This window comes from Cryptomeria japonica, chromosome 6 (assembly GCF_030272615.1).
Source record: "Cryptomeria japonica chromosome 6, Sugi_1.0, whole genome shotgun sequence".
NCBI lineage: Eukaryota > Viridiplantae > Streptophyta > Pinopsida > Cupressales > Cupressaceae > Cryptomeria > Cryptomeria japonica.
Genome location: NC_081410.1, coordinates 625,677,827 through 625,749,915, shown reverse-complemented (window position 1 = coordinate 625,749,915; position 72,089 = coordinate 625,677,827). Strand labels below are relative to the sequence as shown.

General features: G+C 35.0%; 1 protein-coding gene across 1 annotated transcript; it reads left to right on the top strand.

Moving 5' to 3' along the window:
• The first annotated feature begins 41,519 nt into the window (after window positions 1–41,519).
• LOC131068725 (7-ethoxycoumarin O-deethylase-like) lies at window positions 41,520–71,669 on the top strand. Its single transcript, XM_058003976.2, has 5 exons — window positions 41,520–41,858; window positions 42,150–42,263; window positions 69,136–69,162; window positions 69,292–69,309; window positions 71,490–71,669. The coding sequence occupies exons 1-5, from the start codon at window positions 41,520–41,522 to the stop codon at window positions 71,667–71,669; spliced, it is 678 nt and encodes a 225-aa protein (XP_057859959.2).
• Window positions 71,670–72,089: the final 420 nt, after the last annotated feature.

Here is a 72,089-nt window from a genome sequence, read left to right as displayed (position 1 = left end):
CCTCATCTCACGGTACAGGACGCAATTCCCAGGACTATAAATTTTATTTCCCAAGACTTTTACCCTAAACAGGAAATCTCGTTTGATGTTCTGAACATTACCAAGAATAGTTCGTTGGAGGTCTTTCGGCTTTTCAGGTGGGTCTTTTTTGAAATCGAAAATATCAATCTCAAACAACGGTCTCTCTCCTCCAAGTTGGATGTTGTTCAGGTCAATTTGGATGCAGGGGATAAGATGCAGATGGTTGGTGATGTCAAGCTACGGACACTGGGAAGGAGGTTCTTGAAGGTTCTGCAGTTGGTGCTCTCTGGATTGAGAGTGATAAAAAGGTTATGGCTGACCGTTTGGCCAAAATTATGGAAGCTACCCAGAAAAATAAGGAGATTTATGACAATAAATTCAATGAAACTAAGGAGAGGCTTAGCAAGTGTGAGTCCAATCTCCATAAAATCATAGAGAGTAGCCATAGCTTTGTCAAAGCTACTGTGGAGAATATGTTCACTATGGTAGCTAAATTGGAAAAGATTCATATGGAGAAGAATGTTGTAGATTTAGACAAAGATAACGTTGTTGGGCTTGATGATACGAGTCCCCTTGGAAAATGCACAAGAGAAAGTATGAATAAGAAAGTCTCAGGTGTGCCTCAGGACATCATGGACCTGAAGGATGTTGCTAAAAAGATGCATCAGCTCGAGCCTGAAGTTGTTGATACGCTGAAGAATCTAAGTTAAGTTCTTTGTTTGTGTTTTTGTTTCTTTGTTGGTGGTCTACTGGCTTTTTGTTGTCTGGTTGGGTTGGAGTGTCTTTTTGTTGTATCTGTTGTCTCTCAGCCCTTTGGTGTTTTTTGGTTGGTCTGTTTTATGTTGGGCTTTCTATGATACATCTTTTGAAATCTTTTTGTAAAGGGTTTTGAGTCCCTTCAAAACCTTCTTTAACCGTAATCAAAAACTTTTCTTGTTCAAGACTATTGTAATTTTTTGATAATAAACTCATAGAGTGACATTCTAGGTTGCTAGCTTAATGTAAGACAATAATTTTTTGATAATAGATACATAGAAAGACACAATTGGCACAACCTACGTATGTAATTATTTATTGTGCAACATATTTCTATCAACACAATCTTCTTACTAAACATTATGTGTTTTGAATGTTTATTTGCAGTGTAAAGCAACATATATTTGTTGCAAAATGCATGGATAGGAATTTGCATTGCCCAATTTTTACAAAGAGTGGTTTTAGGAGGTTTACAACAATGTTGTCACAAAATGACATGCAAGATGTTGACATATATTCCATAGATGATGAATTTATTGATTTTGTTCAAAGCAGCCAAACAATGAATGAATCAGTCACCACTGATTTTCCTAAATAAAAAAGTATACACCTATACTCCTTTTGAGAAACAATAAAATTTTTAAGATAAAACACCTATTGTACCAGTTATTGGTTCCATTTGGGTTGAAGAATCCCAATTCAAACGTTCCATTCTTTGAAATTATCATCCGATTTCCTGTCACCAAGGCACCCAAGGAAAGAGTATCTCCGCCATCAGCAATGCACTCATCACAATTATGAAACATAATTAGCAGAGTGAGCGAAGAGCATATATGGTGGTGCACCATTATTTCCCATTTCTATGTTGTTGGCCTTTAAATTCACTCAAAAAAATCAATCATGGTTTTCGTGAATATTAACAGAGCAGAAAAGGTGGGACAAAATGGTCGGCAATAATTTTGGTTTAGAGAAAGTAGACTGTTAAGAGATTGGACGTTCGACGGATATGTTCACTTCTGTAATAATATATTTTATCTGGAAAAGGCGAGGTAACGTTAAGGTCAAGCCAGCAATTATGCTTAAAGCGGAGAAAAAGAAATCGTGGAAAATATGAACATCCAATAGAATGTGGTTGGGTAGCTCCACTACATTGTTGGGTTATTTCATATATTAAAAAAAAAATATTAGCAATCGCACCTTGGTGTGCAATGGGCATGTCGAAGTGGTGGGAAGGTTAATTAGGAAAAAAATTGGTCTAATTTTTGCATACATTTATGTAGTAAATGAGGCCAGTTGATAGGCCATTTAACAAGTGATATTTTTTATTACGTGAAAAATAGGTTTTGAAGGGACCTGAAACCCTTTACAAATCAAATAAGGGATAGAACTTGACTGCTCAACAAAGAGGAGAGAGCCACAACAACAAAAACAATCTACCCCGAAAGACGGCAAGCTACCCAACCAAAGACAGGGCCAAAAGAACCAGCCCAAACAACCAACTACAAGGGCCCTCAAGATTTACAACTGGCCTTGTGAGAACAAAGAGTCATATCAAAAGAAGGCTTGGACGTCTTTGAATGCTTCCCCTTTATAGTAATTCATCCTTCTTCAACTTTAGCTGTCGCAACAGACCAATCCGAAGAGCCCAGCACCGATCTATCTATATTGGAAGAAAGAGCATTAGTAGAGGGAGTAACAACCGTCACGAACACAGGACCGCATCTAGCAGATGGGGCAACAATTGTGTCAACACATGGTGAAGCAGCTGGCGAGGTAAGAGACGACAAACCATTTTCAACAGAAGAGACAACAACATCTTTAATCACAGAAACATCCTTTGTGGCATCTGAATAATCTTTCTTCGCCATTAAGGAAGTCGAACCGGCCAAAGTAGAAACACTAGCATCCATTGACTCTTTAGAAGAGTCCAAATATTTCTTTACTATGTAGTGCTGGTAAGATGCCCCTGACCACCATGAGGCCACAAAATTTTCCTTCTCAAGCCCACAATTCCTAGCCGCATGGCTGGTTTTAAAGAATCTACAACACCTAAAAGGAATACCTTCATAATCCAAAGTTTGGACCCAGCTGCCAAAAGAGGAATTAATGGAAATCTTAGCTAGTAGTTCCTTAGACACATATAGCTCCACTAGATTGCGAGCAAAAGTGGTATGATAAAGCCCAAAAGATTCATTATCCACCAAAATGAAACTCCCAATAGTATCACCTATATCCTCAAAGAGAGAATCAGCGCATAAATGGAGAGGAAGGTAAGGAAGCCGAATCCAAACCAGAATTTTGTTGAACTTCTCAGAGAGGGGATTAAAATCAGATTGCCATGGTTTGGCCAAAAGCAGCATAAAATCTTTCTCAAAGGAAAAAGCTTTCACACATATTTTTTTCTTCTATCAGTAGCATTCTCAAATTTAGCAACAAAGAAACCTTTAGCCATAGGGTATATGTGAACTGTACCAGAAATGAGAGGATCCCAGTGATGAGAGATCCCTTTATGCAGCTCCAGGAGGTTGGGCCAAATTCCCTTGAATCTAAAGATAGCACTATGCTTCGTAAAAACCTTCACATTGTTCTCTATTTCCCGATCAAAATCCTTATTCACATTGATAGAGGCAGCACAGGAGACAGGGATAAACCCTCTTCCATCCCCTTTGCGAAAATTAGAAAATGGAACCTGCGAAACCCGAGCAACATCGGGGCGAGGGCCACCAATAGTCACTAACGCCCAAGAGGGACCTACATGACCAACATCGGCAACAACCAGATCCAAGACGTCAGGAAGAGCAGTTGCAGGGGAACGGGAGGAAGAAATAGGCGGGAGCATTTTTGAAAAATCCAATTAGAAGGGAAAGTTATGATAACATTCCTAAATGAGATAATTGAGCATTTTAAACGTTTATGTTTTATCCATATAACAAGTGATGTTGTTTATGTAACAAAAATCTTTATGGAGAAGTGATAGTTTCGAATTGGCCATGTGTACAAACCTTTCAATTAGTGTGATAGTCAAGCTCCATTCCTACAATATTAGCTTATGTTTACTCTAAGGAGAGAGAGAGAGAGAGAGAGAGAGAGAGAGAGAGAGAGAGGGGTAAGGAGATAGGGATCAAGGAGAGAGAGAGAGAGAGAGAGAGAGAGATGGAACAATAAATATGGAGAGGTAGAGTTAAAGAGGAAAATAGATATAGATATAGAGGCATGTGGAGAGAGAGAGAGAGGGATAAAAGTGTAGAGATAGACAAGGAGAGAGGAAGATAGAGAGAGAGAAGAAGAAGTAGATAAATAGATAGAGAGATAGAGAGGCAAAGGGAGAGATAAAGACAGAGAGAGATGGGGAGATAGAGGAGAGATAAAGATATGTTGAGGAAGAGGAAAAGGGAGATATAGAGAGAGACAGATGGTGAGATAGAGTGATAGAGAGAGATAATATAAAGGGGAGGGAGAGAAAGATAAAGAGACAAATAGAGATGGAGAGGGGGAGAGGGGGAGATAAAGAGGGGGAGATGGAGATATATGAGAAGAGAAAGCAAGAGAGATAAATATCAAGAGATAGGGAGGGGGATATGGAGGGAATGAGAGAAGGAGATATCATGGGAGGAGGGAGAGAGAGAGAGAGAGAGAGAGAGAGTAAAATTGTAATGTAAAATATTGTGCTTTTATAAAAAAATATATGTTTAAGTTATATTAGATCAGTATTTATGTGAGTGTGTGAGATTTGTTATTATGATTATGTCTACTTTTATTTGAATATATTTATTGTTTTACATATGTGTATATGATATTGCAAATGAATCATTTCATATTGAGAATTGACATTTCAAATTTATATATTTCAGGAAAAAAAAATTAAGTGTATCATTCAATTGATATCAAAGAATAGGTCATAACAAAAAAATTTATTTATTCTATTTTTGAAAATATAACAATGTATGCAATGAACACAACATTGTCTCTTTTTTTCACAAGTCAAATTTGCAAGCTATAGAAATTTTGAAGCATGGAATGATATAGAAAAAATAAAATAAAATTGTTTTATAGAAGTTGAACTTGTAGAAAAAGAGACATAATGAATATGTGATAAATAAAAAGAAAAAGAAAATCGATTTTTTTTATATGCACATATTATAAAGAGAAACACAATGACCAAGATTTTAAAGAGTTGCAAAAATTTGTGTAACTTCGACATGCATCAAATTGACAGAATAAATTAAAATTATGCTCATTAAGATTGGGCAAATAGAAATATGCAACTTCTTGGCAAAGTGATATTTTATAAATGTGTTCAACATTCCAATTAAATATATCTGTAGATGTATAAAAATGACCATATTCCCAAATGAATATTTTATGTTCATTCCTCTATTTAATTAAATCCAATTTAATGGAATCACCCACATTCTTCTATTTAAATTAAGCAAATTACTCAATTTATTTAAATTAAATTCACTATACCCATTTAATGAATAAATCATTTTATTCAATTAAATCCCTTCTATCCACTTTTAATTAAATTCAAATTTAATTAAATAAGTTATCGTAAATGGAATAAATTTAATTTATTTAATTTCCCCAAATTGCAACCAAATTGAATTAAATTAACTTTATTTCAATTAAATCCTATTATCCCTCCATCCACTTGCATTTTCCTACATCTCCCACTTGCATTCTAAACCCTATTCCTAAATTTCTTCTAGACCCTTCTAATCACTTCTAAATTAACCTAACCCATCTTCTAAACTTTGTCACATCCCTAAACAAAGGGAAGTCACTTCTCAAACCCTTAAAGTCTTTGATAACCATTAAAGGCTTCAAGTCTTCAACCACTTAATTTGAATATTATGTCTATTATTAAATATTAGTATTTTGACAAGTAAATGGTTGTCAAAATTAATATCTAAGGTAAGAGTTTTATTGTTTTAACCCACTCATGTCATTGCACTCCACCACTTCATTGTCATTCTTCTCTCGACATTAATTAAACATAAAGAAAAAATGAAAAATTTGTTAGTTTTCTTTAAGATTATTATTATGTTATAATAAAGAAAAATAAAATTAAATCTCCTAAATAAAAACAAGCGAATATATGTATTTTTTAATTAAATATTATTTTACAAAAGTAAATGTAAAGTGAATAGATGTATATAGAATGGATAAGCAATGATGAATAATTTTGATGGAGATTTTAAAATCTAAGTTGTATAGCGGTTGGTCGTCCACTGATTGTTTAATGGTTGGCCAGAGTCTTCAAAGTGGCTCCCTAAGTTGGCTTTGGTTATTTCTCTAGTGCAGAATCAAGATAGAGGTGGGGAAAGGGAAGAAGATAAGAGAGACGAGGGGTGATGTAAGGTGTAAATCGAATGATTGAGACCCCCCTCCACCTCCAATTGATGTTTCTCTTACTAGCTAGTGGCTATTATTGTTATTGGTATTTTTTTACTTTCCAGGCACTGCCCATGTGACTCTGGGGAGTGACCTTGTATCCTACTTTATTTTTAGAATGAGTATATTTTATAATTAATAGAATCAGATACACCTATTCATAAAAAAAATGATCTCTTTATTTATGTAATAAACATTGACATATAGAATACAACACATTAATTATTTATCATTAGGCTCCTTTACTACCTTTTTGTCAAACATCTATATTTTATTCACTATCATATTTTAGTTTTATATATCTCCTTTCTCTTCATTTGTAAATCCACTTCATTTTAATTATATTAATTATTCTAATATTTATTTTCCCTAAATTTTTGATGGTAGTAGTTTATATTAATCTTATTTTAGTGAATATGAGTATATTTTATAAACATTGACATATAGAATACAACACATTAATTATTTATTGTTAGGTTGCTTCACTACCTTTATTATGGTAGTAGTTTATATTAATCTTATTTTAGTGAATATGAGTATATTTTATAAACAGTGACATAAGCATTGGCATATAGAATACAACACACTAATTATTTATTGTTAGGCTGCTTTAGTAATTATTTATTTATTTTCCCTAAAATTTTGATGGTAGTAATTTATATTAATCTTATTTTAGTGAATATGAGTATATTTTATAAACATTGACATATAGAATACAACACACTGATTATTTTGATGGTAGTGGTTTATACAACACACTAATTATTTTGATGGTAGTAGTTTACATAACACACTAATTATTTTGATGCTAGTAGTTTATACAACACACTAATTATTTTGATGGTAGTAGTTTATACAACACACTAATGATTTTGATGGTAGTAGTTTATTCAACACACTAATTATTTTGATGGTAGTAATTTATATTAACATAAACATTGACATATAGAATACAACACACTAATTATTTATTTATTTACCCTAAAATTTAATGGTAGTAGTTTATATTAACATAAACATTGACATATAGAATACAACACACTAATTATTTTTTTATTTACCCTAAAAATTTTATGGTAGTAGTTTTTATTAACATAAACATTGACATATGGAATACAACACACTAATTTTTTTTTATTCACCCTAAAATTTTGATGGTAGTAGTTTTTATTAACATAAACATTGACATGTGGAATACAACACACTAATTATTTTTCTATTTACCCTAAAATTTTGATGGTAATAGTTTATATTAACATAAACATTGACATATAAAATACAACACACTAATTATTTTGATGGTATTAGTTAATATTAACATAAACATTGACATATAGATTACAACACACTAATTATTTATTTATTTACCCTAAAATTTTGATGGTAGTAATTTATATTAACATAAACATTGGCTATAGACGTATAAAAATGACCACATTCCTAAATGAATATTTTATGTTCATTTTTCTATTTGATTAAATCCAATTTAATTAAATTATCCACATTCTTCTATTTTATTAAATAAATTATTCAATTTATTTAAATTAAAATTCACTATACCATTTAATGAATAAATCATTTTATTCAATTAAATCCCCCCTATCCACTTTTAATTAAATTCAAATTTAATTAAATAGTTATCCTAAATTGAATAAATCTAATTTATTTAATTTCTCCAAATTGCAATCAAATTGAATAAAATCATTTAATTCAATTTAAATCCTATTATCCCCCCATCCACTTGCAAAATCCCAAACCCCTTTCTAATCCCTTCTAGAATCTTCTAATCACTTCTAATTAACCTAACCCTCCTCTAAACTTTGTCACATCCCTAAGCAAAGGGAAGTCACTTCTCAAAGCCTCAAAGTCTTTGATAACCATTAAAGGCTTTCAACCTTCAACCACTAAATGTCTCAAAGTCTTTGATAACCTTTGAAAGCTTCCAACCTTCAACCACTTAATCCACAAAGTCTCCAATAACCATTAATGGTTAACTCAAACCCTCCTACATGGTTAAAACATTTGTTTTGACTCAACCTCTACCCAACCCAAGGGTCTCATCAGGCCTTTAATGCTTTGACCATGATTATCTCTTAATCATTTGCACAAAGGTTTATCCTTGGATTAACTCCTAATCCAGTGGGTAATCCTAACTTAGACTTGACCCTTAGCCTCTAGATAACTATGAGGTCTTCTCAGGCATTCAATACCTCCAACCCCTTCTCTCAACCCAACCCTATGTTGACATTTGTCACCATTTCATTGGTGCCAATTGTGCACATGGATCCCCAACTTTCAAACTTGGCCCTTGATTAAACCATTCAATCTTGACCATCCATTGCCCTGTTTATGCTATAAATAGAGCTCTCATTCCTCCATTCTTAACAATCATCTTTCAAATTTGAAGCATTATACTTATGCTCAAATACTTTCAAGCTTTTTCATATCATCTTTATGCTCCTCATTTAGCCTCTTTTAGATCAGGAATTAGACTAAATATGCATGTTTAGATTACTTTCTTTATCATTTTAGTTCAATCATAGACTAAATATACCATGTTAGGATAGTATTCAAACTAACCTCGTCATCTTATCATCTAGTTTATTGCATTTTTAATATCATACATAGCTTAACATCTATTTCATACTAAATTTAGCAAAAGCATCTCTCGTTCTCATATTTGCCATCCCTAAACCATTTTGCTCAGTGATCTGAGAGCAAAAACGTTGGTTTGAGGGACATTGTGAGATAGAGAACCATGGGACCCTCCTTGGGAAGTTGAGTAACTCTATGTTACTCCATAGCTTGCATCAAGAAGTCCTGTGTGTGTGTGTGGACTAGTTTTTTTACATATTTTCATATATTAAGTTTTATCAGCCCACTTTTCCCGCATACATTGGCATATAGAATACAACACACTAATTATTTTGATGGTAATAGTTAATATTAATATAAACATTGACATATAGACTACAACACACTAATTATTTATTTATTTACCCTAAAATTTTGATGGTAGTAGTTTATATTAATATAAACATTGGCATATAGAATACAACACACTAATTATTTATTTTTAGGTTGCTTTACTATCTTTTTTATGGTAGTAGTTTATAGTAATCTTATTTTAGTGAACATGAGTATATTCTATAAACATTGACATATACAATACAACACACTAATTATTTATTGTTAGGCTGGTTTACTACCTTTTTTATGGTAGTAGTTTATATTAATCTTATTTTAGTGAACATTAGTATATTTTATAAACATTGACATATTGAATACAACACACTAATTATTTATTGCTAGGCTTCCTTTTGTCAAACATCTATATTTTATTCACTATCATATGTTAGTTTTATATATCTCCTTTCTCTTCAAATAATTTTGGTAAATCCACTTCCTTTTAATGATATTAATTATTCTAATCTTTAGTTTCCCTAAAATTTTGATGGTAGTAGTTTATATTGTTCTTATTTTAGTGAATATGGGTATATTTTATAAACATTGACATATAGAATACAACACACTAATTATTTATTATTAGACTGCTTTAATACTTTTTTGTCAAACATCTATATTTTATTCACTATCATATGTTAGTTTTATATATCTCCTTTTTCTTCAAATAATTATGATAAATCCACTTTCTTTTAATGATAAATTAATTATTCTAATCTTTATTTTCCCTAAAATTTTGATGATTGTAATTTATTTTAATCTTTTTTTTTGTGAATATGAGTATATTTTTTAATTAATAGAATCATATACACCTATTCATAAAAAAATGATCTCTATTTATTTATGTAATAAACATTGAAATATAGAATACAACACACTAATTATTTATCATTAGGCTGTTTTACTACCTTTTTGTCAAACATTTATATTTTATTCACTATCATATGTTAGTTTTATATATCTCCTTTCTCTTCAAATAATTTTGGTAAATCCACTTCCTTTAAAAGTTATTAATTATTCCAATCTTTTTTTCCCTAAAATCTTGATGGTAGTAGTTTATATCATTCTATGCAAAGATTTATTTGTGAATTTTATAGCTTTTCCTCTAAACTATTTTTTAATGTAAAGAGAAAAGAATATAATACGTATTGGTAATTATATGTGTGATAAAATGGAGATGCATGTGAAGGCGAAGGCAAGAGCTAGGACAATAAAAATGGTAACCACTAATGCTGGATCCATTACTTCTAGTGCTTATGATGGTGACTTTGAGGATGAAGATGGCGATTTCAAAGAAGATGATGAAAAGCTCCTCATCGACATCCTACTAGGTTCTCGCCTACTTGTGATAATGGAGGCCAAAAATGATTCCAATATCAATCTGGAAAGTGGTTTTGTGGACGACTTGGGTGTTGATGAAGCTCTGGCGAAAGTGTTTGGTTCGGAGGTGCACCAGACTAATGATCATGTTAGTTCTCCTCCCTCCTCGGGCCTCCTCCCCTTTTGTTCGCATCCTCCATAGGGGTTTTCTCTTTGCCCCTTTCATGGGAGGTTGTGTGGACTTTAACTTAGTTCTACATAACAAAGCCTAATATGATGAAAAAAAATATGAAAATATAATTGAGAAAATGTGTGCAAACAAAAAGCATGCATGAAAGGTGGATAATCTTGTGAAAAAAAAATCGTCCTCATGGAGTTCTATAAAATAATTGGTTTACACAACGTCACATATATTTGATGACTCAATTGTACTAGATCTTAACATATAAATCTATGTAGAACCCCAATTTACAATTTGTGAAGTACTCGAAGTTGAAGATTCAATCAATGCATGACTAAAAAGTGTTTTCCCTATTCCTTTGAAAGAAAAACGAGGAGGAGAAAAACCAATGATAATGGTGTGTTTCATTGCTTCATTCGATGCTTCTAATATCTTCCAATACTTAGTTTTTGATTGATCAATCTTGTCTCAAAACGTATAAGGCTTATTAAATGGATTCTTAGTTAGGAAGACTCATTTGACTTAGGAGTAGGGTTATTATTTTTCAAAAAAAATTGATGAGGATTGAGTTGGTTTTGTCTTATCATTAATTTTTTTATTTTTTTTTTAAATATGAGGTAGCTCACAATAGTGTGTCTTACATTTTGGTCAAAGTGGGACATTAAAATCAACACGTTTCACCAAATTTTCACTTTCTAACACCTATAGCAACTAAACCATTAAGAATTTTAAGAAAACATGAACTAGTGTTTTTTAAAATTTTATTTGTTAACTATAAATATTTTTTTATTTCAAAAGTAATTTCTGATTTTTTTACATAAGTTTTAATAACTTATTTTTTGTAATTAATAATATTTTTAATAAGTGACATTACTTTGGTTAAGCATAACATTATTTTTGAAAATGGATTAAATTATAAATTTTTAAACAGAGATTTGTTACACCAATATCTAGTGCACATATATCATAATTTTTTATTGGACAACTTTTTTCATCTTTTTGAAGTGAAATCAACTATAATTCAAACGTAGGTTACTTCGATAATGCATATTCTTTTTTTATGCATGTTAATTAACTATTTTTGTTGAAATGAGGACATTAATGCCTAGTGAAAATAATTCTTTTAATGATATTGTTATTTTTCCAGGTGCATGAAATTAAAATGTAATGGACACCCCGGAATGCCCAAAAACAATACCAATTGCTGCTAGGAATTTTATCAAACAATTTGCATCCAACTCCTTATTTCTCTATTTAATGTTTTAAATTCCTTTATGGCTCCGGAAATGAAATGTTGGTTTGTTCTACATGGAATTGAAATCACAAAATATGGACAAGAATGAAACTACAATAATATGCAAACTGAAAATTGAAATACTGCTAATAAGATGTTATTTTCAGAATTTAATAAAATCAAATACATGGCAAATTATCAACTCACTAATTATTCCAGCATTATTGACATAATACTCTAGCAATCATTTTCAATCTTGCTGCTACAATGACATGAATAGTACCCGCGTGAATAGTAACTGCGTGAATAGTACCCACGTGAATAGTAACCACTTGAATAGTACCTACGTGAATAGTAACCATGTGAATAGTACCCACGTGAATAGTGTTGCAACAATATTAATTTGTCTTCAACAGGTCCAATATCTTCATAAAATCATCTCCTCAAAATGGCATAAGCATCGGACAAGTAGGGAAGAAGATATGAACAAACATCAAATCTGCCTGTAGCTGGAAATGCACCCAATCTGCCTGATTATGAAGCTGATAGCAATGGATTCCAAAGGCCAAACCCCAGGGGAATGACGTCTAGAATGTCACAAGAGAGGATAGACGTCCTCTAATGCCAAGAACGGATCTGCAACTCACACATACCAATTCTTCTCATATTCAACATGTCTAATGAAGCCATAAACGCTTTCTTTTATTCTTTTTCCAAGGGTCCACTCAACTCTCATGGGCAATGTGGGATAAAAGATGAGCAATATAAAACATATATTAAAATATTCACTTATGTCTCCCTTGGGTACATATCCCCATAAAATAAATATTAGAGTAGCACTTTAATATTTTACAATTAAATTAAATGTTACTTTAATAAAACTTTAGGCATTAAAATGTATTAGCAATCGGACTCTGAATAATGCAAGTGATAGCTCGTCGGAAATCTCTCACCGAGGAGTATCAAATCCAAACATCAAAACTGGCCTCCACTATGTCCTGCTAACTTACTAAAAATAGCAAGTATGCCTGAAACTGAGTAAATCAACTTCGTTTTGGCCCAAACTGGAAATGACTAGGCCAAAACACTCCAAGATCCCCTTAAACCCTTCATTAGCCTTCGGGACCATGTAGAACAAGGCTAACGCACACACACTTGGTCAACTGCTAAAGTGGGGACATTATAGTCCGCCCCCCTTGAAATTGCTTGTCCTCAAGCAATCTCAGTCCAGCCTGCTAAATAACCTACTCACTCTCCCATGTAGAATCCTCCTCCGGCAGGTCTCTCCATCTGACCAAATACTCCTTCACTATCCTGTTTCTAAGCTTCCTCTCTCTGGTGTCCAGAATAGCCTCGGGTACTAACACAAGCTTCCCCTCCTCATCCAAAGGGGGTAAATCTGCAGAAGGCACTACACTCTGACCAATGGCTTTCTTAAGCCTAGACACATGAAACACATTATGCACCCAACTGCCCTCTGGAAGCTCAAGCTCATAGGCGACTTCGCCCACTCTGCGAATCACCCTGTAGGGACCATAAAATCTAGGCTTCAACTTTTCAGCTCCGCTCTTCTTGACCGATGACTGTCTATATGGTTGTAGCCTCAAGTAAACCATATCCCCTACCTCGAAACTGTGCTCTATTCAGTGCTGATCAGCGTACAATTTCTGTTGATTCTGGGCCTACTGTATATTCTGCTTGAGCACTTTCAGGACGTCCTGACTATCCTGCAATAAGTTTTTGGCTTTGGGCACTCTGCTGTCCCCCAAAACTAAATCCATGAAGCTAGGTGCGTCATAACCATAGAGTGCCATGAAAGGAGTCATCCTGATGGACATATGATAAGTGGTGTTATAACAATACTCTCCCATATGTAACCATCTAACCCAAGCCTTTTGTTGTGTAGTTACATAGTTCCTCAAATATCCCTCCACCCATTTATTCACAATCTCTATTTGCCCATCTGTCTGCGGATGATAACTAGTGCTAGGTGTAAGATCTGTACCACACAACCTAAACAACTCCTGCCAAAAAACACTCATAAACTTACTATCCCGATCACTAACAATGAATCTGGGCAACCCATGTAACCTGAATATCTCTCTAAAGAAAAGATCTGCCACTTGTGCTGCTGTGTAAATGGACGGAATAGCAAAGAAGTGAGCGAACTTCATCAAGCAGTCCACCACCACATAGATGTAATCCCTTCCCTGCACTCGTGGTAAACCAGTGATGAAGTCCATCGAAATACTTTCCCATTTCCTATCAGGAATGGGCAAGGGCTGTAATAAACCTGCAGGAAATGTGTGCTCTCCCTTATTCTGTTGACAAACCACACACTCCTTGACATACCTCTGAACATCATCCTTGAGCCCTCTCCATGAGAACCGCTCTCGGATCTGTCTGTAGGTCTTGAAGATCCCCGGATGCCCAGCTGTGGGTGCATCATGAAATGCCTTCAGTATCACCTCTCTCAAATGTGATGACGAAATCAAATAAACCTTGTCCTGAACTCTAATCAATCCATCTATCACCTCATAGCGATCATCCTGTATAGTACCTGAAATCAATCCAGAAGCCCAAGCATCTCCGACATACTCTGCTATAATCTGATCTCTCCAATCTCCTAAAATCTCTGCCAGAGCACATAAGTGAGGTCTCCGAGATAAGGCATCAACCACCACGTTTTTCTTACCTTTGACAAACTCTATGTCAAAGTCATAAGCCTGCAATTTAGTAACCCATTTCTGTTGCCGGCCATTAAGATCACACTGGTTCATGAAGTATTTAATACTGTTGTGATCAATTTTGATCACAAAACGCTTACCTACCAAATATGATCGAAATTTGGCCAATGCATGCATTATGGCCAACATCTCTCGGTCATAGATAGAATAACTCCTCTCAACTCCCTGGAGCTTCCTACTCTCGAATGCAATGGGATGCTTCTCCTACATCAATACTGCTCCAATCCCATCACCCGATGCATCACAATGAAGCTCAAAAGGCTTCGTGAAATCTGGTAGAGCTAGAACTGGACATGAAGACATTACCTGCTTGAAATGCTCAAAACACCTTTGTGCTGCCCCTGTCCACACGAAGGCCCCCTTCTTGGTGAGATCTGTCAAAGGCGCTGCCGTCTATGAAAAACCCTTAACAAACCTTCTGTAAAATCTGCAAAGACCAAAGAATCCCTTAAGCTGTGTGAGGTTTGTAGGAGTAGGCCAATCAACTATAGCTCTAATCTTTTCAGGGTCTACTCGAACTCCATCTGCACTAATAATATGCCCAAGGTATAGTAATTCTGTCATACCAAACTCACACTTAGACTCCTTGGCATACAAAGACTCTCTCTCTAGGATAGATAATACCTCCTCCAAATGTTGTGAATGTTCCTCCCAGGTCTTACTGAAGACCAAGATGTCATCAAAGAAGATCAAGACAAATCTCCTCAACTGCTCCCTGAATACCTGGTTCATACAACTCTGAAATGTAGCAGGTGCATTGGTTAGTCCAAATGGTATAACCATAAATTCAAAGTGGCCATAGTGACATCGGAAGGCAGTTTTCTCAATGTCCTCTGCCCTCATCCTGATCTGATGGTATCCAGACCATAAGTCTATTTTGGTGAAAAAGCATGCTCCATGCAATTCATCAATCAACTCATCAATCTGAGGAATGGGATATCTATTTTTTATTGTTTTCTTATTCAATGCCCTATAATCGATGCACATGCACATTGTCCCATCTTTCTTTTTTACCAGAACTATAGCTGAAGCAAAGGGGCTTTTGCTAGGCCTGATGTGCCCCATTTCCAACAACTCCTTAATTGCCTTCTCTATCTCATCTTTATGTTTCTTAGGATGACGATAAGGAGTGATCATCACTGGTTTGGCTCCCTCCTCGAGCTCAATAACATGCTCTGCACCCCTGTCAAGAGGAACCCCGTGAGGAATATCACTAAATACCTTGGCATGTCTGTCAAGAATCTCCTGTATATCTGGTGGATGACTCTTCACCCGAGGCTCCAGTGAAGTTGGCATAACTAAGCACTCTGTTGCCCACTCTATGTCATTATGCCAAAAAAGTCTCTCCATTCTCCTCAAAGAGACTACCCTGCAACTCCCATCTGAAAGTCCCCTGAGAACAACAGTCCTACCCTCATGCTGAAACCTCATTTCCAACTTCGCTAGGTTGAAAGTGAACTCAACCAGCGATGCCATCCATGTCATACCGAGGATGACGTTGTAATCTCCCATGTCCACAACATATAAATCATCCTCCAACTCATAGCCATCTCCAAATCTAATGTGAAGATTTGAAACCTTCTGAGTACATAATAGTTTTTGGCCATTAGCCACCATGACTCTAAAACCATCATGTTGCTTTGTCTGTAAGCCTCTCCTAGCTACCAACTGTATATCTATAAAGTTATGTGTAGCCCCAGTGTCAATGAGAGATATCACTTTCTGCCCCTGGATAGTACCCCTAACCTTAAATGTGATTGCCTTTTGGGCCCCTGTCAAGCATGCCAACGATCTATCATCCTTAGGAATGTTGCTCTCCTCTATCGTGTTACCCTCATCTGAATCGGAGTGTTGATCCTCCCCCTCTGACTCTGACTCCTCTGCTAAAAAATATGCCATTTGATTTGCCTTAGCCTTGAGAGGGCATTTATGAGATAAGTCCCAAGGCTCTCTACACTGGAAGCACAGTTTCTTCTTTCAAAGTAAATTCAAGGTTTCACTGTCTAGTCCTTTTGATCCTTCTTTGGGTTTTTTATACTCTTTCTAAAAAGGTTTTTTGTCTTTGTCCTTGCGGTAGGAAGAATCTATTGAATGGTATTACCCTTTGTATACCGAAGGGGATAAATCTCGTGCCTTTTTAGGTGCTTCTGCTAAGGTGAGTGGATCATGTCCCTTCACCCAACCACGTAATGGATCAGCAAGCCCATCACAAAATAACACCACCAATCTCCTAGGAGAGATATCAGTAACAAGTAGAGACAAATGTTGAAACTCGGTGATGTAAGCATCCACAGAACCTGACTATTTTAACTGTGCTAGCTCTTTGAAATGTAACTCGGGATCCCTAGTGTCAAATCTCTCAATCAATCTTTCTGTGAATTCCTCATAGGATGTAATCTGATTATGCCCTAGAGTCACCATGCCATGTTGCCACCATTCATGCACAATGCCATCCAAATGCATAGCCGCATACTTGATAGACTCCTCCTCAGGCATAGGATTTAGCTGCAAGTATGTATCTACCTTCTGCACCCAAGCTCGTGTGGTCATCTTCCTTGAAGCATCATAATAAGGCAAGGAAAGTTTTCCAACTTTCTTTCTCAGCTCAAAATTCTGATTCCTCCCTCCTGCTCTAGGCATATGTCTCATCCTCAAGTCCATATAATCTTTGAGGGAAATATTTGCCTAAAACTTGGGTCCACTGGCCTCCCAGTCCCTCCTGAACTGACCCTGTAACTTAGTAATCTACAGTTCATTCATTGGTTGAATCGGATCCCTAGGTGGGAAGGTGGGTAGAAGAGGTCTCGAGCTCGCTGTTCGAGCTAGGCGTGCAACGTGTCTAAAGTTATCCGCCTCATTCCCATTGTTGCCATGTCCATTATTACCATTAATGTTATTCTCAGGGCCATTGTTGTTGCCTCGGCCTCCATTATTATCATTGCCCCTATTGTTATCGCTTCCCCCATTGTTATTGTTTCCATTGTTGGCATCACTTGGATTAATATTGATGCCCATCTATCTAGCCATAAGCTGCAACATCATGTCCATTCGCCTATTCTGCTCCTGCTGCATACGCTGCCCTTGCTCTAACATACACAGTAACTATCTGAACATTACCTCCCCCTGATCTGGACCGGTATTCCTATCATCTCAATCACCCATACTGCTGTCCTGATCAAAGAATATCTCCTCTATGTCTGTATGACTAGATTCTATGTCCACCTACACGGATGAACTAGATTTCTTGCTCTGTGAGTTCAAATTTTTGTTTTGTCTTGCTTTGGTATGGCGGAAGTTATAAGGCCCTTGTTGCATGCTTAAACATACATGCTTAGCATGTTTTTTAATTCATTAATTTCTGATTTTAGTGTTTTGATATTTCGTCAAACACTTTTCCCTCTATCCGGCTGTTCCAAAGTCTCTGTAAGACCTCCACAGGATGGCAGGACTTATAGCTCTGATACCACTGTAATGGACACCCCAGAATGCCCAAAAACCATACCAATTGCTGCTAGGAATTTTATCAAATAGTTTGCATCCAACTCCTTATTTCTCCGTTTAATGTTTTAAATTCCCTTATGGCTCCAGAAATGAAATGTTGGTTTGTTTTACATGGAATTGAAATCACAGAATATGGACAAGAATGATACTACAATAATATGCAAACTGAAAATTGAACTACTGCTGATAAGATGTTATTTTCAAATTTTAATAAAATCAATACATGGAAGATTGTCAACTCACTAATTATTCCAGCATTATTGACATAATACTCCAGCAATCATTTTCAATCTTGCTGCTACAGTGACATGAATAGTACCCACATGAATAGTAACCACGTGAATAGTACCTACGTGAATAGTAACCACGTGAATAGTACCTACGTGAATAGTGTTGCAGCAATATTAATTTGTCTTCAACAGGTCCAATATCTTCATAAAATCATCTCCTTAAAATGGCATAAGCATCGGACAAGTAGGGAAGAAGATATGAACAAACATTAAATCTGCCTGTAGCTGGAAATGCACCCAATCTGCCTGATTATGAAGCTGATAGCAATGGATTCCAAAGGCCAAACCCCAAGGGAATGACGTCTAGAATGTCACAAGAGAGGATAGACATCCTCTAATGCCAAGAACGGATCTGCAACTCACACATACCAATTCTTCTCATATTCAACATGTCTAATGAAGCCACAAACACTTTCTTTTATTCTTTTTCCAAGGGTCCACTCAACTCTCATGGGCAATGTGGGATAAAAGATGAGCAATATAAAACATATATTAAAATATTCACTTATGTCTCCCTTGGGTACAGATCCCCATAAAATAAATATTAGAGTAACACTTTAATATTTTACAATTAAATTAAATGTTACTTTAATAAAACTTCAGGCATTAAAATGTATTAGTAGTCGGACTCCGAATAATGCGAGTGATAGCTCGTCGGAAAGCTCTCATCGAGGAGTATCAAATCCAAACACCAAAACTGGCCTCCACTATGTCCTGATGACTTACTAAAAATAGGAAGTATGCCTGAAACTGAGTAAATCAACTTCGTTTTGGCCCAAACTGGAAATGACTAGGCCAAAACACTCTAGGATCCCCTTAAACCCTTCGTTAGCCTTCGGGACCATGTAGAACAAGGCTAACGCACACACACTTGGTCAACTGCTAAAGTGGGGACATTACATAAAACCTTGATGTTCATTGAAAAACTTATATTCACAAGAAATAAAAATAAATATAATAATCAAATTAAATGTATTAGAATTTATTCTTTTTGGAAAACTTATAATAAGGGCTACATACTTACAAAGTTCATAATTTTTAAATGAATTAATTTGACCCCTTAAAAGTTAAATAAAATATAGTTTTGAGATTCATCTCATAGTGTGTTGGTTAAGTGGTGTTGTTGTTGTTGTATCCATCATGTTTCAAACCCATGTTGGACCATTGTGATTGTAGGCTTGTGTCTTTGTTGATCCAATGTGCCTGTTGGTTTGAGCCTCAACATTGTTAATCGGGGATGAGGTCCCCCATTCATGACCTCGGCAGTTCATAGCTCTAGGTCAAAAGTGTTTCACATGATATTGAAGGGCATATCATGCCAACATCACCAATCACATTAAATTGTTTACCCATAATTCTATTTTTTTTAAATTATTATTTTTTGTTAGCATTTTGAGTGCAAAGGATACTCCATTGTGGATATGATTTAAGACTGGAGGTGTTATAGACAAGTGGGTTTGATCTAACCCTCTTCAATTTAAACCCTCTAGATAGAGCCCCTCAAGGATTAAATCATTATTTTTTTTAAAACATGTGTGATTTTAGGAAAAAAAATAGGATATCCTAGAATTGGGACACACTATTGTAGTAGCACCCATAAGTTATTTTACATTTAAGGGAATTGATGAATAGTGCTTGACTCTTTGATTTAGGAAACTTATTTAACTGAGTAGGCTTTGAATACTCCCTAGTAAGGAAATTGCAAAAGAATTCAAAAGAAGACATCCCATAGAGCATCAAAAGTTGAATAATTTAAAGAAGAAAACACTTGAAACAAACCTTGTAAATTAGAAAAATTTAGAAACATAAATTTAGAATTTGTTTTCTCCTTACTGTAAAAACATTCAATTATGAGAATAAAGGTGTGAACTTAGCAAGAAATTCCTTAATTGAGGAATAATCAACATAAGAAAATTCCATTTCTACTTGTGATTCTTTGAAATTATTTATCTAACCAAAAAATGCATATAATTTATATCCCATGTGTCCTCAAGTGTATCACACTCCATAATATGTAATAATAAATTTATTAAAACATGTATACCAATAAGAGTCATTGATTTAATCAATTTGTTCGCATAAATATTTTTTTATATTTCCTTATAAATTAAACATGCATGTGTTAACACTATCAATATATCTTAAGACAATAGAAATTGCTTCACTATTAGTTTTCAATTGTGATAATTATATGGTGTTAAGTGTTCAATAGACTTGAATGGGCCATTTGACTAAAGAAATATGACACACAAAAATTAGAAAGAAAGCATAAGTGATCAAAAGAAGCATTAAAAATGTGTCTTGCAAACATTTAGAAAGACTCTAGGGACAATTTATGTTTGTTTGAGGGCAAGCGATTTACAAATGAATGCACCAAACACAAGTTATGCTTGTTGACACTTCATTGAGCAATGTAATATATCAATTTGGAAACATAAATTACATAAATAGAGATTCAAGATAACTTGTGAATAATTAAATGACAAAAAGAATTACATATTTCGAAAAAAAAATTCAACTATTCTAAACAAAATTAATTATAAAATAACTTCTAATATAAATAATTTAAAAAATAATTATAAAGACACAAATTATGTTTGTTTGAGAGTAAATGACTTATAAAGAACAACAATGTTATGCCACTCAAGAAATATGTGATGTAGTGTCATAATCAGCAACCTATGATAATAATTTTATCTCATTGAAATCTACACATTGCACATTGCATTGTCATATAAAAAGGCAAAAGTGTGGCCCCCAAAAATCAAAGAGAATTTGCTCAAATACAAAACATTGCACCTTGCACATAGTTCAGACTTCAAATGTGACATATGAAATAGATTATTGATTTTTTGTTTAGCTTGGAAGGTGGAGTGGAATTGCTTTAAAGCAACTTGAGTTGGATATTTAGCAACAACTTTATTTTTTTATTCTTTAAGAGAATATTTCTAAGTTTGTGAGGTTGAATAAAATCAAGAGTGATTTTATATATTATTTAAAGCCAAAGAAAGTAAAGAAAGATTCTTTTCTTGCAAGCTAAGTAAAGCAGATGGGCTCTATATATGTAAGATTGTTGTAGCAAACTTATATGTATTTTTTGAAGAGAAAGTTTGTTGTTGGGCTGAATAGAAGATCCAAACTTCGCAGGTTTTTCCCCACATTGGGTTTTCTGGGTATATCTGTGTTATTGTCTTTTTGCGATTGACTTCTGTTATTTTTTTTATTTTTTTTTCTTCGACTATTATTTGTTATTAATTAACCCAGAGTATTGATTGTCATAAATCAGATAGAATTTCTATTCTGTGAATTTATTGTGCAATTAATCTGTAACTGGATTATAAGAAATTAACAAGATGTTAAGAATGACCGAAGGTAAAAAAACTTGCACTCTTACACACTTTTTTAAATACAGACGCCTGTTTCAAAATACTAGTGCTTGGAAGCCTTCTATTCCAATTTATAAATGAACCTGCACTAGACACGTTTGAAGATTCATGCACATGATTATAAAAATAAATGCTTCTTTCAAAATACTACCTAGTACAAGTTTGAAGATTCGTGCCACTTTAAGAAAACTATTTGTTCTGTCCACTCTTCTATCTTGTCACGCAAAAATCTTTCTCTACTATGTTTCTCATGCATTAATTATCACTGATTCTCTCTTCCCTTGCGCACTGGGATTTTTTCCCTCTCTACACGCTTATTCCTACGAGCCAATGATCTTTTTTCTTTCATCTCTTTTCATATTCCTAATGCAGATTTTGTTCATATGCCTCCCTTGTTGCCACTTCAATATCCTTTTTCTGACCTTTATTTCTTCTAATACTAATGCAACTGTAGTCACACTCTCTTTTGTTTGCTTCTTCCAATTTATTCTGCAATTCGCACTTCTATATTTCGTGCACAGCCAATACTTTCCTCGTGCATCCTTATCCTCTTTAATCTGCCCACTTTTCACATTCTAGTGCGTCCCTTCGCATATCTATATTTGTTAAGTAGCAAATATCGTATAGCACCCTTATCTAATATGGAGGGATATGAAGAAGATCTGTATTACTTGAGTTATGTGCAAGTGAAAATGATATATCATAGATCAACATATACCAAACAATGTGCTACAATAATTTGAGATTGGGAAAATTATACGTCAAGCACCTCATGTTCTTGGATCAGTAGCTTAGGGCATGGAGTGGTGGGAACATTAGTAGATCAAAAAGTGGCCACAAATAGTTAGAGATAGTGGCTTTTGTGGATTATATAGGATTTCATGTGTTTGTGTGTGGGGCTTAGTACATGGGGCAATAAAGGCCATTATTGGAACATGGAGAGATCATGAATGGTTGAGAGATGGTGATTCAAGTGAATTAAGACTGCCAAGATGAAGTAGTAGAACTTGTGCGATGGTTGACTATGATGCCTAATCAATGCATTAATGACTATTGTGGCTTCTGAGGATGGTTTGGAGGGTAGGATAAGAGAGAAATTGGGTTGCATCAATAGTAGCTTGGTGGCATAGGAAAGGGGTGGTTAAAGAGAAGAGAGCATCAATAGTTGCTAGAGATGGTCAAGATAGGGAAGAGGGGGAAATATACAAGATAAAGAAGATGATGTGGAGCCAATGGAGGTGGATGAGGGAGAGGGATCTAGGGTGGGGGGTACAAGAGTAGTGATGGGTATTGTAGGATAGGTACATGTATAGGGGATATAGATGTAGAGTAAAGTACAACACTGATAGAAATACCAAGTATAAGAGAATCCAGGTGATAGATATATGTGAAAGCTTAAATATAGGATATAATAGCCTAGGATGGAGGGATTGTATTGAGTATGTAGCTATCAATAATGTAGAGAAAGCTAGCGAGAACATAAGTAGAGTGAGACACATTATTGGACAGGCTAGATGCATTCTACAACACACAAGTGGTAGGTTAGGGTGATGAGGGTGTAAAGGCTATTAGGGTAGATGGGATAGGATGCAATCTTATTTGGATGTAGTGTAAATGGAGTGAGACTAGGCTTAGGTAAAAAGCCACGAGTTGTTGGAAGATATTAGTATAGAAAATGAATTTAAGGGGTACAAGGTTTATCATAGACATTATCAAATGCATATAACACCATGAGAAAGGTGTAGCGATGTATAGATAAGGATGATTATGATAGGTTATTATATGAGCAATTTATTCTAGTAGGTCATCTAGGGAACCATCCATTATAAAGTGCACTAGCTCATGAGTGAGAAGATCAATTTATTGATCTAGGTCTTTGACTATGTGCCACCTTCACAATTATCAATATCAACATAGGATAATATGACTTAGAGCTAAGATGGTTCTAATTTTTCACATTGGATAGATGATTTTGATGGATACTCCAATTTTTATATGTATATATGATGTACATGTGACTATGATGGATGTGTATATGCATGTGATTGCATACTCATGTATATATAATTTTGTATATGATACTTAAGTTTGGATATTACAATTGGCTTATTATGGATGTTTATGATGATTATATAAATGAATTTTTTTAATCTAATTTAGTGTATATTGTATGATGCATATGACACTTGTGATTAATGATTATAATGTAATGTGATTTTTTTCTATGATGTAATGATAATAAAATTATGTTATGTGATACTTATTATGGTAATGATTATGAGGAGATGATAAATATGTTCTTCTTCAATGATGTGGAATATTTTATCAATTGGCAGGGACCTATGTTGGTTTTGTAAGAGTATAGAAAGGATTCATTAAAGATATTCTAAATGTCCTAAGAAAATTATTTTCTATAACATAAAATGAGATATCCTAGGATATAGATATTAATGTGACATCATATTTTATGCATAAAAATTTTGATGCAAAAATAGATGAAACAAAACACACCAAGAGGGTCACAAAGTGGGAAAAAACAAAAAACAAAAAAAACACACAATGTCCAAATTGAAACCTAAGACGAAGACAACAAAACTCGATGATCTAATTCAAATAGAAAGTAGGATTAAATATTGTAATAGTGAAAAAGGAGTGATGAGGAGATCAAGTGGAAAGTTTTACCCTCCTCAAGAAAGGAGTGAAAGTTTCACGAAGGATCCTCTTCAACCTCTTTCACACATTACATTTAAAACGGGGGGATTGAATTCACTAGATCCAATATCAATGGAGAGAGACTGAATGCTAAGTGAACTGGCAATGAATTTGGAAAGTAAAAGTAACCCCTCTTTTAGAATGGACAAGATAAATTAAGTGAATTGAGACTAAGTGTAAAGATGGCAAAAAAATGATTTTAACTTGAGATAGAAATGCGGGATGAAGTTGTGCACCTGGAATTAGCAATAAAATGTCGAGATGAATCTCCCCTGTAAATTTGAACAAAAGTTATTGGGATCGAGTTGAAAGTGTACTTGGTCCTCCGAAAAATATGTGCGCCGAAAAGGGTTTTTCTGTCTCTGAAAATGAAGCTTAAACCTACAAATACAGTTGCACATCTGCAACCTACACATAGAAAAGAGAGGAAATGTTGTTGGGATTAGGGGTTTGCCTTTAGGTCAAACCTCGGCTTTGGAATTAACCAAATGATGAAAAGTACTTGCAAGTAAATGAAAGTAAATGACTGGAGTAGAATTCACCTCAGGAGAAGATGCAAATGAAATGTTAATAGAGTTGTTTGAAAGGATATGTGAGGTTGAATGCTTTTGAATGTTGATAGGGATCTCCTCTTTAATGGTTGAATCCCTGACTTGAATGCAACACCTATCCTTGAAAGGAGACTTGAGATGCTCAATGGATGCTTGAATGCTTGATTTCGCTTCTTGAACTTATTGAACTCATTGACTTATGAAAAAGAGAGGGGAAAATGCATCTTATATACTCACCAATTAGGGTTTGTAACTAATTTTCCATCTTAGGCTAACATAGAAAACCTTTTCCCGCTTCTCATTAACAAGCCCAATGCAAGACTTAAGTGGAGGGGGGCCCAAATAGGGCAAGGATAGGGGCACCATGCCCCTATTCTGCCCTAATTTAGGACAAGAATCAAGCACAGGTAGTGCAAGATGGGAGGAAATGCATATCTCAGGAGGTGCGAGCATGTCTCAGGTCTCCAATCAGACGTAGGGATTTGTTTCGCCAATGTGAAGACCCAAATGCGATAAAAAATTGCAAGGTTGCAGTTTTATGATGCTACAAATACAATGAAAAATTAGGTATACCTTTGAGAAATGATAAGGATCAGTAAGGAACAAACAATATGTATTATGCTAAAATTCCATCCCTTAATGCATTGGTCCTACAAATGTACCCTTGAAACAACTCAAATCTCACCTTGTCAAGAGGCTTGGTGAGTATATCTGCAATACAAGAATGGTTGGGCAATACTGGAATTGAATATGGTGGTGCAATGCCTGATCTTGAATGTAATGACATTCAACCTCAATGCGCTTTGTTTCCTCGTAGAAAAATAGATCATTTACAAGCTTTAGCACCCCTTGATTATTTTAATAGATAATCAATAGTTGAGCTTCAAAAATGTCCATATTAGCTAGAATTTGAAATGACCAAATTTCCTCACACATATCTCTTTGTGTAGCACATTCAACCTCCATGGATGAGAAATAATATTTCATCTAAGAGATAAAAATATGATCCTTCTTTTGCCACATCTCCAAGCCAAGACAATAGTGAGGTGGCCCCAAATCTATCTTGTCAAAGGAATTCTTGAAATCGTGCTTTACAGTATCAATGAGATTATTTGAACTCCCTATAACCACAAGATCATCCACATATAATACAAGAATAACAATCTTTATCCCTGCCTTCTTAATATACAAATTAGGATCAAAGGGGCTACAACTGAAATCATGTTGCAAGAGGTGACCACTATTTTTATGTACATGCCTGAGGGGCTTGTTTAAGCCCATATAGTGACTTGATCGGATAACATACCTTGTTAGGGTTATGTTAATTGATGAAGCCTTTAGGTTAGACCATGCAAACTTCTTGAAGATCACCATTCAAGAAAGCACTCTTGACATCCATTTGATGAAGTTGGACCATCCTTACTGTGCGGCTAATACATAAACATCTCTAATAGTTTTGATATTTATAGTGGGTGCAAAGGTCTCCTCATAATTAATGCCCTCCTATTGAGCATGTCCCTTTTCAACAAGTCAGAATTTATATTTGTTGATGGCTGCATATACCCTGTATTTTTTGAGAGATTAAATTCTTATTCTAAGAAGAATGGTGATAGTACTAATGCCTTTAGTAACATAATCCTTATCATCTACTATCTGGATCAAATCACTAGTGGGTTGAGAAGTTAAAGTATCAACCAACTATTTATTCCTAGTCGTATGTTTGCTATTACAATCTACTCAATCAACCAAACCTCTTTGTGAGGTTTGGGAGACAATGAACCAAGTTCTGATTGACATCACAAATTTGTAGTATCCAGTATATCCTCATCAAATTCCTCATCTTGTTGGATTGCAACATGTCATCTATAAAACAAAAAATGAGTGACCTCTCGATTATCGAGTGACTATGACCAAATGGGCCTTCCTTACTAGAATTTCCTTGGATAAGACCATTATACCAACAACGATTAGTATTATGTGTGTTGGTATGAAAAATATGACATCATCGATTATCCTTGAAAGGCTTATACTGTTGTTGTGGCAGTTGTTGTGGCTACTTTTGTGAAAGTCCCTTTCGAGACTTTTGACTGAGCTATTGTCTAGAAACTAGTACTTTGTCATCAAAAGCATCTTGTAATGACTGGATGGGTTCTTCTTGTTGAAGTAAATTCACCAGTTCTTCAAATGAAACCTTCTTTTTGGTAATCTTCAATGTCATGAAAAATGTCTTGAACTAGGAAGGAAGGGCTCTCAAAATGATCGAGACAAGCAATTTTTCCTCCACCTTCTCTCCAACGGAGAGAAGCTCTACTCGAAGTGCTAACACACAATACAAAAATTCCTCAACTTTCTCACTAGCTTGCATATTAAGTATATGAAGCTTGGACTGAAGATTGAGGATCTTGGTCCATTATTCACATTGTAGATGGTAGAGAGGGCATTCTAGGCCTCCTTTGATGTTGTCACATCATGAAAATGTGGTTGAACCTCATCAAAGATGCTGAGTTTAATCAACATAAGAGCTTTGACAATGGCCTTGTCAAACTTCTTTTATTCATCTACATCATTTGGACATTGTAGTGCACTAGTAACAATCTCCTATTGCTCTTTGAGAAGAAGAATTGTACATATCTTTGTCTTCCACACAGCATAATTAGGCCCTTTGAAGAGTTGCACATCTCAAAGAAGTATTTTGGGAGTAGACATGATAACACCAAAAGAAAAATGTGCCCCAAAAAAATTATTATTATTAATGGTATGTTAACATACACGCCTTATTTGGGCATACACATCCTTTCATTTACGGAAAGAAACATTGAGATGAGCTCAATAGGCTCGTGCAGTGAGATTGGAACGCTTATGTGGGCAATCTACCTCACCTTCGTCATCAACATCATAAACTTGTTCAAGTTGTACACGTCTTCTTGGCCTAGCAGCGTAAGCCTGAAAATCCTTGCCAAATCCACATGCAATCCATGATAGCACTGGTCTCATTTACTTGAGGTGAATTGTGGAAGCATCATATTTTTATATCTCATATGAAATATTCCAAGAAACTTCTAGTGGAATGGTTTGGCCTGTCTGATTGTAAACCTATGCCCACTTCAATAGAAAAAGGTTTGCAACTATCTTGCTCCTGGGATTCACCTCAAGTTGATGCGACTTTCTATTGGCAACTTCTTGTGTTTCATGATTGCTCACCATGCTACTAACATTGTCTAGCAAGTTTGACAGTCACTTGTTCCTGCAAATTTGCTACTATGAATGCAAACCTTCACCTCTGCAATGTTTTCATCAATCGGCAAATCCTCACTGAAGCGTCCTTTCATCAAAAGAAATTTCTCCTACACATATCCTATTGCTACTTACAAATAGACAATCAAGAGGAAAAGAATGCTTGCAAGAACAAAAACACCTCTAGTAATGGCTGCAACAAAACGGTGTCTCAAATATCTGTGTATTCTGCAGGCAATTATTCCACAAAATGCACATCCCACACAAAAGCATAAGCACACCTTCAAGTTCCTTTTCTAGTTACGCAGTAAATTCTTGTCCAAGTTAGCCACCAAGTACTCAATAAAAAACTGACAGTTACAGGATTAAATTCTCCTGTATAAAAATTCTTACCTCCACACCTTTAAAACATCTTCATTACTGCCATTACAGGTCTATGCCATGTTTTCACACAACCAGAACTCATTCCTCCATCGGCTCTGATGCGTAACAGTATTCGATCACTACAAGGTAACCGCCAGATCATCCATGCGGCTCTGATAGCAAATGAAAGCTGCACGAGGAAGACAACAATACTCGATGATCTTATTCAAACAAAAACCGGGATTAAATACAATGAAAAATTGGGTAGACCTGAGAAATAGTAACGACCAGTAAGGAACAGACAATTGTATTACACTAATACAAAAGAACATATCCTTGAGCCATAGCATGGTATAATGGACCATGGTAGCATTGATTTAGCATCTATGAAGGAAGACATGAGAGATGTATTAAAACTGGTGCCTCTTGACAAGAAAATGAATCAATATATTGAGTACTTGTGATATTGATGATGATAATTGATTAGATTGAAACACGGCATTCTCCCAAGGACAAAAGAAGGGGTTATGTTAAGACAGTATGGTAGTAGGTGAGATAATAATATTAATATTAGAATAAATTTTCTTATTGGCGGGATCAAGTTGTAGTAGTGTTCACTTCATCATGTCAAATGGTGCAAATGGGGTGTGGCCCAAAACGGCTCAAATCACACACATTAAGCTTACACTTTTAGACCTAAAAGTATTAAACATTCAGAATTGAATGACATTTTCTAGGTTTAATATGTTGTTTAAGGTATGTGGTCACACTAAGAATACACTGCTAGACTTAAAAGTGTTAAAGACTCAGAGTTGACTAACATTTTCTAAACTTAATATGTTACTTAGTGCGTGTGGTTTAAGGCTGGTCATGTGGCTCAAGCATGGTTTCCAAAGCATAGACCTATTTCTTACCCCATTTCATAGTCAAAATTAAATAAAGGGGGGGGAGGGGAGTATATGGAGGGATAGTTTGGTGAGATTCTATGAATAGTTTGGTGAGGAGTGATTACAGTTAATAAGAACCTGGTTATTTACACATAACACTTATAACTGGGTTTTCATAATGGTGATTTTCCAAGGTACCATAAAATAGTTTCAATAGAGGATGATTTTTTTCTATATTTTTATTGATTATAGATCTTTTACTATTCTTTATTATTCATGGAAGCACTTGAGATGTATGATGTTGAGAGGTTCTACTAGTTTCTAATCATTTGGTAACCATCTTGTAATCTCTAGATCTATACTTAGGATTAATCACATAAGGACCCAACTAGTTCATTTTGAACTTGCCTTTGTTTTCTCTATCTTGATTGGTGTTTTTCTAATTCTATTTGATGAAAAGATAAAAAACTTGATATTCTATAGCTTTGATTCATTGATTGTATATTTGACGGAAATAATTTTAAAATCCTCTAAAATGGTTTAGTACATTGAGTCTATGTTCATCTAGGAGTTATGACTCATGCAATCATGCAATTCAATACTCTTCATAATCAGACAAGATCTATAAGGGGATCAATAAGATGATGGAAACCCTACCTCAATTGGTAAAACCATTGTTGTTCTAAATCATACGGGATATGGAGGCTCCTTTGGGGCAAGGATTGTTGTACGATATGCCTATAAAGACACACTTGACAATACAAGATTAGAGGATAGCAAAGAAGGTACAATGTTATAGACGACTCAAGGGGAAACAATATTTTTATTTGACATAGCTATTCATTAAGAGATATAAGGTACTTATCTATGATAATTGTTAACAGTCTACTATTGGTGGAGAAAAGTTGACTGTATATATTTGGCCACTACATAGTAATGTTGGCATCTTCAAAAGGAACTAGGGACTCAAAGAGTGCTAGATTTAGTAGAGATTTGTAACCATTGGATGTGGAAATATTAAATATGTATATTAAAGGAATAATAGAGCTCTTTTTGAACTTAGAAGATGATTACTTTGAAATTTTTTGGTAGAATATTAAGTTGAATAGTCATATTAGACAGGCTCACCTAACTTGCATACTAAGACACCTATGTTGTACTAAGTCTTGAACAATCTTTCAGTTCTGGTGTGAAAAGTGAGCTAGGCAAGTGCATTTCAAGTTTTTAGAAAGGATATACAAAAAACATCTTCTATATTCAAAAATATTATTTTTCCTTTTACTACAATTCAAACAAAATGAAAATTGTTCTTCTAGTTTTTTGTTAGGAACTTCGCTACCTTGTAGCCCTTGTTTTAAGAATGAAAATATGACTAATATATATTATTAATCAAAAAAATAAGATTTACATAGATTTCTTATTGTTATTCAAAAGAAAAATATATATATGTATTTCTTAGAGATTTTGATCAAAATATTTTTAATATGTAATATGTTATTATAAGTAGTGGTAGTAAGATCATGGTTTATGTTTAATATTTTAGGTCATAGGCTATTATATAGGGAAAAACCCCTCTAAGAAAGTGTCTGACACCATGAAATCATGTTGAAATGTTGTCTCATGTCAAAAAGGTTGTCGAGAAATTCCTCCACTACCATCGTCCATCGTCATCCTACACTGCATATTCTCTAGAAAACACTTAGGAAAAAAATGCACTCGTTCATCTATCAATGGATCTCCTGTGTATTTGGATGTAATTTATCTCCTACACAAAAATAATGTATTATTTTAGGGTCTTCAATCCAACTACTTCTAGATATATTTTTCAACCCAATGGATCAAAAGAGACTTGACTTCCAAATATTTCTTCCTATTTTGCTGATACGATGTTTTTCTCTATGGAGGCCTTCATGGCTCACACTATGAACTTTCAAAACCACCATTCAATGATCTAAAAATTGATTCTAGAATTTCACAATTTCATTATTTGTTAAAACCCTTATTTAATGCTTTGAAATCGATTCCAGGGTTTGAAAATTTCCTTGTTCAATGCTCCAAAAGTCCATTTCTAGGGTTTGAATTCAACTACTTTTTCAAAACACCTATTCAAAGCTCTAAAAATAAATTATATGGTTTGAACTTTTTTCCAAAACCCCTATTCGATGCTATGAAAATAGATTTTTGGGGGTTTGAAATTTTAGCTACATGATGTTCATACATCTTCCAAATCGAGGTGAAACCTATGAATTTATCACAAGCACAGTGATGCAAAATCATGGTAGATGTCTTGGCATCTAAAATTGCTTATTTATATGACCATGCACTCATTTACAAATTTATAAGAAAATAGGCAAAACAAGGGTTTTCAAGGATTGGACTCAAGCCACAAGACAACGGCAATAATAGAGGCTAGTTTGAGTTAAAATGGCTATTTCCTTGTTATATTTTAATTCTCAATTGAACTTAAATTTCTATTTCTTGGTGTTCTTGCTTCAAATGAATTGGGACTCTTTATGGAGTTTTGGCATTTACATTTTGATCATATTCAATTGCTGAAAAGATTTGAAAACTATCATTGATATGGACCTAAGTACGATTGGGCAATCTATAAGTCTTTGGCTCTTTTGGAAAGTGGAGGAAGAAGACTCCTCATCAAGATTAGGAGGATCAATATCCTCTGAAGAACTTTCATCATGATGCAATGTCTCCAATGTGATAGTGGATGGAGAAGTTGTATGACAAGAACTAAAAACACTCTCCTCAAAACGAACACTCCTAATGAACAACTCTTGAGTAGTAGGATGGAGAAGTCTATACCCTTTGACATCATCTAGATACCCAACAAATATACAAGCTTTCTTTGTGAGTCCATGTCCTTTTGTTTCTCTGTTGGAATATGTGCTCATGCAAGAGAACCAGTCACTCTGAAGTGCTTAACTTTAGGCTTCTGACTAGTCCAAGATTGAAAAGGAGTTACCCCCTTCACAGATTTGTGAGGAACTTAATTTTGGATGTAATATGCACAGTTGATAGCCTCTGCCCAATACTGAGGTGCCAAAGACAGAGTGAATCATACAATTGGCTATCTCCTTCAAGGACCTATTCTTGTGTTTTGTGACACCATTCTGTTGAGGACCGTATGGAACTGTGTGCTGCATGTTGATACCTTCTGAAGCACAAAATTGTTCAAATTTATTATTAACATATTCACCCCAATTATCTATACGCAAAATCTTGATGAACTTCGTAGATTGTTTCTCTACAAAATCTTTGAAATCTAGAAAATTCTCAAAGACTTTAGACTTTTGTTTCAAAAAGTAAACCCATGTATATCTAGAAAAGTCATCAATAATTGTCAAGACATATCTAGCCCTGCTGAAGGATGGTTGTGGAAATGGTCCTGCCAAGTCACTCTGTACCAACTCCAATAGTTGTGTAGCTCTCCATTCTTTAGCTTTATCATAGTTCTCCTCGGGATGCTTACCAAGAATCCATCCTTGGAAAACTCCATCAGAAATTTGAATAGAAGGAAACCCTCAAACCATGTCTTGTTGACTGAGTTGTTGCAAGTAATGATAGTTCAAGTGGCCAAACCATTGATGCCACAAACGACTCACCTCATCTGCATGAGTGATTAAAACTGTTGAAGGAGAGTCAAGAACAAAGTGAGAAAATTGAAATAATCTGGAATGATGTTCTACTTTTCCCACAACAACAATAGACCCATTATGCATTTCAGTGATTACCACTGTATCTGGTGCGAACTCAACTCGCTTGCCAAATTTAGTGTGAGTGATATGATAAAAATATAGGAGATTAGTTGATAAATATGGAACACAAAGGACATCTTGAAATGTTCCTTTGTCCATATCAACAGACCCTCTCCCATGCACTTCAACAAGAGTGTCATCACCCATTAGTATGGTAGGCATAGAACATGGCTCCAAAGAGGTGAAATTGTATTCTTAAGAAGCCATGTGGTGCGAAGCACTCAAGTCAATTATCCAAGAATTTGGTTGTGAAGAAACAACAACTAGGGTCTTAACTTTTCCTTTCCCCTTACTCTTATATGTGTCATTTAAAGATCCTTGGGTAAAAGCACGAAGTTGTGCCACACTTTTATAAAGGAAATGGCCAATGTGGATTCAACTTTTTAAATTGAATCAATAGAAAGTGAAACATATGTTTTGGATTTTGAAATGATTTAAACCAATAAAATGTATTATTTTTTGTGTATTTTATGTTTGTAATTTTTTTAAAAATTTAAAAAATTATTAGAATATACTTTCTTATAAAGTAAACAGTATAATTTAGTTGCTAATAAAATGTTGAAATTGAAGTTACATGAGGCGTCACACTTTATATAGTAAATTTTACCTTTTTATCCTCAATTCTTTTGTGTATATTGATAACTTGAAACTTTAGTGCAAAAATATATTTTTCACTATTTTTTATGTATGTATATTTTTTAATGAATTTCAAAAATTGCTCATACTGAAATATAACTCTTTCCATTTGGCGTCACCTTTTTTCTTAATTATTTGTCCAAATTAGAAAAGAATTATATCATCTTGACATAGACTCTTTTCTCTAGTCCATTTATTTTTTTCAAAAATTTTAAATAAATTTTAATATTTTTCCTTTACAAGATAACTAACATATTTTAGTGTTGATGACCTAATTTGAATAAAAATAAAATATAAAATATAAAAAACTAATTAAAATATTAATATATATATATATATATATATATATATATATTGGAAAATTCACTTATAGATCTATAAAAGGGTATTTTTACATTTCAAAAAAAAAATTTATTTATAAGAGTGGGAGTCATTGAAACATCGAGTTTTCAAAACAAAAAAAAGGGTAATTAGACCCAAAGTGGTATAAAATATACATTTAGTAGACAATTCCAATTGGAAAAGATGTGGCCTGTGTATAAGATAACTATAATGCATCTCTATAGACTATATGTTTGACTAAAAATAAATTTTAGTTATAATTTTACTTAAATTCACTTGTGCTAATAAGTTGGCCTAGAACGTGACATAGTTTTGTGCTTTTATCCCCTTCTAATGAACTCTATTTGGCTAAATTAGGCACCTTGATATTATTCTTTTCAACAAGATGTGAAAGGTGATCAATCTGTTTCTTTAAACATTTATGATCATCATGACCAGGCCTCTTACAATAAGAACACTTGACCTTCTCCTTCTTAGGTTGCTCACCTTTTGATGAAGAGGTCTAATTATTTGGTTTTGAAGTAGGAGATTTTTTATCTTTCTTCTTCTCTCCTTGGTTCTTTTGTTTCTTATCTTGCTTACTAGACCCTTTCTATTCTTTTGTGCCTTGATTTATAGCTAAGGTATGTGACTTAGAGGGTTTTATTGTACCCATCTCAACCAATTTGTCCTACTCCCTAGTGAGTTCTACAACAGATTCATCTAGAGAAGGCATTTTGAATATGGTACCTAGGGCACATTTTTTAGCATAGAATGTAGAAACAAACACTGAATAGTTAGGACCAAGCTTAGAAATAATGCTCAAGATCAGTTGCTTACCATCTTTCTTAGTTCTACAGCGTTCCAATTGCTATCTAACAGACTTGAGTTCTATGAAGAAGTCTTGAATAGTGTCAAAATTGGTTGGAGTCAACCCTATGAGTTCATTCTTCAATTGATCACCTCTTATCTCATCTTTCTTACCAAAGAGGTTTTCCAAAGTGGTCCACACTCCATTTGGTGTAGTGGCAAATTTAATGTGAAAAAGAAGCTCGGGAGAAACCGACATACTCAAAGTACCAAAAGCTTCATCATATTTATTAAACCGTTTAATGTTTTCTACATCATCTTGAGGTTTAGTTTTGTCTCATAGTAACACGATGATATCCATGTCTTTGCAGATATATTTTTATCTTAGACTTCCATTCAAAATAATTATATGACCTATTAAAAGAGGAACTATAGATGCATCCATGGTAGCAGAAAAAAAGATTGCAAAGATTCAAGAAGAGTGCAAGAAAGAAGACACAAGAGACACCCCCCTTTCCACTAGTCTCATAAATCACCCCACCCCCCCAACCCCCCAAATATTACAAGGTTGGCATTTACAAGGCTTTTTATCAGATTAAAATGCTTGTAAGGCAACAATGGAAAAAAAATCGAAACTTTTAATACAAATAAATTTAATATAAAATCTAGAATGTAGCCTTATATTTGTGTAATACTTCTCAATACCTTTCCAACAACTATTTGTTTTTGAAAAACAAAGTTATGAGGTGAAAGATATGACCTATAGAAGGAAATAAATGCAGCTAATTCAACCTGCAAAATCTGATGAAAAAAGGTAGAATTTTTTAATGAGACCCATATGAATGGAAAGTTCTCATTTCTAGCTTTTCGTCAAGTATTCATTTGCAAAAATCTACCACCCAAGGCAAAAGTTATGCAACTTTTAAGAAAGGTTGCTATATTTACCTACTAGAAAAACGGATCACACCCTGTTCAAACTTGATTTGTGCACAAATTATTGATTTTATGGGAACACCATCAAAAAACCAAAAGTTTTTTGATGTTGGGAAGAAAACCTAGAAATTGTTTTTCTTGCAAATGAGTGAAAGTGGGAATTCTAAATCCAAAATGAAAACAACTCTAGTAAAAAGATTCACTCTAGTTTTTAACTGTGTCCTCCAAACTCAAATTTTGGTGAAATGAAAGTCACTTTTGACTTTCTCAAGCCTTCTGGACACTGTGGAAATACTGATTAAGCTTCCAATATTACCAAAAAACCACAATCACCCAGATCTTACAAGAACACGTATATATAAAACCAGATTTAACTAGAAGCTTATTTTCCTTTAAATTGTTCTAATTCTCTAGGTCACACAAGAATGCAAGAGAATAGCATACTTGGTTTTAAGAAAAATATTAGCTATATAATAGTCTCAAATCTCTCAAATAAATTAGAAAATCAATACAAAACAACAAGACTCTAATACCAAGTTAGATTCTGCGAGAGGCGAGAATCAATCCAGGATCTGATGTCGATCATAGATCACATGCAGCTCCAAGAAATAGATGATCGAAGATCAAAATATCTGAATGAAGATCAATCTAATATGAGACAAAAATAGAGACAGAGAAGAGAATTTTGAGAAGACTCTCACTGAACTATCACTAAACTAGTGAAGGTGAGAGTATAGTGCTTATTATCTAGGAAAATAATAGAACTAACTCTTATTCCCCACAAAAGGTAGGAGGTTTTACCTTCTTGGTAAATGTCAAAACATGTCGCATAACCTTCGTACATGAAGATGGGAAAGGAGTTGAGAAAGTTGGCACATAAGGCCAAAAGACAGTGAGAAACCCAACTACCTCATAACCCACTTAGGAAATGACAAAATAGTGGTTATGAGAGGTGGCACAACAAGCCAAAAGAGGGTGGGTAACTCAACTACCCATGTAAGGTGGTGAGTTACACACGTAGCTGAAGTATTTTGCCATGTGTCCTCATATTAACCACTCCTAACAACCTAAGCAAGCTGAAATAATATATGTGTAGGAAAAATAAATATCCCCTAACAAAAGGAAAATAAAAAACCTACATTAACAAGAATTGTTTTAGAACTCAAGTGATTGATTGTATGCTCCTAATAAAGAGCTTGGCTCTAAGATTTTTACACTATAAAATTTACTTGAAATAAAAAGGATTTGTGCTTTTAATTTGTGGGTTTTTTCTCTTGAAAAGCATTTTACCACATGTATCTAGTGTTATGAATATAATCTCTCTATCTTTTATGTTGAGCATCTTCTCATTCTAATTTTCAAAGATTAAAATTTTGCATTATCTCCTCTCCTTAAATTTTTGTAGGAATAGTTTACACATACCTTTCTTCATTTCAATTTAGGTGCTCAAAATTCTATAGATTTGGCAAATACAAATGACTAGTAAATAATGAATTTTATTTTATTATTTATAGAAATTTATGAAAAATAAAAATTAAATTTAATAGTACTCATCACATAGAAACATTCGTATTTTTGTTGTGAGCTTATATTTTGTGTCATGTTCTCCATGCAAATACTATCTCATCCCTTTTATCATCATTTTTTTTATTGATTTTTTATTTTTAAAATTTTAACCCTTTGGAGAGCATATCCACCAAACTTTCTCTTGAGTCTTATTGTGGAGAATCATCTTTCCTACTTTTTCCTCTTAGATGTCAAGATACAAAGGATCATACATTCACCCTTATTTATTTTGACTCTATCTACATTTTCTATTTTAAACTAAAAAAATTTTATCTTTTAGGATTATATATTCTCTTGACATTGTATTTTTTTTATGTTTTGGTATCTAACAATGGTTTTGTGGTTACTCGGTCTAGAGACATTATCTTTCTACAAGAATTTTTTTTATATCATTTACATAGTATTCTTTCAAGTATGGAGGTCTTTTCATATATTTAATCCTATTTTATTTTTTATTTTATTATGGCTTGTCACTTAGTTTCACTAGCCCATTAAAGTGAGGGCAAAATGTAATGTAGAAAATTGTGTACCCTCATAATTTCATCTTGTGTTTTGAACCCATTTTTATGTTCACTCTCCTAACATCTTTATGTCCATTTTAACCTAAACCTTGGTGTATCTTCCCTTCAACAAGGTTTGTTGATATTTTTTAATGTAATATTATTCTCAGTTTTATTATGGGGACATATACTAAATTTTAGATAATTTTCCCAAGATGAGAGTGTGCTATGCTAGCATTGTAGAAGTTTTTAAATAAAAACCCTTCATTTTTCACTTGTCTATCTTTTATTTCATACTATAACAGTTTCTTATAAAATTAGCACTCCTCTACATGTAAATCTAACCCAACAATAGCCTCATACCATTTTGTAAATCGAACTTTGGTATGGCTACTTCTCTCTTCTTTGGATTTTTCTTTTTGATGTACATTATTTGTTTAAGCTCATAAAATATTTCTTTCACTTTACTTTTATCAAACCTCCATAGAGATTATAATTTCCTAGTGATATTATTCTAGTTTCATTTGAAGAATATTCACACAAATTTATAAATTGCATATCCCATTACTTTTTGAAAAAATATTTAGTGTAGACCACCACCCATTTCATCAACATGCACACTATTGCATACAATTCATGGAAGTTTGAAGTTTAACATAGGGTATTGACCACTCTTAGCAAGCTCCCATATCACCTCAGCAATTTCTCCATTTCTTGTAGTTGTAGATATCTTGTGAGTATTCATCTACATATAAGTTTTGCACATGTTTTCCTTGTTATTTTTCTTATTCATATTCTTCATCTAAAACTATGTAAATATTTGTTTTCTTCGTATTTATTTATCATTTTATTACTTGGTATATCCATGGTGCATTTCCATTTCTAATTGTGTAAACTGGGTAAACAATTAGACCAAAGAAGTTCCTTAGAATTCCAAGTCATACAAATGACAATGTGACATGTAGATTTCTATGTGATACATTGGCATCTTATTTAACATCTATATTCTAGTTTTTGGGGTGGAATTCATATTTTATTTACATATTTTACTAATCAAATGACTTTGTCATCAATGGAGAAGGTGCCAATTATGATTATCCATCAATTATGCATCAAAGTTAATAAACCTTATTCTATTCGATAGGTAGTGATGGTTATTTATGGGTTATAGAAAGTGTTGACTCCTTGGTAAATTTTATTGATCAAATATTTGTACAGTCTAACCATGTTTAACTTTGATGTTTAATCTGCCATTTAAATATATCCCATCTTTCAAAGTGACAAAAACTAGGATAAGACATTATTAGTGACAAAATTTGAGTTATATCTATATCAAATAGATTTATTCCTTGTATACAATATATTTCAAATATTTACCTTTAACTTTTCTATGATATCTTAAGCGAACACCCCCCAAAGTTTATGTTGAAGGGTTGTACTCGCTCTTGTTGATTGGTCCATGTGTATTGTTATTTATTGATAAATATGTGCTTGATGTGTTCTTGGCATGTTCCTAAGAGTTCTTCACTAAGTTAGTTTTAAAATTGCAAGTGAGCTTAAATGAAGCAACAACATAATCTTCTAATGTTTGAATCTCAATAAGGAATTGGCAGTGTTTATAAAAAAAATTAGGGAATGTGTTAATTTGTGAGGGTCCCTCAATTAGAGCCTTAGGAGAATTGATTCAATGACTTTGGACAATAATTGAAGGCACCATGAAGTAAATGTACAAAAATATGACAATAGGTGTTAATGTATACAATTAGATTCCTCAATGATGTTGCTAAAATTGATATGCAAAATGGATTAGAGCATACAACATGATTTCAAAATGAATGATTGAATGTTCTTTAAATATATCAACATAGCACACAAAATAACACAAACTCATATAAAGTTGGCTCACAACACTTGACAAAAAGATAGGCAATGTTTAAATGCAATTTTTAAATTGAAAAAATCAACATTGAGATTTACACCCAAATAAATGACCTAGATAAATTTGGTCAAAATGAATGAATGAATTTTCTTTAAATATATCAACATAGCACACAAAACAACACAAACTTGTATTAAGTTGGCTCACAACACATAGACATAAAGATATGCACTGTGTTAAATATGAATTTAAATTCAAAGTTGAGATCTACATCCAAATAAATGATCTAAATTAATTTTACACACACAAATGTAATCTTGAATTTACAATTAAAAGCTCTAAAAATTGAGCTAAATATTTTCAAATAAATTTAAAATCAAAATAAGATAAAACTATGATACAAATTTTACAACAAAATATACTAAATTCTCTAATCGAAATACATTGAAAATGTTTTTTTTTAAAACATTGTTATTTTCACCATTACAAAACAATATTTGCATTATTCATCATAAAATCTTGGAAAACCCTATTTAAGTTCTATCATTATAATATTTTTAAATAAAGTCATCCTAAAGGAACATATGGCACTGCACATAGTTCAAACAATAACAAGAGTTGGCTTACGTCATTTTGTATTCATATATAAAATCTTGAATTAATTACAAATAAAAGATCTAAAAAACATACTAAATATTTTAAATAAATTATAATATATAAATTTTATAATAAAATTTACCAAATACTCTAATCAAATCCGTTGGAAATATAAACATTGTTATTATCACCATAACAAAAATTATTTGCATTATTCATTAAAAAAAAACTAAAATCCCAACATACTGCCTATATATATCATTATAATGTTTTTAAATAAATAGCCGTCCTTCGGGCACATATTCTCCTACGGATAGTTCAAACAATAAGTGTAGTGGACCTACCATTGCCGCGCCTGATCGACTTGCGGATTCCACAGAGTCCTGATTTTGTTCATATATGTTCCTCCTCAGGTGGGCAGTATGTCAGCATTTATATTGAGCATGAAACCCACATCATTTACTTCATTGCTCTGTAACACAACTTTGTCCTCAAGATGGGCACTACATCAGTTTCTTGGTTTTCTGTGCTGCTTAGCAGTGTTCCAGTGTGCTTGCTATTGTTGATATGGAGAAGGAATATCAAGAGAGGGGTTTCTCTTCCTCTTCCTCCTGGTCCTCCGGCTTGGCCCATCGTAGGAAACTTATTTCAAGTTGGGGAAAAGCCCCATGAATCTCTGTTTGCACTCTCTCAGCACTACGGGCCTCTCATGACGCTCTCTCTGGGGATGAAAAAAGCAGTGGTGGTCTCATCTCCTGAGATGGCGAAGGAATTCATAAAAACCCACGACCACATCTTTGCAGGGCAGCCAGGACTGATTCTCACCACAAGTCATCCCTTGTTATGGGGGAATACGGAGCTTGCTGGCAGAAACTGAGGCGCATCTCTGCCACTCAGCTCATTACTGGCAAGATGCTGCGATCTCTGCAACATCTCAGAAGAGATCAAGTGTTTGGGATGACCAGAATGATATTTGAGATGAAGGGGAATAGTGTGAATATTCCGCATACAGTGTTCTTCACTGGTCTCAATCTGATTGCCAACATGATTTTTAGTAGAAGCATGTTGGATCCCAACCATAAAGAGTCCATGGATTTCATGGAGGCCTTCACTACTGCACTCATGCTTGGCGGTAAACCCAATCTGGACGACTCCTTTCCATTTCTGGCCTTCATGGATCCTCAGGGGGTGCAAAGTCAGCTGACAAAGTGTTACAAGACAGTTTATCGATTTATAGATTCATTCATCAAGAATCAGTTAGAGGGGAAAGAGAGACAAAAAGGATTTTCTGGGTGTGCTGCTCGAGTTGAAAGAAGATGAATTGAGTCTCACAGATATCAAAGTGCTTATTTATGTAAGTTTTCCACAACTTCAGAAAAAAAAGTTGTGATGTGGTAAATTATTTTTCTTCAATAAGTTTAGGCTCAAATCTCGATTGTTCAATGAAGTATTTCATCAAATATATTTGTTTAAACAGTTCCAATTTAAGTATCTAAGCTTTCATTTGTATATTGAATTTCACTGAATTGTTCGATGAGCCACTTGATTTGTGTTTTATTTTAAAACTATTATAAAAATGTTGTTTTCACTCTGTAGGAACTGTTAGTGGCTGGTAGTGACACAACATCTACAGCAATAGAATGGATTATGACAGAACTCATTCGCCATCCCAATGTACTGAAGCGAGCCCGAGAAGAATTGGAAGAAAAGGTAGGTTGTACTAGAAAAGTGGAAGAACATGATATAGATGAGCTGCCTTACCTCTATGCTGTGATTAAGGGTGGGTTTCGTTTGCACCCACCTCTTCCTTTTCTCATCCCTCATAGAGCTGAGAAATCTTGTGCAAACTGGATATATGATACCTAAACATACCCAAGTGTTGGTGAATGTGTGGGGAATGGGAAGGGATCCTAGAAATTGGAAGGATCCTTTAAAATTCCGTCCAGAGAGATTTTTGGAAGCTGAGAATAGTAAGATAGATTACAAGGGACACAATTTTGAATTGCTACTATTTGGAACAGGAAGAAGAATGTGTATGGGCATTCCTTTGGCATATAGAATGGTTCATATGATTTTAGCTTCACTAGTCCATTCTTTTTGGACTCTTCCAGATGAAATCAATGGAGAGGGACTGGACATGAATGAGGCCTTTGGGGTGACATTGAAAAAGAATGTGGACTTAAATGTAATCCCCACACCACGTCTACCACATCATATCTACTAATATCTTCATCTGATTTGAACACAAACCATGATCTTACTGCCACTTTTCTTTTGAATATTAATATATACTAGTCATCTTTTCATTCTTAAAGTAATGGGTACATGAAATATTTGGTCATTAATGAATGCTATGAGACTATTCTTATCAGCTCTTTTATTGAGAATATATTATTCGCTAACATTTTAATGTGAAGAAGTTGGAACTAAGCATTTTTAAGTCATGAATAGTCAAAAGTTAAAAATTTGATAAATAATTTCCATTATGTTTTCAATTAATTTCAATTAATTTTTTTGCTGAACCTAACAATTTATCTTATATTTTAATTAGCTTTACTCAATAAAAATTAACATGACAATTCATCTTAGATTTTAATTAGCTTTACTCAACATTCATCAAACCATTCATACATTGTAATTCTACAAGTCAACCAAAAACAATGACATAAAATAACTAATAACTTTGTGGATTCCACACAATATCTTATACTTTCAACAAAAGATTTGGAATGCAAAAATGGTTGATGGTTGAATGAAGCATATGAAGGAGTATTTCTATGCGAAGTATTGAAGTTAGAAAAAGATATTTGTATTTGAAATTTGTATAATTGGGAGGAGAATCTATTGTTACTAATTTCTAGTTTCTTTCTCATGTAGGTGCAAGTGAGGATAAGAGAAGGGTATGTTCTAAATAACCATATGGTTTGTCCTAGGTGACCTAGATTACTATTATCCATAGTTAATATTTATATAATTATATGGATTGGGACCAACAAACAATAATAGCATATATAAAAGTTATGCTAATTTATTTTCACTCTAATTGAAAGTTAATTTTGTGTCCGACATTTTTAAATTGTCTATGGTGACAAACTAGTTGTACTAGCCACGATTTACACTCTAAATCTTGAACAATTTGATATAGTCTCCTTATAAATTATCCTAGGTATGATGACGATGTCACTCTATAGCTACCTTCTCATTTGCAAGATTTTCATTTAGAATATGATATTTCAAATTTCTATGTCAATTTGTATTAATTAGATCACATTTAGTTAGAGTTTTGAAATTATTAAGATAGAACACTAGTTTGGCAAATGCAAGCATCCTCTATGCATTAAAGGGTTAGAAATGACCATGTATACATAGAGAATTCCAATGATTTAGTTAGGTCCATAACCTTAAAAATGAATGAAATACAACAAATAGAAGGATTGCATAGAAATGTTTAGATATTTGAATATGAAGAGCATGAAAACTAGCATGCATATCAAATAGAAGCCAATACAGGAAGGAGAAGTTGCACAATTCACGAAATAGTTATAACAACCCTTCGTTAATATGGATGCACAATTGTCGTTCAATCTTATAATAGCCATCCCTTAAATATTTAAGGTTATATTGTGAAGTAGCGTTATAAAATATCACCATTGGTGGACATATCCATCTCAACACATGAACGAGCAATATGTAACAAAAATTAAATATTAAATCTTCCAATTAAAGTTAAAATCAAAGGAAAGTTAAAAATATAAAAGATGTGCATATGTTTTAAATGAACAACCATTGATCTCAAAAATTAAATGGCTCCCAAGGATTTATAAAGGTTTTCTAGGAGTTTCAGAGCTTATGTAGCATTATTGGTCCATTTGAATGGCATGAGAAGTTGTTTGGCAGGTGGTGAGCACATGTTGATGAAGAAAAAATAAAGCTTTTTCTTATATTAAAGAATTTATACTCAAAATATTATTTCAGAACCTTTCTTTAGAGGTAGAAAGGCCTACATATATTTAGGTTTTGACAATTTTTAATTAAAGCATCTGAAATTTTAAAGAAACCTTAGTAAAAAAAATTAGGAGCATAAAATTTCTTACCCTAAAAGTATGATATAAGAAGGTGGAATATGGTAACTTGTATCCCTATACAATTTGGTCCTTACCTAGGCTTCATTTTAGTGTCTCAATCTCTCATGCATTGACCCACTTTGATTTTACTCACAAAGACCCTATTTTTCACATCTCAGACACTTACTTGGTGTCTTGCCTCAGTTTTAGTCTTGATTAAGAGGACTAGGGTGGTTTGGTTTCTCTGGTCCCAAGATTGGGGTGACCCATTGACCTTAGTGCCCTTAATCGGGACCCAAACTTGGTCCTTACAATGGTAATGTTTGTAAAGAAAGAAATCATTTCTCGAGGTCAATTATCTTTGTAAATTTAAATACTTTTGGTGTAGTTAGGTATGTGAAGGGGATATACGTAATATCTCAAGAATGGATATATGGGCAAGTGTTTTGGGGTAAAAGATCAAAGTTGTGTCACACTTTTATAAAGGAAATGGTCAATGTTGATTCAAATTTTTAAATTAAATCAATAGAAAGTGAAATATATGTTTTAAATTTTGAAATAATTTAAATTAATAAAATTTATATTCTTATGTCTATTTTATGTTTGTAATTTTAATAAAAAATTAAAAAAAAATATTTGAATATAGTTTTTTATAAAGTAAACACTATAATTTAGTTGCTAAAAAAATGTTGAAATTGAAGTTACACAAGCCACCACACTTTATTTAGTAAATTTTACATTTTTTTCTTGATTTTTTCTTTTTATATTTATAACTTGAAACTTTAGTGCATGGATATATTTTTTACTATTTTTCAATAAATTTGAAAAGTTGTGTGTGCTGAAATATAACTCTTTCCAATTCCCACCACCTTTTTTCTTAATTATTTATCCAAATTAGACAAGAATTATATCATCTTGACATAGATTTTTTTCTCTACTGCATCATATTTTTAAAAAAAAAATTAATATTTAATATTTTTTCCTAACAAGATAATCAACCTTGTATTTTAGTGTTGATGACCTACTTCCAAAAAAAATTAAATATAAAATATAAAAACTAACTAAAATATGAAAAGATATATATTTTGAAAAATTCACTTATAGATCTATAAAAGGGTATTTTTACATTTCAAAAAAAAAATTATTTATAAGAGTTGTTGAAACATCGAGTTTTATTTTTTTTGTAATTAAACCAAAAGTAGTATAAAATATACATTTAGTAGACACTTCTAATTGGAAAAGTTGTGGCCCATATATAGCTTAGCTATAATGAATCTATATAGACCATATGTTTGAATAAAATTAATTTTTAGTTAGAATTACTTAATTCACTTGTGTTGATAAGTTAGCCTGAAACGTGACATAGTTTTGTGCTTTTACCCTTTGCCAAGTTGCTCAACAAGGTCATATTTGTTGGACAAAGAAGTAGGTTTAATGGACATAGTACCTTGCAAGGTCATTTTACCCTATTGAGTTGTTACATTGCATTTAGGGAGTTTGTTTTGATAGTTATGGTAGAGACATGATGGTCCATCTCGAAAATATGGTTAACTATGTACTCATAGGAGACATTGGCATAATTGTTATTAGCATCGAAAAAAAGTCTTGGGAGATTTTCCTTTATCATGTTTAAGCATGGGATCCTTGAACACCGCATGTTCTTCATTGGATAAACGACCCTCAACTTCAATTGCCCCTCTCAATGAGGTTCTTAAGCTTATGACAATTTCTAGTCTTATGTCCTTTGTTATGATCTCGCAATATACATTGTCATTTCACCGTGAAGACTTAACTTTAGATTCAAATGATTTAGTTTCTGGAATCGTGATAAGCTTATTAGCAATGAGCATTAGCAATGCTAACTCAATGGGTTTGCCCAAATGTGTAAACTTTCTTTGCAACATGGGCTTTGATGTCCTTTGAATATTAACTTGATTATTTAATGTAATAGCTCCTAGAAAACTCAAAAAAAGATAAGTCATTTTAACCAAATTGGCATCTCAACCCCATCATTAATGGTGTTCTTGTTCTTGTTCCAAAAGCAGTGTTTTTCCTTATTATTAGAATTAGAGTCATCCTTGTTATCTTTGTAGATCTTAATGGTACCTTGCTCAAGGAGGATCATTTCGACAAATAGACCCTTTTCAATGACCTCTTCAAATATGGTCAAGCATAGTTTATGAAGCTCAAAGCCAATCTCATGATTCAAGTTTTGTGTGAATATCTACAATTTATTTTTCTAGAACGTGACAAGAGCAACAACTAGCCAATGTTCTCCATCTTTGCAAGAAGGACAAAAAAGTATCCTCCATTACATTGTATGGTGTTACATAAATTTTTCATGGAGACCTCATACTCAATATTATAAGAGAAGTGTACCATGAATTTCTCGGCCAACTCACCCCAAGATTTAACCCCATGAGATAATCATGAAAACCATTCCATAGCTTGTCCACCAAGACTATGTGGAAAGAGGTGTATAAGATAAGAATCATCATGGGTCACCTCTATACAAGCGGTAAAGAACTTTCTAATATGCTCCTTAGGATCACCTTTTCCCTTGTACTTGCCAATTTTGGGCACATCAAAATTGGGAGGAATAGGTGGCATGGGTATAGACCTATCAAAAGGACAAAGACAAATATCTTTAAGTGTGTGATTATTGATAGGAGCACCTATTCGTATTCTATCCAATTATTGTTGTAATTCTCATATTTGTTGTTGCAAATCCTCATTCGGTTGTGCCATGTCTATTTAAGGCATCCCCATGCCCGAGCCACCAAGTGTTGGAGGAGGAGGAACATAGTGATTGTAATGACCACCAAGGCAAGGAACATAATTTTTGTATTGATCATATTAAAGAGAAATATAATTGTTGTAATGACCACCTAGAGGAGGAACACAAGTATGATATTTCTAGTGATGTTAGTTGGTAATATGGTCATGAGTATGACTGGTATTGAAAGCATGATTATGGTTTTTCTCATTGGAAGGGCCATGTTGTTGATTGGTAGAAGAATGACCATTATTTGCACCATGAGGTGAATTATTGGTATGTGAATGATTATTCTTTTGACCATGTAGGAAAAGGATATTAAAATGAGGTCCACTTTGGTCTTGTTGGGTATGTATATGAGCATCTCGAGTGGAAATGGTTGGTTTTTAAAAATAGATGAGAGTGACTCAAGCACAAGGATATCTCCAAATCCATATCTACTAGTGGTAGCATCATCTTGGTTAACCTCCTTAAGCATAGACACATCAAAATTAGGAGGTAATTTGATACCACTACGATATAGCATAAGAAAATAACATTGTGGGTCTTGGTGCAATATGGTGTCAAACAACTCATGACATTTATCTCAATCAACCATGAAATATTGAATTTGTCCTGGGGTTAGTGAATCATCCTCTAAACCACTGCTATAGCCTTGGTTCTAAGTATTTGGGATCTAGTTTCAACCATATATAAACTAAATGTTTGATGCAAGTGATGACGTGACAAGATGACAAGGATGGTGATGAAGACTAGAATAAGGTAATTTGATTCAACAAAAGGTCAAAAGTTTCCTTGCAAATTCCTAAGATGGGACTCAAATGATGGTAAGAATGGGACTATGATAGATAGCCACAAATCGATCACTCAAGCAAGGTATAGTTTCCGAAGAGATGATAACTTCCAAAGGTAAGTTGACTTAACTCATGGGACTGAGATGGTATCCTACCATGAAAGATGATAGATCTAAGAAGAAGACCCCCTAGTGATATCAAGGTTGATGCAAGATAGTGAGGACAACAAGGCAACTTGTTTGAACTTTTGAGAAGATTGAATCTCTGGATGGAAATGTGAAAGAATAGAAAGTGGAAAGGTAACAATGGTAAACTAATAGTTGACTAATTGGGAATTCTAAGGAATCAACTATGAAGCTCGCAAATCTTCTTAATTAGATACGTTGGATAAAATACTAGGCATGCAATTACACAGGACAAGCACACGACAAGAATCTTTCTAGATGCGTGGAAAGATTAACCAAGCATGCGGGAGTATGTATCAAATATGTGGTTTCAAAAACCACCAAAACAATTGAAGGTCCCAAGCACAAGGCAGAAGTGATCAAACACGCGAAAAAAAGTGTCAGGCATATGATTCTAGTGAAAAATGTTTGTCTAAGTCTATCCAGGTATCAAATATGACCAAATTTGATTGTTTGATGATTATTGTGGCAAGAAAACGCTGCAAAAAAGAAGACAATGGTTTTTTATGTGATTAATAATAATAAGTATATGGCCTAGGCTCCTCAAAGCCCAAATTTCCATTGATCTTATCACAAAAGAAAACACACCAAACACTTCCTATGCCCAAGATCAGTGGTCAATGGCTATGAAACTCGAGCCCACACTTGGAATCTCCTTTGAATAAATTTTCCAACACCTTAAGGAGTGCTTGGCAATCTTGTCTTTGCAAGAAAAGAACAAGTTAGGGCCTCCGGGCTAGAAGGATGACCCAATCACCCTCTCGTCAAAAAGCTACGTATAGCTTATGAAAAGCTAGGGATTTCTATCTCAACTCAAGGGAGCCTTATGGTGTGTAACTTCAAGGTTAGATGCTACACCTTTGAAATGAACAAGACATCAAAATCTTAATCAAAAGGGTAGGCTTCTAAAATAAGGTTTCTAATCGTTGTTCGAGAGACTTGTGTGTGGAGACCTCAATAGCAAGCCACCTAAGGCTTTAGTCAACCATGTGTATCTCTAAGTCCACACCCAAATTGATGCTACTAGCCTACACCCCCAAGTTAGGCTCCAATTTTCACCTTTACCAGTTATATAATGAGCCAAAGGAAAAACCACTTTGAGTTGCTCTTCTTGGAATGATCACTTCTCTAAAGGCAAGCTCTCTACAATCGATTGACAAGCTGCACCACTTCATTAGCACCAACAAGAGTTAGCTAAATGAAATCAAAACCAACTTCCAATTAATGACTCCAATATACCATCTTATTATTAAGTTATTTTGCTAAGTCTATTGGTTTCATTTCGCTAACGTTTATATTTTTTCTTTGTCACAAGGCGACCTGGACCTGTCACATAGCACAGACAAGGATGTAGGTCCCGACACTTCTACCGAGCAGGTAAACCTCATTGTAATTATACAAATTAGATAGAAGCAAACTGTTGCATTATTATGTTATTTTCTTGAGTGTTTTGGAGTAATTTTGATAGTGTTAATAATATTCTTGTCATAGACGGATGTTCGAGGAAAGGGAAAGGAACCTCCCTTACATTAGCACCTCAACACAATATTAAGCGATGAGGACTACACAATTTCCACAAACCCTATAGAAGTGATAAAAATGTCTATCACAAAAATTAATAAAGAGATTGTTGCTTTGGTATGCACGACCCCTCAGACTGATGAGATAAAAGATAGGGTGAATCAATTGATGCAAGCAGTAGAAAACATGCGAGTAAGCAGTAATGAAAGGTTTAATTATAACAAAAGTTCAATAATGGTTTATATTTTATACTCTTTTATGTTAGTAACTAAAATATGTACATATTTTTACAGAATTTCATGTGTGATCATCAACCTGGTGGACATGATCAGGGTATTGTAGGTAGTGTAGGTGACGACCATGTTCTATACATTAAAACTACTCCTTCTTTGGACTTGTAAACTTGCTTTTATAATGCTAGTGTTATTTACACAGGCCTTTCCATGTCTATACTATTTCTCTCTATTTAGAATGAATAATAATAAGTTTTGTGTGTATATATGATTGTAATAATAATTTATTAAATTGTTAATAAAGTATTTAGTTGCACAATTAGAAGTTCTCATTTGATCTAATATGATCACTTGTATTTTAATTTACTATTATTAAATTATATTTCAAAGTAGGGATATTACAAGGACCAATAAGACAGCGTGAAGTTTGACAACATTAGATAGCACATTGAAGCAATCTAAATAAATAGATTCCATAGACTATCTTTTGTAAGGACTATACTAGTTTATCACTTACACTTCCCTCTTGTCACAAATTTACATACCTTTTTCCTGCATCAAAACCTACCTTCCTTATTCTCCTTCATACTATTGTATCATTAATATTAGTAACGAACACTTAATAAAGGTTCATATTTCTTTACAACACTTAATAAAGGTTGATCCTTGTTTACAGTTCTTGCAGTTTTCATTTATTTAATGTATTATTCTTCAGGTGTTGCCAATGCTCTTGTGGAAAGGCTTCCTCATTTGAGGTTATTTCCGATTGCAATGTCGGCAACATGCAGCATGCAAATGTCCTCTACTGCTCGTCATGTTGACCTGTCCACTATTGGTAGATCCCTCTTTTACTCTCTCTTTTGTTATGTGTTTATTTCCCTTGAAGTGTTCTTTCTTGGGGCATTTCATGGTGGATTCATTTTCTGTAGCAAGAGATGCACATGAGGATGTGCCAAAGGTGAATACTAGTGATACCATACCATCATTTCCTAGATCTTCCCGTATTGCAAGTACGGGAACGTTGCAGACCACATTGGTGGTGAGCAACGAAGAATTGATTCCCTTGAAGATACAGAATTTTCCAGGTACTTTAAAACTATTATTATATATAGTGTAATTGTAATTTACTTGCTGATAACTCGTTTTGGACTAATTATCCCATGATTTTTTTCCAGGAAATGATATTTTTTATAAAAGTGTTAATGATATTGCATTTCAGATGTTTGGGTCCACCATACGTAAAAGGTGGAACATCATATGTGAACTAACCCTAATCCACTATTTTTTTCTCACATCATTTCTAGAATAGTTTTCCTTTGATCCATTTCTTGAACTATATCAAAGGTAGCTTCAGTTCATTTTTTAATCTAATAGGTTTGTTTTTGTTTAAAAGGTGGAATGACCAAGAAAATAGGTTAAAAGATGAACTCACAAACCATATGGTTGAGTTGTTCGGAAATGACACATTCGACAAAACCAAGCTCCTTGGAAAAGTTGGCACATATCTAAAGTATGTGAGGGACCAGTACAGGACACATTTAGAGAAGAACGTAAAGTATGAGCATCCCCCCATGATTTTAGAGAGGGAGTGGAAGGACCTGATTTTGGATGCGAAGGAGAGAGTTGAAAGGAAAAAAGAAAATCCACCACTAGACGCCAAAAGAAGGTATGTGATACTATTAAGAATATAATTATGTACTAAATACTCTTTATATTTATATAATCTAACATATTTCAAATTGTAAAGCGGAAAATCGAACCCTAGGAGTTCCCCCCCCACTCCAAGGAGAGAGAAAGGAGGGTCACTAGGGTTGACGGTTTTCACTTAGGAGAGACTTTACATTCAAAAGAGAGGTTGAAACCCACAAGATCCAATCTTACACAATGCAAGACTAGATTCTAAATGAGTTTCAAGGGTTAAGACATCAAGGATACCCTCTTTTGTAAAGAATGTAGATAGAATGATTGAACTAGGAATGTATGTAAAAGTAAGAAAGATTTGCTTGTAGACAGAGATAGGGACACGGGATGAAGCTACGGACCTGAAATTAGCAGTAAAATGTCGAGACGATGCTGTCCTACAAATTTGAGCGAAATTTGACAGGACGATGGTGCCTGGAGTGCACACGGTCCTCCGAAAAATCCGCGAAACGAAGGGGGATCTGTTCGTCTCTGCACAAGGATTCCAGATCTTCAATTACAACCGCGTACCTGCAACCTACACACAGAAAAGAGAGGATGATTGGGGGGTTAGGGATTAGGGGTTTGCCTTTAGGTCAAACCCCAGTTTTGGAATTAACCAAGAAATGAGAATGCTGTAAATGTAAATGTTTGTAATGTAAACAAGTACTGATACCTTGTTGTAAGAATGTTTGTATTCTTACATGTGAAGGTGTAATGATGTTGTATGTTGTATGCTGTATGTTGTATGTTGTATGTTGTATGTTGTAAATGATCTCCTCTTCAATGGTTGAATCCTTGTCTTTGAATGCAACACCTAGCCTTGAATGGAGACTTAGAATACTCAATTGCTTAAAGGAATGCTTGAATGCTTGAATGTTTTAATGTTTGAATATCGCTTCCCCGTCTTGCTCTTGCTTACTTCCTTCCTCCCTTTCTAGGAGAGGAAAAGTAGTTTATATACTTGTCAATTAGGGTTAGGAGACTGATTTTTCCGACCTTAGGCCGACCTAGAAGCATTATTTTCCGAATTGCAAACTTAAAGACTCGATGCCCAACAAGAGACCGGGCCCAAAATAGGGCTAGGGACCAGGGCGCTGGGCACCATGGTCCTGAGGGACTAGGGCGCTAGGCGCCATGGTCCTGAAGGACTAGGGCGTTGGGCACCATGGTCCCACCTCTCGAGACAGCAGGGTGCAAGGAAGGATCAGGCCAAGGTGCAGAAATATGCAGTTTTTGATGTCGTAAACAGGTTTTAGGGTCTCCATTCAGGTTCAACGTTGCACCGCCATCGTGAAGACCCAAATGCAATCGAAATTGCAAGTGTCACAATTTTAGGACGCTACATTTAGCCCCCACTTTAGCGGGAGTATAAGTGTACGCCCATACTTCCGGTAAAGTACAAGGAAACAACATTGAAAAACTTTCACCACGTCAAGGAGGCAAGATACACCAAGCTCCCAGTGGACTAAGGATCTTATGACTTCGATTGACAAAGTAAAAGGGAAGATCACGAGGGAGAACCATGACTATCAGTAGTAAGGTTCCCTCACTATGAGTCATGCAAGAAAAATACCAAAAATTTTCAAGGCAAAGCTAAATTCGCCAAGAAATTTTCAAGTATCTTCAAGAGATATGAACAGAGTGTATGCCCCCTATGTTAAAGCGATCGCACACGCCTCATCGGGGGTGATTGCTTTAAGGTAGTGATACATATAAGAAATGAGAAGGGAAAGGAGCACGTTATCACAAGGATTTAGCCCCCAAGTGTGAGATAAGCCCAAGGATAACAGACACAAAACACAAAGCACAAGGTGACTTCGCTTTCCTTGGGATCAGTATGTTGTATGATAATTCATGTATATCATATGTATGTATGCATAATTGTTTCTTCATTCCCCAATCAAGGAAGGTCACCTAGAAGAAGGGAACACATGTGTCTTTTGAGTCAACATGAGAGAGACCAAGAGAGATCTCAATGCTTTGCATCGTCCTCAAGTAGACAACACTAAGGACAACAAATAGAAGAATGAGAATAACACATAGAAGAAGTAACAAAAGAGGTCAAGAGAGGAGGAGAGAGTCTGCTATGCTAATGAAACTAGCCTAGCACGTCATCCACCCCCCAATCTTGCTGATCAACATTTCAGGAAGGCAGGAAACACGCTAGAGGAGGAACATCCAACACAGCAGATGGAGCTATCACAAGATCCAAACAAGGGCTATGTTCATGTTCCATGCCACGTTGTTCTTGTCTAGGAGCTAGGATAAGTGCTTTAGAAAATTCGTTAGATAAATGGTTATCAACATCAACATATTCATATTCACTATCAGAAGAAAGAGGAGTAACATTTTCATCATGAATAACATTTTCATCTATATCATCATCAAGATTTATAAAAATAGGATCTTTAACTCGCACAGGATCAAAACCATCATGCATCTTATGTTTAGGAGATTTTGGCTCAATTTTCGGCTGAGGAGAAAATGGAATAATACTAGCTGAAGGTGTCTTTGGGGATTGCAAAGTTTGAGAAGCAGCTGCCTGAGCTCTAAGACGACGCTTTCGTCGGCGTTCACGTGTAGAACGATTTCGTCTAGTCTTAGCAGGAAGTTGAGAAGAGTGAGGAGGAGGAATGTTCTCATCCTTATCACTTGGGTGTTTAGGTTGTGGTCTCTTAGGTTGAATAATAGGAGAAGAGGAAGGTCTCTTCTCTCTATAAGGGGAAGGAGGAGGAACTGCTCCATATAAAGGAGGAATATTTGGTTTAGGAAGGAGACCAAGTCCATCATGATGAGGAGGTATAGGTCTACTTTTAGGAAGTTTATTAGACATAGGTATAGTCACATTCATAGGGATGGGCTGGGAATCTTCTTGAGGAAAGACATTAGTTTTATCTTTCAAAGGAATGACTTCCTTCTCAAGAACGATAGGAATATCAAGTTTGGGTGTTCTAGGTTCACTTAGAGATAGGATCATATCTTTTTTCCACTTCTGATAAGATTTGAAAAGATGATCACTTCGCGGTGGAAGAGATTGGAATTGTTTAGGCCAAAAATAATCAATAGGAACGCTAGAAGTTCTTTCAGCTAGTTTAAAGAGACTATGATTGACAGTAACAGTTTCACCATTATGGGGAAATTTCAAACACTTGTGAATAGGAGAAGCAATAGCTTTCATGGAAGATAGCCAAGGATAGCCTAGCTTCACACGAAATTGTTCGGATGATGGAATAATAGCAAAGCTCACATCAAGGGCTTTGTTATGAACCTCAATAGGTAATGTAATAGAACCAATTACAGGAGAAGAAAATGCATCAAATAGTTTCACAACCACATTTGTTTCGTCATAGATCACTTGATTCAATTGCAAAATAAAAATAAATTCTTCAGTAATGACATTAACCATGCAAGAAGGATCAATAAGCACTCCACGGCAAGGTGTATTCTTGACTTTTGCAACTATATATAAAGGACCATCAGGTGCCCTGATAGTTTCACTGGAATCAAATATGATGGAAGGTTCTTTAGGGATTTTCTGCTGTTCCACAAAGTTAATCACATTCGGCGTCATAGACACGAGACTATCAGGTGAGAAAGAGGAATCATTAGTCTCAATCACATTAGAGGTATGAGAAGGTAATGGATCAGTAAAAATCTTAAGATTTTGGTTAGGAGGAGCTACAGATGTGTTGCCTTTATCATTCACACAAGAAACAGAGATAGTATTATTATCAATCAAATCTTGAATTTTACCCTTTAAAGTAAAACATTTTTCAGTATCATGGCCAGGTCGACGATGAAATTGACAAAAAGATTTGTTATCAAAATAGGGTGAATTAATCTTTGTAGGATCTATTTGCTTTATAGGAGGGAGGGTAAGCACATTTTGTTCCAATAACTTATTCATAATACTATGCAATGATTCATTCAAAGGAGTAAACTTTCTTTCTTTCTTGAAAAACTTAGAAATAGGAGGCACACCTGATGCTGCATTCACATTGTTGTTGATGATGTTTTCATTGAATTTAATGGACTCTCTGTTCGGTTTAAACTTCCCAAATGGTTGTTGACTACTATCACCCTTATCACTCGGAGCCATAGGATTTGCTTGTTCCATTTGACTCACAGTCAGTTGATAATTGTGAAGAGTTGTGCACAACTGTTGGAAAGAAGTAAACTCAAAAAAAAGAAGTTTTTCTCTAATATCTTTTTGTAAATTAGAAATAAAGATTCTTTGAATATCATTGTGAGGTACTGGAAAAGAAATTTGAGCATACAAATGCTTATATCTACCAATGAAATCAGTCACTTTTTCTTTAACACCTTGTTTACAATGCATTAAATCAATCAAAGTAACTTTAGGACTTATATTGTTTTGAAATTGTTGAATAAAAGCATTTGCAAGTTGTTCGAAAGAAGTAATAGAATAAGAAGGCAACGAGCAATACCATTGTAGGGCTTTATCTCTTAATGTTCTAGTAAACAGTTTTGCAAGCAACCTTTGGTCATGAGCAAAATTAGTACATATCGTTTGAAAGGTCTTAACATGTGTTAGAGGATCACCCTTACCATTATAAAGCTCCAATTGCGGGATTTCAACATGTTTAGGGGGGATAGCTCGAACAATGTCAAGAGAAAGTGGGCTCGCAACATCAAATGTGGGCACACTAAACTTAGATTGATTCATAGAGGCAATTTGTTGTTGTAAAGAAGAGACAGTTTGTGCAAGACTGTTAATGGTCGCTTCAGTCGAAGAGTTCATATTAGACGTGTTAGATTGTGATGGAGGTATTATGTTATTGAAAGAAGGTATTGATTGAGAGTAAGGTGGCGGGACACTATGATAGTTAGTCATAGGAGACGATTGGAAAGAAGGAACACTACAAGGAGGAATGGAATGGTTAAATGAATTCCCCCCTTGCGTCATGTTCATTTGTGGAGATGTAATAGGAACACTCATTGAAGGAATGAATGAGGAAGTCGGATTAAATGAAGGAAGAGGGTTGATTGAAGAAGAAGGATTGCCCCCATGACTGGTGATCATAGGTGGAATGTTTTGTATTGAAGTAGTCATTATGTTTGATGTAAAAGTAGGTATACTAGCAATAGAAGTTGTCAAAGGAATAGAATGATTGACTTGAGTAGGAGGTTGTGTATAACCTAAAGTTTTGGCACAACTCTTCATAGGCATCACATTCGAATCCACAATGTGTGCAATACTACATAAAATATCAATTCCATTCTTATCACTTTTAACCATACGTTTTAGACCCTTAATCAATGAAAGAGCTTCACTATCAAGGTATTCTTGAGACATCCATTGTTGAAAATCATCAAACTGGTTATCCAATTTCGAAAGTTGTTCTACAAAAACCTCATGGAGAGCTTCTTCATCATTAAGAGGATTAGAGGAATTACCCATGTCCTCATTAAAAAGGCCATTCAAATTAGGTTCCATCTCCTCAGTAATTAAACCTTGGAAAGACTTAATTCTAAGGCTTCATCTAACGGGAATAGTGTGAGTAGGGCTTATTGTTGTAAAACTCATGCACTAAAGAGAGAGAGAAGATTTTGAATTTTAGAGGTAGCAAATTTCAATAAAATCAGCCAATCTCCTAGATTTAAGCTGTTAAATACAATCAGGACAATCTCCTGAAATTTTGAAAAAAATGTCAAGGACCGTGGCGAACGGAGTGCACACGGTCCTAGCAACTTTTTTTGAAATTTTCAGGGATGAAAGCTATGATGATTTTAAAGCTAATCTGAAAAAATTGAGTGATTTTACGATCTATAGATAGGCCAAATTAAAGTTGCAATCTCAAAATTGAACCCTACCAAGATTGTTGAAAAATGCAAAATTTGAATTTTGAAAAAGAGAGGGAAACTGAAATTTTAAATATTATGATTTTAGAGGGAATACTGAAAGCAATGCAGGCTTTGAAAATTAACAGTTGACTCAATTTCATGCAAAATTCAAATTTGAAAGTGGAAATCAAAGTTGTTGCAATTAAACACTTAATTTCAAAAGTCACAAACTGCAAGAATTTGAATAAAGCATTGAAACTTCAAATGAATGCCAACACACTTTTCAAATTTAGGACAATAAGAAACACAATTTTAACACAAATTTCAATTTCAACAATTTTTTGAATGATTATAAGCCTTTATCCAAGCAATCACTAGACCAACTTTGACTTTAATTTTGAAAGTGTTAGAATTGATGAAATCAGCCAAGATTCTGGATTCTAGCAGAAAAATACAGTAAGATTTAGCTCTCGAAATTTCGGAAAAAATGTCAGGGACAATGGCGCGCGGAGTGCACACGGTCCTCGCAACTTTTTTCAAAATTTTCAAGGATGAGAGATATTGTGATTTTGTTGCGGAATCCAAAGTTACAGCCGATTTGGAGGTGTTTTGATCAGTGAAATTATCAGTCAAAGGTTAAATCAAGAAGGTTCTAAAAATTAGGGTTTTGACACTTAACCACTTAATTTTCAGAATTAAAGCACAAATATGATTTGACAATTTGCAATAGAAGAGTAGATCTGAAACAAGCATTAACAATTAAACATTTCACAAGCTCAATTACTAAAACGAAAATTTTAGGGTTTTTATGCAATTAACCTCTAAAATTTGCAAAAGATCAAACATGGAAATGTAATTAAGGAAGCAAAAAAAAATTTCACATCTAACCATGAATAATCAGAATTAGGATGTTCATGTCGGGTTCACCAAAATGTAAAGTGAAAAATCGAACCCTAGGTGTTCCCCCCCCCACTCCAAGGAGAGAGAAAGGAGGGTCACTAGGGTTGACGGTTTTCACTTAGGAGAGACTTTACATTCAAAAGAGGGGTTGAAACCCACAAGATCCAATCTTACACAATGCAAGACTGGATTCTAAATGAGTTTCAAGGGTTAAGACATCAAGGATACCCTCTTTTGTAAAGAATGTAGATAGAATGATTGAACTAGGAATGTATGTAAAAGTAAGAAAGATTTGCTTGTAGACAGAGATAGGGACACGGGATGAAGCTACGGACCTGAAATTAGCAGTAAAATGTCGAGACGATGCTGTCCTACAAATTTGAGTGAAAGTTGACGAGACGATGGCGCCCGGAGTGCACACGGTCCTCCGAAAAATCCGCGGAATGAAGGGGGATCTGTTCGTCTCTGCACAAGGATTCTAGATCTTCAATTACAGCAGCGTACCTGCAACCTACACACAGAAAAGAGAGGACGATTGGGGGGTTAGGGATTAGGGGTTTGCCTTTAGGTCAAACCCCGGTTTTGGAATTAACCAAGAAATGAGAATGTTGTAAATGTAAATGTTTGTAATGTAAACAAGTATTGATACCTTGTTGTAAGAATGTTTGTATTCTTACATGCGAAGGTGTAATGATGTTGTATGTTGTATGTTGTAAATGATCTCCTCTTCAATGGTTGAATCCTTGTCTTTGAATGCAACACCTAGCCTTGAATGGAGACTTAGAATACTCAATTGCTTGAAGGAATGCTTGAATAATGTTTTAATGTTTGAATATCGCTTCCACGTCTTGCTCTTGCTTACTTCCTTCCTCCCTTTCTAGGAGAGGAAAAGTAGTTTATATATGTAAAGCGGAAAATCGTGATCGAACCCTAGTTGCTCTCCCCTCTTCCAACTCCGAGGAGAGAGAAGGGAGGTTCGCTAGGGTTGATGGTTTTCACTTAGGGGAGAGACTTTACATTCAAAAGAGGGGTTGAAACCCACAAGATCCAATCCCACACAATGCAAGATTGGATGCTAAATGAGTTTCAAGGGTTAAGACAGCAAGGCTACCCTCTTTTGTAAAGAATGTGCATAGAAGAATTAAGCTAGGAATGCATAGAAAATGACCAAGATTCGCTTATAAACTGAGATAGGGATACAGTATGAAGCTGCGGACCTGGAATTAGCAGTAAAATTTCGATATGGCACTGTCCTGCAAATTTGAACAAAAGTTGTCGGGACGATGGCGCCCGAGCGCCACGGTCCTCCGAAAAATCCGCGAAACGAAGGGGGATCTGTTCGTCTCTGCACAAGGATTCCAGATCTTCAATTTCAGCCGCGTACCTGCAACCTACACACAGAAAAGCGAAGACGATTGGGGGGTTAGGGATTAGGGGTTTGCCTTTAGGTCAAACCCCGGTTTTGAAATTAAACAAGAAATGAGCAAGTGCTGTAAATGTAAATGTATGTAAAACAAGTACTAATACCTTGTTCTAAGGATGTTTGTATCCTTATGTGCGAAGGTATAGATGTTGTATTTTGTTGTAATATGTTGTATGTGATCTCCTCTTCAATGGTTGAATCCTTGTCTTGAATGCAACACTTAGCCTTGAATGGAGACTTAGAAGGAATGATTGAATGCTTGAATGTTTGAATGCTTGAATTTTTTAGTATAGTTTCCACGCTTGTACACATATGTCCTTCTCATCCATTTATCTTATGCCAAATGAGAGAGAAAAATGTAGTTTATATACTTGTCATTTAGGGCTGATAGACTGATTTTCCCGACCTTAGGCCGACCAGGAAAGTTAATTTCCAATTTGCAAACAAAAAGACCCGAGACCCCTTAGGAGACCGGGCCCAAAATAGGACCCAGGGACCAGGGCGCTGGGCGCCCTGGTCCTGAAGGACCAGGGTGCTGGGCGCTCTGGTCCCACCTTCCGGGATAGCAGGGTGTAAGGAGGTTCAGGCCAGGGTGCTAGAAAATATAGTTTTCAGTGTCATAAACAGGTTTCGGGGTCTCCATTCAGGTTACGTGTTGCGTCGCCATCGTGAAGACCGAAATGCAGTCGAAATTGCAAGTGTCGCAATTTTAGGATGCTACATTTAGCCCCCACTTTAGTGGGAGTATGTATGCTCATACTTCCGGTAAAGTACAAGGAAACAATATTGAAAGACTTTCACCACGTCAAGGAGGCAAGACACACCAAGCCCCCAGTGGACTAAGGATCTTACGACTTTGATTGACCAAGTAAAAGGGAAGATCACGAGGGAGAACCATGACTGTTAGTAGTAAGGTTCCCTCACTATGAGTCATGCAAAAGAAATACCAAAAATTTTCAAGGCAAAGCTAAGTTCGCCAAGAAATTTTCAAGTATCCTGAAGAGATAGACAGGGTGTATGCCCCCCTACGTTAAAGCGATCGCACACGCCTCAACGGGGGTGATTGTTTTAACGTAGTGATACACATAAGAAATGAGAAAGGAAAGGAGCACGTTATCACAAAGATTTAGCCCCCAAGTGTGAGATAAGCCCAAGGATAATAGACACAAAACACAAAGCACAAGGTGACTTCGCTTTCCTCGGGGTCAGTATGCTGTATGATAATTCATGTATATATATCATATGTATGTATGCATAATTGTTCTTCATTCCCCAATCAAGGAAGGTCACCTAGAAGAAGGGAACACATGTGTCTTTTGAGTCAACATGAGAGAGATCGAGAGATCTCAATGCTTTGCATCGTCCTCAAGTAGACAACACTAAGGACAACAAATAGAAGAATGAGAATAACATATAGAAGAAGTAACGAAAGAGAGGAGGAAAGAATCTGCTATGCTAATGAAACTAGTCTAGCATGTCATCTACCCCCCGATCTTGCTGATCAATGTTTCGGGAAGGCAGGGAACACGCTAGAGGAGGAACATCCAACACAGTAGATGGAGCTATCATAAGATCCAAACAAGGGCTATGTTCATGTTCCAAGCCACGCTGTTCTTGTCTAGGAGCTAGGATAAGTGCTTTAGAAAATTCATTAGATAAATGGTTATCAATATCAACAAGTTCATATTCACTATCAGAAGCAAGAGGAGTAACATTTTCATCATGAATAACATTTTCATCTATATCATCATCAAGATTTATAAAAATAGGATCTTTAATTCGCACAGGATCAAGACCATCATGCATATTATGTTTAGGAGATTTCGGCTCAATCATCGGCTGAGGAGAAAATGGAATAATGCTTGTTGAAGGTGTTTTTGGGGATTGCAAAGTTTGAGAAGCAGCTGCTTGAGCTCTAAGACGACGCTTTCGTCGACGTTCGCGTGCCGAACGATTACGTCTAGTCTTAGTAGGAAGTGAAGAAGATTGAGGAGGAGGAATGTTCTCATCCTTATCACTTGTGTGTTTAGGTTGTGGTCTCTTAAGCTGGATAATAGGAGAAGAAGAAGGTATCTTCTCTCTATAAAAAGAAGGAGGAGGAACTGCTCCATATAAAGGAGGAATTTTTGGTTTAGGAAGGAGACCAAGTCCATCATGATGAGGAGGGATAGGTCTACTTTTAGAAGGTTTATTAGGCATAGACATAGTCACATCCATAGGGATGGGTTGGAAATCTTCTTCAGGAAAGACATTAGTTTTATCTTTCAAAGGAAGAACTTCCTTCTCAAGAATGATAGGAATATCAAGTATAGGTGTTCTAGGTTCACTTAAAGATAGGATCATATCTGTTTTCCACTTTTGATAAGATTTGAAAAGATGATCACTTCGCGGAGGAAGAGATTGGAATTGTTTAGGCCAAAAGTAATCAATAGGAACGCTAGAAGTTCTTTCAGCTGGTTTAAAGAGACTATGATTGATAGTAACAACTTCACCATTATGGGGAAATTTCAAACACTTATGTATAGGAGAAGCAATAGCTTTCATGGAAGATAGCCAAGGATAGCCAAGCTTCACACGAAATTGTTCGGAAGATGGAATAATAGCAAAGTTCACATCAAGGGATTTGTTATGGACCTCAATAGGCAATGTAATAGAACCAATTGCAGGAGAAGAAAATTCATCAAATAATTTCACAATCACATCTGTTTTGTCATAAATCACTTGATTCAATTGCAAAGTAAAAAGAAATTCTTCAGTAATAACATTAACCATGCACGAAGGATCAATAAGCACTCCACGGCAAGGTGTATTCTCGACTTTTGCAACTATGTATAAAGGACCATCAGGTGCTCTAATGGTTTCACTAGAATCAAATGTGATGGAAGGTTCTTTAGGGATTTCTTGCTGCTCTACAAAGTTAATCACATTCGGAGTCATAGACACAAGACCATTAGATGAGAGAGAGGAATCCTTAGCCTCAATCGCATTAGAGGTATGAGAAGGTAATGGATCAGTAAAAATTTGAAGGTTTTGATTAGGAGGAGCTACAGATGTATTGCCTTTATCATTCACTCCAGAAATAGAAATAGTATTGTTATCAATCAAATCTTGAATTTTACCCTTTAAAGAAAAACATTTTTCAGTATCATGCCCAGGCTGACGATGAAATTGACAAAAAGATTTGTTATCAAAATAAGGTGAAGTAATCTTTGCAGGATCAATTTGTCTTATAGGAGGAAGAGTAAGCACATTTTGTTCCAATAACTTATTCATAATACTATGCAATGATTCATTCAAAGGAGTATACTTTCTTTCTTTCTTGAAAAATTTAGAAATAGGAGGCACACCTGATGCTGCATTCACATTGTTGTTGATGATGTTTTCATTGAATTTGATGGAATCTCTGTTCGGTTTAAACTTCCCAAATGGTTGTTGACTGCTAGCACCCTTATCACTTGGAGCCATAGGATGTGATTGTTCCATTTGACTCACAGTCAGTTGATAATTGTGAAGAGTTGCGCACAACTATTGGAAAGAAGTAAACTCAGAAAACAGGAGTTTGTCTCGAATATCTTTTTGTAAATTAGAAATGAAGATTCTTTGAATATCATTGTCAGGCACTGGAAAAGAAATTTGAGCATACAAATGCTTATATCTACCAATGAAATCAGTCACTTTTTCTTTAACACCTTGTTTACAATGCATTAAATCAATCAAAGTAACTTTAGGACTTATATTGTTTTGAAATTGTTGAATGAAAGCATTTGCAAGTTGTTCGAAAGAAGTAATAGAATAAGAAGGCAACGAGCAATACCATTGTAGGGCTTTGTCTCTTAATGTTCTAGTGAACAATTTTGCAAGCAACCTTTGGTCATAAGCAAAATCAGTACATATTGTTTGAAAAGTCTTAACATGTGTTAGAGGATCACCTTTACCATTATAAAGCTCCAAATGCGGGATTTCAACATGTTTAGGAGGGATAGCTCGAACAATGTCAAGAGAAAGTGGACTCGCAACATCAAATGTGGGCACACTAAACTTAGATTGATTCATAGAGGCAATTTGTTGCTGTAAAGAAGAGACAGTTTGTGCAAGATTGTTAATGGTTGCTTCAGTCGAAGAATTCATATTAGATGTGTTAGATTGAGATGGAGGTGTTATGTTATTGAAAGAAGGTAAAGAGTAAGGTGGTGGGACTCTATGATAGTTAGTCATAGGAGATGATTGGACAGGAGGAACACTACAAGGAGGAATGGAATGGTTAAACGAATTGCCCCCTTGCGTCATGTTCATTTGTGGAGATATAATAGGGACAGTCATTGAAGGAATGAATGAAGAAGTCGAATTAAATGAAGGAAGAGGATTAATTGAAGAAGAAGGGTTGCCCCCATGACTAGTGATCACAGGAGGAATGTCTTGTGTAGAAGTAGCCATTATGTTTGATGTAAAGGTAGGTATGCTAGCAATAGGAGTCATCAAAGGAATAGAATGATTGACTTGAGTAGGAGGTTGTGTATAACCCAAATTTTCAGCACAACTCTTCATAGGCATCACATTCGAATCCACAATGTGTGCAATACCACGCAAAATATCAATTCCATTCTTATCACTTTGAAGCATACGTTTTAGACCCTCAATTAAAGGAAGAGCTTGACTATCAGGGTATTCTTGAGACATCCATTGTCGAAAATCGTCAAATTGGTTATCCAATTTCGAAAGTTGTTCTTCAGAAACCTCATGGAGAGCTTCTTCATCATTAGGAGGATTAGAGGAATTACCCATGTCCTCGTTAAAAAGGCTATTCAAATTAGGTTCCATCTCGTCAGTAATTAAACCTCGGAAAGACTTAATTCTACGGCTTCGTCTAACGGGAATAGTGTAAGTAGGGCTTATTGTTGTAAAACTCATGCACTAGAAAGAGAGAGAAGATTTTGAATTTAGAGGTAGCAATTTTCAGTAAAATCAGCCAATCTTCTGGATTTAAGCTGTTAAATGCAATCACAACAGTCTCCCGAAATTTTGGAAAAAATGTCTGGGACCGTGGCGCTCGGAGTGCAACACGGTCCTTGCAACTTTTTTCGAAATTCGTAGGGATGAAAGGTATGATGATTTTAGAGCTGATCTGAAAAAATTGAGTGATTTTACGATCTGTAGATAGGCCAAATTAAAGTTGCAAATTCAAAATTGAACCCTACCAAGATTGTCGAAAAATGCAAAATTTGAATTTTTGAAAAAGAGAGGGAAACTGAAATTTTGAATTTTATGATTTTAGAGGGAATGTCAAGAGCAATGCAAATTTTGAAATTCAAAAGTTGACTTAATTTCACGCAAAATTTAATTTTGAAAGCAGAAATTAAAGTTGTTGTAATTAGGCACTTAATTTCAAAAGTCACAAATTGTAAGAATTTGAATAAAGCACTGAAATTTTGAATGAATGCAAACACACTTTTCAGATTTAGGACAGTAAGAACACAATTTTGACACAAAATTTCAGTTTCAATGATTTTTAAATGTTTAGAAGCCTTAATCCAAGCAATCACATGACCAACTTTGACTATAATTTTGAAGGTGTTAAAATTGATAAAATCAGCCAAAATTCTGGATTTTAGCAGGAAAATACAATAAGATCTCGCTCCCGAAATTTCGGAAAAAATATCGGGGACGATGGCGCTCGGAGTGCACACAGTCCTCGCAACTTTTTTCCAAATTTTCAGGGATGAAAGATATTGTGATTTTATTGCGGAATCCAAAGTTACAGCTAATTTGGAGATGTTTTGATCAGTGAAATTGTCGGACAAATGTTGAATCAAGAGGGTTTCAAAAATTAAGGTTTTGACACTTAACCACTTAATTTTCAAAATTAATGCACGAATATGAATTGACAATTTGTAATAGAAGGGTAGATCTGAAACAAGCATTAACATTTAGACATTTCACAAGCTTAATTACTAAAAAGAAAATTTAGGGTTTTTATGCAATTAACCTCTAAAATTTTGCCAAAGATCAAACATGGAAATGTAATCAAGGAATCCAATTTTCAGATCTAACTATGAATAATCAGAAAGGATGTTCACGTCGGGTTCACCAAAATGTAAAGCGGAAAATCGCGATCGAACCCTAGTTGCTCTCCCCTCTTCCAACTCCGAGGAGAGAGAAGGGAGGTTCGCTAGGGTTGATGGTTTTCACTTAGGGGAGAGACTTTACATTCAAAAGAGGGGTTGAAACCCACAAGATCCAATCCCACACAATGCAAGATTGGATGCTAAATGAGTTTCAAGGGTTAAGACAGCAAGGCTACCCTCTTTTGTAAAGAATGTGCATAGAAGAATTAAGCTAGGAATGCATAGAAAATGACCAAGATTCGCTTATAAACTGAGATAGGGATACAGTATGAAGCTGCGGACCTAGAATTAGCAGTAAAATGTCAATACGGAACTGTCCTGCAAATTTGAGCAAAAGTTGTCGGGACGATGGCGCCCGAGCGCCACGGTCCTCCGAAAAATCCGCGAAACGAAGGGGGATCTGTTCGTCTCTGCACAAGGATTCCAGATCTTCAATTTCAGCCGCGTACCTATAACCTACACACAGAAAAGCGAAGACGATTGGGGGGTTAGGGATTAGGGGTTTGCCTTTAGGTCAAACCCCAGTTTTGGAATTAACCAAGAAATGAGCAAGTGCTATAAATGTAAATGTATGTAAAACAAGTACTAATACCTTGTTCTAAGGATGTTTGTATCCTTATGTGCGAAGGTATAGATGTCGTATTTTGTTGTAATATGTTGTATGTGATCTCCTCTTCAATGGTTGAATCCTTGTCTTGAATGCAACACTTAACCTTGAATGGAGACTTAGAAGGAATGCTTGAATGCTTGAATGTTTGAATGCTTGAATGTTTGAGTATAGTTTCCACGCTTGTACACATATGTCCTTCTCATCCATTTATCTTATGCCAAATGAGAGAGAAAAATGTAGTTTATATACTTGTCATTTAGGGCTGATAGACTGATTTTCCCGACCGTAGGCCGACCAGGAAAGTTAATTTCCAATTTGCAAACAAAAAGACCCGAGACCCCTTAGGAGACCGGGCCCAAAATAGGACCCAGGGACCAGGGCGCTGGGCGCTCTGGTCCCACCTCCTGGGACAGTAGGGTGCAAGGAGGTTCAGGCCAGAGTGCTAGAAAATACAGTTTTCAGTGTCATAATCAGGTTTCGGGGTCTCCATTCAGGTTACGTGTTGCGTCGCCATCGTGAAGACCGAAATGCAGTCGAAATTGCAAGTGTCGCAATTTTAGGACGCTACAATATACTTGTCAATTAGGGTTAGGAGACTGATTTTTCCGACCTTAGGCCGACCTAGAAGCATTATTTTCCGAATTGCAAACTTAAAGACCCGATGCCCAACAAGAGACTGGGCCCAAAATAGGGCCAGGGACCAGGGCGCTGGGCGCCATGGTCCCACCTCCCGGGACAACAGGGTGCAAGGAAGGATTAGGCCAAGGTACAGAAATATGCAGTTTTTGATGTCGTAAATAGGTTTCGGGGTCTCCATTCAGGTTCAACGTTGCGCCGCCATCGTGAAGACCCAAATGCAGTTGAAATTGCAAGTGTCACAATTTTAGGACACTACACAAACTTTTCATAGACTGAGTGACATGTCAAAGGCAACCAAGGAAAGACAAGAAAAGAACGAGCAACACAAACTCGGCTCTAGTGGTTATATGAAACTTGTCGCATAAATTGTAAGAATCAGTAAATGAAATATCACATCAAAATATTTATAAATTGCAAACAATTTTTTTTTTAGCAAACAATACAAGCAAAATTCACGATACTAAGCAAAAATGCAGGGCTTTGAATTCAATAGAGCACCCACAAAAGATGACAAGAGAATTGTCTACCAGCAAGGCTTTACAGTTGTGGTTGAATGGCTACAAGAATTGAGTGGGCAAACACAAGATTCTGGTGCATCCGTCACATAGGTAAATAAGCTATATAAAAATATTTTCAAATTGAATACCTTACCAATAATCTATTTGATGTTAAGTTCCAACATAAAGTGAATTTATTTGTTTTAATTAAGCGAGCAATAATAACAATGCGCATGACATTGGAATGTAGCCTGATAATCGTGGAAACACAACCTCCACATGGAGGTCTGGATGTGCATCCCAGTAGTGAAGGTATTCATTTGCTATTCAATTTTTTTTATGTAATTATTAATACAAATAAACATCTTAAATTGTAATTGGTGTAGAAATTAATGTAACATTTTTTGTTAATATTTTAGAGCATGTAGTCGGTGGTGACCAAGTGGAGCATGATCCGATAGACAACATCAGGAACGTGATGTTCCCCAGTCAGGTAAAGAGGACCATTGTTATTCATTTAAACATATTTAATTGCAATTAGTGTATTGATTAATGTAACCTTTCGTATTTTAACTCCAGAGGATCTAGAGGGTGTTCAACATGTTGAGGTTGAGGCTAGACAAAATAATTTTGAAGATGATGTGGCCCCATCAGGTAAAGAGCGTCACGGTTATGTTCTTTAAATTAATGAAATACTTGTAACAAAAATAAAAAATGATTTGAACCTAACCCATTTCTTTGTTATTGCAGAGGACCCCCCTTTGCATCGGTGTCCTCGTCCTCAGAAGAGGACTAGGCATACATAGAGATCACGAGCAGAGGGCAGAACAACTGAAGAGGGAGGAAGTGATGAAGAGAACGATGGTCCACTTAGACTTTTCATAGCTTCAAAAAATAAAAATAAATAAATAAATGATTGTAATCTACATTATTTGATAAAGATTGATTTTTATGTGTTAATGAATGTAATTATGTGCTAATGAATGTTCATGAATGATATGTGTTAATTAATATTGATGAATGTTGCGTGTTAATGAGTGTTAATGAGTGTTATGTGTTATTGAACGTTATGTGATAATGAATGAATGTTATATTTTATTAATGGATCAAACAATGAATGAATGTTAGATGTTAACGGGGAATTTAGAGTGATGTTAGGGGGGGAGGGGCCAAATGAGCTTCCACCTTCACGTGGTTGGCCCTGTTAAGTAGAAAATATTAAACTATTCTCGAAACCAAGCGAAGCTCCATAAGATAACAAACTTTTCACTATTTCATTATGTTGCACAGTTAATCATATTGAATAATGTATATTGAATCTTAATTGCAGGGTCCAACACGAACAACGACACCACAAGTAAGTGGTTTGTTTCTTAAGTTTTTTTTTCATGATAATCTAGGAAGGTTCATCTACAGTGTTATGTGTAACTGTGAAGGTGAGAAATTTATATTTTTTGTGATTATGACATTTATATTTTTGTTCCAGGTGGATGACTTGGAAGAGGTCAGTGATTACTATCAAAACAGGGGTCGCTTTGATGAACTCATATCCATGTTTGTGATGAGCAACAACACTGGAAGGAACTTACATATTTATATATTCAAGATGATGAATATGATAATGTTGTCACTACTATCATGAACCATTCTCCAAAGACATGGGATCATATGCAATTGAAAGATGTTGTAGTTAAAGTGGCCAAGGTTGAATTGTACTACAAAGCTATACACTTTTATTTGCAAGAACACCCAGATCATATTAATGACCTCTTGAATGTCCTTGCCCTTAGGGTAGACCACACACTAGTGGTTGACATCATGCGTAAGGTATGGCTCTAAACTCTTTTTTTCTATTACTATTTTTAGGATTACCGAGATGTCTTTCACTTGAGTATTAAGTTTTTCTAGATGTTCTCTTTAGCAGCTATTTGGTTTGGAAAATTTTCATGACTAACTTTTGTTCTATTGTATTTGTTATCCACACTAGACATCTATGTCTTGTGAAGTCGTACATGGTTGCAGTACATAGCAACAATGTAGTTTTTGTTTTGTTTTTTGATAAAAGTGGACAAGCCACTAAACTTATATTAATTATAAATATGTTTATTTACATCGGGTTCAAAAAGGCATACCAGCAGGAAAGAACCCGCAAGAAAACCTTCAGTTGTAGCCTTTAAAAAATAAAAAATAAACACTACCCTTACATCATTTGTTACTATCCAGTAAGAACACCCAACCCCCTACCTCTGACATTACAAGGTCCCATAGGACATTTACAAAAAAAACCAGTATGCTGCCAAATAAAGGGCTGAACAAAATTCCATCAAAATATCATGACATGCCCCCAAGGAGATAATAGAGATGTAGTAACTGTCAATTCCACATTGAAACCGAATAAACCTCCTCGAAGAAAAGATAGTGCCAGAAACACTCTAGCATAATAGCAGCCAAAAAGCCTCTGAATCTGCATCCAAAAAAACCATACCACCAACTCCAAAAAATAGTCAGATATACAAAAACCAAGAACTAGTGCTCTCCTCCAGAGGCTCATGGGCTGAAACCGGAGGAGGAATAACCCTCAGTGGAAGTGTCAAACGAGCAGGAGCAGAGAACAAAAAATCTAATGTGATCAATGAGTGCAAGGCCTCAAAAATGACCCAAGATTTATCCACATACTGATCAAGAACCAGATACAACAGAAAATCCATAGAAGCCCGTTTATCTTCCATAGTGTCACATATCAGTCCCATTCTTAATTCATACAATAATTGACCAAATCAACCATTAACCATGAGCTCATGGAGGGGAAGAAAACCACCATAATAAAAGGACCCCACATCAAAACTATAATCAACCAATGCAGAAGAAACCAAGTCCCAATTACATACTAACGGAAAAATAAACGTGGAAACCAAGAGGCAAACCAAATCAACATCAAGTAAAACATCATAACAGATTGTAACAAAATGAGACAAAAGCTTAGCATAAGAAATATGAGGGCAAATTTCTAGCCATCGACACCCCAGCAGCTTGTGGAATTCAAAAGCCACCACAGTAGAAAACAAATTAAAGACCTTACCAAGATTGTCGCAATTATCCACATTCTCATCCTCTAATATCCCAGAAGCCAGAGAAGATGACATTTGCTGGAAGAAGAAAACTCCAGAAAACCATAGAAGCATAAAACGTAAAATGTTGCTTATCTCATAATAAAACAAGATAACACATGAAAATATTAAAACAGCCATCAACTTACCATAATGACGAGAACAGATAGGCAAAATATCCATTGCAAACTTCCATGACAAACATTTCACATGATTTAACAACCCTGAAAACTGACAATCATAAATGAAAATCAAGAAGGAGAGGACGCCACTACCAAACAATGATCATCGCATAATACCAAATCTGCCATGGCCGAAAACTCACACAAGGTGAAACAGTGATGTAGTACCAATCCTTAATGAATAAAAATAGCCCAAGATCATACCATATATTTAGAAAATCACACTATTCCATATCTTTCTTGCACCGAAGCTGAATATTTGGCTCTTTCCGAAGGTGCCAGGGAGATGATCTGGTTACATTGATTATTTAGTTATTTGCATTGTAAATAAAGTGAATGTTTTATTTTGTGACAGTCACAGTGCTATCTAAATGGCTCATAATCATTCATCTCAGCGTTGTTCTAAACATATTGACATTCATGCTCATTTTGTTCGCCATGTGGTGGAAGAGGGTAAGTTAAAAGTTGCAAAAATTGACAATAAGGTCAATCTGGTAGATATTTTAACCAAGGTTGTTCCCAAAGAGAAGTTCGAATGTGCTAGGACTTCTCTTGGTCTTGTTAAACTAAAGTAAAATTTTGAAATAGAGTAGGGGAATGTTTGATCAGTGGCAGCATCTGTTGGCATTCAGGTGGGAGATTGTTAAGTCTGAAGGCCAACAAACACTTCTATTTTTCCCTCCAAGTGTTCACTCTTCAGCTTATACATATATGATATGTTTATATATATTTTTTTGTTGTGTGATTGTAATGACTCTTCTGGATATAATAAGATGTTCCTCTGTTCAGTGTGGATGTAGCCATATTTTGGTGAACCACAATAAATACTGGTGTCAATTTGTTTTGTGTATTATTGTTTTGGTTTTTTGTTCCTATTTTTGTTCTTCCATACTTTACATATCCCACTTTGATACCAAAATGAGGGAAGATCATAAAGATTCATTCATATATTTATTGATTATAATTCATATTTATATGATGTAAAACACTTGCTA

Bases quoted from the DNA above. Each gene is read 5' to 3' on its own strand.
- LOC131068725 (XM_058003976.2), top strand. From the start codon at position 41,520: ATGATATTTGAGATGAAGGGGAATAGTGTGAATATTCCGCATACAGTG. The intron at 41,859-42,149 runs GTTGAAAGAAGA...TTCACTCTGTAG, and splicing joins TTTCTGGGTGTGCTGCTCGA to GAACTGTTAGTGGCTGGTAG. The intron at 42,264-69,135 runs GTAGGTTGTACT...TCTTAATTGCAG, and splicing joins GAGAAGAATTGGAAGAAAAG to GGTCCAACACGAACAACGAC.